Source organism: Staurois parvus, unplaced genomic scaffold (assembly GCF_062004578.1).
Source record: "Staurois parvus isolate SC_StPar_1 unplaced genomic scaffold, SC_StPar_1.0 ptg000024l, whole genome shotgun sequence".
NCBI classification, from domain to species: Eukaryota; Metazoa; Chordata; class Amphibia; order Anura; family Ranidae; genus Staurois; species Staurois parvus.
The window spans coordinates 2,080,149-2,152,237 of NW_028317820.1; the positions used below are offsets into that span (position 1 = coordinate 2,080,149).

A 72,089-nucleotide genomic window follows, 5' to 3' on the forward strand; every position below is an offset into this window, starting at 1 on the left:
CACTGTCTCAGTACTACTGATGCTACAGTACAAGTGTCCATTCTATCTGCTAATATTCCACCAAATCTGGATAAAGTTGCTGATAATTTTGTTGACTGTGCTCGAGATACCTGACAGTGGAAATCCTAAACTTTTACCAAAATTGTTCTAAACTTCAATGGGCTGTCATGAAAAAGGTAGAGGTGGAATATAGCTACTTACAGTTGTGTTCAAAATAATAGCAGTGTGTTGAAAAAAGTGAATAAAGCTCAAAATCCTTCTAATAGCTTTTATTTCCATACACACAAATGCATTGGGAACACGACACATTCTATTCCAAATCAAAACATGAAGAAAAATATATCACATTTGTGTTGTTCCTCTAAAAAAATGAAGAAAAGTGAATATTAGACTGTTCAAAAAAATCGCAGTGTTTGTATTCTTTTTTACAAACGCAAACATTCACTATATAAACTGAGAAATGTTTGAAGATTTTGCTTTCCTATGAATCACTTAATGAATATTTGGTTGTAGTCGCACTGTTTCTGAGAACTGCTGTACATCTGTGTTGCATGGAGTCCCCCAACTTCTGGCACCTGTGATCAGGTATTCCAGCCCAGGATGATTGGACCACATTCCACAGTTCTTCTCTATTTCTTGGTTTTGCCTCAGAAACGGCATTTTTGATGTCACCCCACAAGTTTTTTATTGGATTAAGATCCGGGGATTGGGCTGGCCACTCCATAACGTCCATCTTGTTGGTCTGGAACCAAGATGTTGCACGTTTACTGGTGTGTTTGGGGTTGTCTTGTTGGAACACCCATTTCAAGGGCATTTCCTCTTCAGCATAAGGCAGCATGACCTCTTCAAGTATTCTGATGTATTCAAACTGATCCATGATCCCTGGTATGCGATAAATAGGCCCAACACCGTAGTATGAGAAACATCCCCATATCATGATGCTTGCACCACCATGCTTCACTGTCTTCACAGTGTACTGTGGCTTGAATTCAGTGTTTGGGGGTCGTCTGACAAACTGTCTCCGCCAACTAGACCCAAAAAGAACAATCTTACTTTCATCAGTCCACAAAATGTTGCGCCATTTCTCTTTAGGCCAGTCAATGTGCTCTTTGGCAGATTGTAACCTCTTCAGCACACGTCTTTTCTCCAACAGTGGGACTTTGCGGGGGCTTCTTGCAGATAGCTTGGCTTCACATAGGCGTCTTCTAATTGTAACAGTCCTCACAGGGAACGTCACACCTTCTTTCATCTTCCTGGAGCTGATTGTTGGCTGAGTCCGCGCCATTTTGGCTATTCTTCTATCCATTTGAATGGTAGTTTTTCGCTTTCTTCCACGTCTTTCAGGTTTTGGTTGCCATTTTAAAGCATTTTCAATCATTTTAGCTGAGCAGCCTATAATTTTCTGCACTTCTTTATATGTTTTCCCCTCTCCAATCAACTTTTTAATCAAGGTACGCTGTTCTTCTGAACAATGTCTGGAACGACTCATTTTCCTCAGAATTTCAGAGAGAAATGCACTGTAACCAGCATGTACAACATTTGCTGCCTTCCTTCCTTAGATAAGGGCAATAATTGCCACCTGTTTTTCAAAGAATGAATGACGTCACTAATAGAACTCCACACTGCTATTATATTGAACACGCTCCTTTCAATGAGTGATTCAATGACACAGAATCAGCAGCACGCATGTCATGACTGTTGGGTCTGTTGGATTTCTATTACTCTACTACACCTGCTAGGAAATTATTTGCCATGTAGAAATATCATTTCTACCAAAAACAGTGATTGATTCGGTTAGTGATGTCTGACTGCTATTATTTTGAACACAACTGTATATCCACATGTGCCTGGGTCTTAGTGGAAGAAATTCAAAGTAAGTGGATTGTGGCTGCCATCTGAGATCAAATGAAAATTCCTGCCCACTGTAATATCAGAAAGTTGCCACCCAGGTATGCAGAAAGGTATACCCCTCTTTTATAGACCTTGGACCACGGTTGTCACATTTACCCAGATTGTGTCATTATCAGGACTAACCAAGCTGACCTAAAGCACTACATCACTACCATTGGATCTTCTGGAAAGTCTATTCAGCTGCCTGATCCCCGTTACTATTGAAGATCTTGCAAGTGGTTGAATCCTGTTTAAGTTAACGTGGAACGTAGCCATGTTGCCCAGTATTGGCTTTGTTTATTCCACAGGAAGTCATTCTTCACATGGGAAATGTTGCTGCTGGGACACTCCTCTCTGTGCTGTTGGCTGCTGGATTGTGCTCCTGATACCAGCAGTTGCAAGAAGCAGGGGCGGACTAACAACTCATGGGGCCCCCGGGCAATAGGGGATCATGGGGCCCCTGTGTCCTTGCCCAAACTCAAAAAAGCCTATGAAAAAGGTACCAGGGGCATCTCATGGGGCCCCCTACTGACCCCGGGCCCTCGGGCATTGCCCGAGTTTCCAAATGGTCAGTCCGCCCCTGGCAGGAAGTGTCCTGGAAAGTGACATACCAGCCTTTTGCTCTGGATTGCCAGTATGTTTTGTTATCCCTGGTAGAGGAAAGTAGTCTCAGTCTCCTAGTACAAAGGCTGAGACAAGTTTCAACTTCTTCCAGGACTTTGTTGCTATTAAGTAGGTGGATTAACCCTTTTTACCCTCTTCCTGGCCAATTTGCAGCTTTCAGCGCTGTTGCACTTTGAATGACAATTGCGAGGTCATGCAACACTGTACCCATATGAAACTTTTAGCATTTTTTTTTCAAAAATAGAGCTTTCTTTTGGTGGTATTTACTTGCTGCTGTCATGTTTTATTTGTTGCACTATAAACATAAAAATGCAAAAAATTTAAAAAATATTTTTTTTCTTTGTTTCTATTATAAAATTTTGCAAACAGGTAATTTTTCTCCTTCACTGATGTGCGTCGTTGAGGCTGCATTGATAGGGAGCAATTATGGGCACTGATGAGGTGGCACAGATAGGCAGCACTGATGGGCACTGATAGGCTGCACTGATGAGGTGGCACTGGTGGGCATTGATGAGGAAGCATTGATGATGCTGCACTGATATGCAGCAATGAAGGGCACTGATGGGTACTGATGGGTGGCACTGCTGGGCCCTGATGGGTGGCACTGGTGGGTGGCACTGCAGGGCACTGATCATCAGTGCCCTCATGATCAGTGCCGATCTGCTCTGTTACAGCTGCCGGTTATCAGCAGTACTTTCCTCATGCTGTGACAGAGTGAGGAAAGTGCTGCCGATAACTGGCAACTATATTTACTCTGTGATCTACTGTGTCATTGGACACAGCTGATCACATGGTAAAAGGCTGGAGGAGCGCGGGGAACAAGTTCTTGGAGGACGTCATATGACGCCCTCCCAGAACTGGACAACCGCACTGTAGCTGTCATTCATCTATAGCACGGTTGACAAGTGGTTAAAAGAGTTCCTCACTATCACAGTCATTCTTCATACCAGTGTGGCTGTGTTGCTCGTGTCAAGGTTTGCAACATTTACAGTTCAAGTCTTTACACCTCCTCCCTTGGCCAACTCATTCACTCTCACAGCTTCAACTACCACCTCTATGCCGACGACACACAAATCTATCTCTCAACCCCCCACCTCACCCCCACGGTCTCCGCTCGAATCACACACCTACTGAGCGACATATCAGACTGGATGTCGCTCCACTTCCTTAAACTGAACCTCTCCAAAACCGAGTTTCTTGTCTTCCCCCCAGCCCGGACCCCACCCCCCATTGACTTCTCCATCACATCCAACAACGCCACCATCAAATCCGCCCCGCAGGCCAGAGTACTTGGTGTCATTCTGGACTCCAACCTATCCTTCCAGCCCCAAGTCCAATCTTTAACAAACTCGTGCAGACTCCACCTCCGCAACATCACCAAAATCCGCACGTTCCTAACCCCAGAAACCACTAAACAGCTCATCCACTCCCTCATCATATCACGACTCAACTACTGCAACTCCCTCCTCACTGGCCTGCCTCGCCGCTGGCTATCCCCGCTTCAGTCGATCCTGAATACGGCTGCCAGACTCATTCACCTTTCCAACCGCTCCGTTTCTGCCACCCCCCTCTGCTAATGAGTTCCCCTGCCCGCAGATCTCCACAACCACCGGGCCAGGATTGTGGATCGGCATGGGGACACCATCCCTATACCGAGGTCATGTGACCTGGTAAGAGTCTAGTAGGAATTTAGGGGTACACCACGCTTTTTATCCTCCATTTGTGGAGGTGGGGCTCAATTTAAAAGTCCTAACGGGCCTGGTATGGCTTTTAAGGGGAACTCCAGGAACTTTTTTTTTAAACTTCCTTACTGTAGGGTCCCTCCTAACCTTCCTACCTGACCTAAAGAGTCTGGTTTGGATAAGGGGGGGAACCCCATGCTGTTTTGTTTTTTTTTTTATAAAAATGTTATTTTAAAAAAAAAAAAGTCAGTCCTGCTGCAGCAGGTTCTATACATTGTACAGATGTACAACTTTGCAGGTAGTTTAAGGGGACCCTCCAGGCATGATATTTAAATTAATTTTAAATTTTTTTATTTTATTTAAGCAATGAAATATGACTTCCCTCTAAAAACTGTACTTTTTTAAATTGTTTTTTCACTGATTCATGTCCCTCAGGGCAGTACCCGAGTCCCCATACCCCTTTTATGGACAATGCCTTGCATATAAGCCTTCATAACGGGCACTTTTGAATTTACAAGTTCGAGTCCCATAGACTTGCATTAAGTTCGAAGTTCTTGGCTGAACATCCATTAGGTTTGAATGTTCGACTGCGAACCAAACAGGGAGGTTTTTCAGCCCATCACTACCTGTGGCCAAAATGACTTAGGCCCCATGTACACAGGACACTTCTGAACAATGGAAACTGCTGGAAAACGTAGGTTAAAAAAGTCTGTTTAGCCGCTTTTGCATAACGTGTTTATGTGCGTTTGCGTTTATGTGCGTTTTTTAAAGATAAGCACAGGACAACCTCCCAAATGCCCAGAATGCACTGAAAAGTGGTAAATTATTAACTATTTCAGAGTGTTTTAGAGAAATACCGAGAGTAGAAGCAGAGACAGCAGTATGTGTTGAAATTAGCTTAGGTGTGAGTTGCTCATTAACATTTCTTTTGTTTCCAAGGGTGGGAAAGGTGTCTGGTGGACAGATCCATTAAAGCCACCTGGCAGGGGGTCTTCATGAGGAATTGGAGGTGTGAATGGTCATTAACATAGCTTTTGTTTTCAAGGGTGGGAGAGGTCTGAGGTGGGAATTGGTCATTACAGTGTGTGACAAGCTTGGTGGGAACATCCTGTGTTCAGTGTTCTGTCCATCTGAGTACCTTGAAAACGCTTTGCATGCATTTTTCATGATGAAAAAAGGCTCTGGACAGCATCAGAAACTGTAAGTATTAAAAAAAAAAAATTTGAAATGCAAACGATAAATACGATCTGCCGCGTTTAGCTGCGTTTACAAGCATTTTGCATTTGAAACGCTGATAAAATCGACTACTGAACGCATGTTTTCTGCGTTAAAAAAAAACGACTGTAAACTCAAATGCCTGTAAACGACTGTAAACGACGATGTGTACATGGACACATAGAAAAACATTAGAATGAGTTCAGGGGCTGCTGAAAAAAATGCTGAACAGCTCATAAATGTGAGTTTATCAGCTGAAGTGTACATGAGACCTTAGTTTTAGACACATATGAACTGAAAGCAGCTTCATTTCAACTTGATGTATAGGGATTTATCCTGGATAATAACCTGTTTATATCATTTACAGGCTCTAGATTCAAAGACATTACACTTTTAAAACCATTTGGGTAATCTTGTTTCCTCAAAACTTTAATGGTGTTACCAGAAAAAGGGGTATTCAGCTACATCAGTGTTTCTCAACCTTTCTAATGCCGCGACCCCTTAATACAGTTCCTCATGTTGTGGTGACCCCCAACCATAAAATTATTTTCGTTGCTACTTCATAACTGTAATTTTGCAGTGGGAGGACTAGCGCCCCATCACTGATGTCAGTGGGATGAATAGTGTCCCATCACTGATGTCAGTGGGATGAATAGCGCCCCATCACTGATGTCAGTGGGATGAATAGTGTCCCATCACTGATGTCAGTGGGATGAATAGCGCCCCATCACTGATGTCAGTGGGATGAATAGTGTCCCATCATTGGTATCAGTGGGATGAATAGTGCCCCATCATTGGTGTCAGTGGGAGGAATAGTGTCCCATCATTGGTATCAGTGGGAGGAATAGTGCCCCATCATTGGTATCAGTGGGAGGAATAGTGCCCCATCATTGGTATCAGTGGGAGGAATAGTGCCCCATCATTGGTGTCAGTGGAAGGAATAGTGCCCCATCATTGGTGTCAGTGGGAGGAATAGTGCTCCATCATTGGTGTCAGTGGGAGGAATAGTGCCCCATTGTGGGTGTCAGTGGGAGGAATAGTGCCCCATTGTGGGTGTCAGTGGGAGGAATAATGCCCCATTGTGGGTGTCATTGGGAGGAATAGTGCCTCATCATTGGTGTCAGTGGGAGAAATAGTGCCCCATCATTGGTGTCAGTGGGAGGAATAGTGCCCCATCATTGGTGTCAGTGGGAGGAATAGTGCCCCATCATTGGTGTCAGTGGGAGGAATAGTGCCCCATCATTGGTGTCAGTGGGAGGAATAGTGCCCCATCATTGGTGTCAGTGGGAAGAATAGTGCCCCATCATTGGTGTCAGTGGGAGGAATAGTACCCCATCGTGGGTGTCAGTGGGAGGAATAGTACCCCATCGTGGGTGTCAGTGGGAGGAATAGTGCCCCATCGTGGGTGTCAGTGGGAGGAATAGTGCCCCATCGTGGGTGTCATTGGGAGGAATAGTGCCCCATCGTGGGTGTCATTGGGAGGAATAGTGCCCCATCGTGGGTGTCAGTGGGAGGAATAGTGCCCCATCGTGGGTGTCAGTGGGAGGAATAGTGCCCCATCGTTGGTGTCAGTGGGAGGAATAGTGCCCCATCGTTGGTGTCAGTGGGAGGAATAGTGCCCCATCGTTGGTGTCAGTGGGAGGAATAGTGCCCCATCGTTGGTGTCAGTGGGAGGAATAGTGCCCCATCGTTGGTGTCAGTGGGAGGAATAGTGCCCCATCGTTGGTGTCAGTGGGAGGAATAGTGCCCCATCGTTGGTGTCAGTGGGAGGAATAGTGCCCCATCGTTGGTGTCAGTGGGAGGAATAGTGCCCCATCGTTGGTGTCAGTGGGAGGAATAGTGCCCCATCGTTGGTGTCAGTGGGAGGAATAGTGCCCCATCGTTGGTGTCAGTGGGGGGGAGGAATAGTGCCCCATCGTTGGTGTCAGTGGGGGGAGGAATAGTGCCCCATCGTTGGTGTCAGTGGGGGGAGGAATAGTGCCCCATCGTTGGTGTCAGTGGGGGGAGGAATAGTGCCCCATCGTTGGTGTCAGTGGGGGGAGGAATAGTGCCCCATCGTTGGTGTCAGTGGGGGGAGGAATAGTGCCCCATCGTTGGTGTCAGTGGGGGGAGGAATAGTGCCCCATCGTTGGTGTCAGTGGGGGGAGGAATAGTGCCCCATCGTTGGTGTCAGTGGGGGGAGGAATAGTGCCCCATCGTTGGTGTCAGTGGGGGGAGGAATAGTGCCCCATCGTTGGTGTCAGTGGGGGGAGGAATAGTGCCCCATCGTTGGTGTCAGTGGGGGGAGGAATAGTGCCCCATCGTTGGTGTCAGTGGGGGGAGGAATAGTGCCCCATCGTTGGTGTCAGTGGGGGGAGGAATAGTGCCCCATCGTTGGTGTCAGTGGGGGGAGGAATAGTGCCCCATCGTTGGTGTCAGTGGGGGGAGGAATAGTGCCCCATCGTTGGTGTCAGTGGGGGGAGGAATAGTGCCCCATCGTTGGTGTCAGTGGGGGGAGGAATAGTGCCCCATCGTTGGTGTCAGTGGGGGGAGGAATAGTGCCCCATCGTTGGTGTCAGTGGGGGGAGGAATAGTGCCCCATCGTTGGTGTCAGTGGGGGGAGGAATAGTGCCCCATCGTTGGTGTCAGTGGGGGGAGGAATAGTGCCCCATCGTTGGTGTCAGTGGGGGGAGGAATAGTGCCCCATCGTTGGTGTCAGTGGGGGGAGGAATAGTGCCCCATCGTTGGTGTCAGTGGGGGGAGGAATAGTGCCCCATCGTTGGTGTCAGTGGGGGGAGGAATAGTGCCCCATCGTTGGTGTCAGTGGGGGGAGGAATAGTGCCCCATCGTTGGTGTCAGTGGGGGGAGGAATAGTGCCCCATCGTTGGTGTCAGTGGGGGGAGGAATAGTGCCCCATCGTTGGTGTCAGTGGGGGGAGGAATAGTGCCCCATCGTTGGTGTCAGTGGGGGGAGGAATAGTGCCCCATCGTTGGTGTCAGTGGGGGGAGGAATAGTGCCCCATCGTTGGTGTCAGTGGGGGGAGGAATAGTGCCCCATCGTTGGTGTCAGTGGGGGGAGGAATAGTGCCCCATCGTTGGTATTAGTGACACAAATGATGGGGCACTATCCCTTCCACTGACACCAATGATACTTACCTTGCTGACCCCTTCTCCAGCCTGGGCTCGCTCTCTCCCTCTCCCATCTACAGCCTGCATACCTGGCTGCAGCAGCAAAATTTGCACTTACCTGTCAGCTGTCTTCCTTCTCTGGCCTCTCTCTTCACTCGCTCCTGCAGCTCCCTCGATCTTCTTCGATCTCCGCGCGCTGCCGCTCGGCTCCTCCTCTCCAAGCTTCACCTCCTCACCGGTGATTGGCCGCCTGTGTGCCTCTCCTGAGCTACAGTTCCGGTGGCCAATCAGCGGTGAGGAGGCGGAGCTGTTGAGTGATCCCGGAGGTGTGGCCAGGTTACAGGGGCAGCATATCATCCCGCCCACAGATCGCCTGAGACAGGAGCGGTGTCTCGGTTCCTAAGACCATCGGAAATATGTGTTTTCCGATGGTCTTAGGCGACCCCTGGGAAATGGTCGTTCGACCCCCAGGTTGAGAACCGCTGAGCTACATAGACACCTTGTATATATTTTTAATATTTGATGAGACTTCCACTTTCTGGCTCCATATTTATAGTGTTTATGTTGTACAAGCTCTTCTTGATGTGCTTTATGACTACATGTGCATTGATCCCTCCCGTTTTTTGGGGGTTAGATTTTAAACATTTCGATAAAAAAAAATCCAACAAAGTACATTTTTACCATTTTTCAGATCACACTCTAAAGAAATGTATTTATTTCTTACAGCAATAAAAACAAGACATACACTTTGAAAATCTTTACTCAATAAATTGTGTGAATATTTACCTCAATGATCCAATCATGTGAAAATTGAATCAAAGTTTACATATTCATCTGCACATAATTAGGTATCCAAATTCAACAGGAATCTGCTTTTTACATGAATGGATAATTGAGAATCTTCACTTAATAAAATGAGTGAAGATTCTCAACTTCTTCAGTAAATCAGTGTCAGTTTACAAATTGAGAACAACATTTACAAATCTCTTGGGAAGTCCAGCTTTAATGAAAATCTCCGCTTTGACCACGTAGGGCAAATAACAGGGTCTCTTGGATTATCCCCCAGGGCCTTCTTAAAGCACGGGCTAACCTAAGTACTGCCCAGGGGCCGAACAAGCATGGAGGGGCCCTGCAGTCCCCCTTTCCCCCCGCAGTTTAAAGGCACCCCTCTTCAGAGGGGTGCAGTCCGCACCTGGGTGACACTTGCCAGAGTGGTGACACCATCAAGTATGAAGCAGTTTTGCTCTTGAGCCCCCCTTTCTGCCAATGAAGCGGTGACAGTGGGCTTTTCCCCTGCCCCACTGCTCAGTGAGAACTCAGGCTGCGGTGCTGTGACTAGATGTGCAGTTCGTTTAGTTTAGAATCGCAATATGGAAAAGATTTCCATTATTCGGCAATTCGGATGCATCCGAATTCTGAATTACAATAGTAACGAATCTAAACAAATCTGAAATAACGAAATGAAATTAGGCCGAAATTCAAAAAGAATCGAACTTGAAGACACATTCGAAAACAAAATCAAATTCGAGAATCAATTCAAATTTGAAAACAAGAATATAATAAAATAGAACAGAAAATAAAAAATAGAAAATAATAGAACAGAATAGAAAATAAAAGAGTAGAATAGAGGAAAAAAAAAAAGTACACAATAGAAAATCAAAGTATAGAACAGAGCACAGTAGAAAATAATAAAAACAGAACAAAATAGAATAGAAAATAAAGGAATAGAAGAGAATAGAATCCATTAGAATAGAAAAGATTAGAATAGAAAATCAAAGAACAGAATAGAAAATAATAGAGTAAAACAGAGCAAAATAGAAAGAAAATTAAGGAATACATAGAATAGAAAAGATAAGAATAGAATAAAAAAAATCAAAGAATGGAATAGAAAAGATTAGAATAGAGAATTAAAAAAATAGAATTAAATAGAAAGAATATAGCTGCCTTCCAAAATTTGAATTTTGAACAGAATGAATTTGAACAGAATACATTAGAATAGAATATAAAATAATAGAAGAGAATAGAATAGATTAGATTAGAAAATACTAAAATACTTTACAAAATATTGTGAGCTGCGCTATGGTGACATGAGTAGTGATCAACAAAGGCATTGTGAAAATTTTGCTGAAATAGATATATGGTCACGCAACTATGCCCTCCTGCCCCCCTGCACTGTGCCCTCATGCCCCCTTGCATTGTGCCCTCATGCCCCCTTGCATTGTGCCCTCATGCCCCCCTGTAGTGTACCTTCCTGACCCCCCCATACTGTGCCCTCCTGCCCCCTGCACTGTACCCTCATGCTCTCCTGTACTGTACCTTCCTGTCCCCCCATACTGTGCCCTCCTGTCCACCCTGTGCTGCCCCCTCCTGCCCCCCTGTACTGTGTCATTTAACCCCTCTGTACTGTCCCCTCCTGACCCCCCCCCCTCCCCATACTGTGTCCTCCTGCCCCTGTACTGTGTACAAACAGACCTATATACAGGCTGGGAGGGGCATTCAGGGGCAGTGTGTACAGGGAGGAGGACAGTGTAATAAGGAGTGGGAGCAGTGTGCAGGGGAACAGAAGGTCAGTGTATAAAGGGGGTCAGTGTGTACAGGGGGGGAATTTAATTTGGGATAATTCCCTAGTTGTGTTTATTTGTGGTTTCTAATCAGACTAAAAAGATATACCAAATATATAGCATAATTGAGCCAAACCCCCTTCTTCTTGCGGTGCAATATGAGTGCCGCACAAAACCATCTCCCTGGTGGGGGCCCCAGTGCATTACTTTGCCCGGCGGCCCATGATGCTATTAAGATGGCACTGTCCCCATCCCCCCCAGATGCACATATCTACCCTTCTTTCACTCCTCACTGCTCCATTCAGCCACAAAGATTGGAAGGAAAGCCTTCTGTGAGCTATGAGTCGATGCAGTTGTAGCTCATAAAATGCTGACTGGCCCAGTGCTGTCACATGGGGTAAATCACATGATTATACCAAAAAGAACTTTTTTATTTTCTTCAGTACTGAATGTAGAGAGCAGGAGTGAGGGAAGGTTGAGTATGAGCTGGGGAGGCTTGCATTAAACTCCACCACTGAATCCATTACCCTTCTGACACATTTCTAGTTTTCTTATAGGATAGAACACCGACGTTCCTCTTCCATTCTTCGCAACTTTTCTTCTAAGTCTCTCACTTTCTTCTTTTCCTCTTCCAGTTTTTTCTTCTGTACCTCTTCCCATTTTCTCCTCTCCTCATTCCGTTCCTCTTCCAGTTTTCTCTGCTCCACTTCCTTCTCTTCCTTAAGCTGATTGGCCACGTTTTCTGCAAATATCTTATGGGGATCTTGTCTTCCCCTTTTTTGGATGGCATACTCTGCCCTGGTCATACAAACATCCAGGAAGCCAAGGAATTGATTGTCAGCTTCTGAGCTCCGAGTTTGGTTGTTTTCAGTGTAGTTCTCTAGACAAATCCTGTCAGTGCATCCCATATCTCCAAACATTTTTTCCATTGATGCACCATTTCCAGATCTGTTGTTTGCGGGGCCGAAATTGGTGATCACAACTACAGGAGGCATTTCTGTTGATCAAGACAAAATGATGAAGCATTAAACTATATCCAAAACTTTTTGGGGGGTTTTAGACAAATTAGGTGTAGCCACCCTGCCTTTAAGAGGATCTTCAGTCTTCAAACAAAAAAAATTTAAGTCAGCAGCTACTGTAGCCTAACTACCGCTAGGTGGTTGGAGCGGAAGTGGGAGCAGGTGGTATTCATTTCTGGGTATTTTGTGATGGGTTTTGTTAGCAGCTTCCCAGCCATATGGGGGACTCATAGATGGTCCATATATAAATCATTGAAAATAAAAACTGATAGAAGAATCAACCCACTAGTTATTGTGAGGAATGGTCTTTATTAGATGTAGCAGTCAGAGGAAAGCTAAAACATTTTGGAACATTCAAGCCCCCTTTTTCAAAGCTGAGAAGTAGTAGCTCTAAAGTCTCGACTGCTTTGGAAGCTGTTAACGGGGGGGGGGGGGGGATTTCTATTCCTTGTAAAATCCAGCAGTTAGGCAGAACTCAGAACTACCTCTTCTCAGCTCTGTTGAAGGAGGACTTGTAGTCCATGAAGTGTGTTGGATTACCCTTGTTGATGGCTACATCTAATAAGGACACTGACTAGTGGGTTGGCGCTTACATTATTTCTTATCTTTGAAACAATAAAAACCTGTCAAAGGATCTAACCGCTCACCACTATCCAGAGCTAAATAAAATGCTTAGGATGTGTTGGGCTTTAAAGTGTAATTAAACCCCCGAACCCTGTATTCACTATATCTGGTCTCCCCGAACCCTGTATTCACTATATCTGGTCTTCCCGGACCCTGCATTCACTATATCTGGTCTCCCTGGACCCTTCATTCACTATATCTGGTTTCCTCAGACCCTGCATTCACTATATCTGGTCTCCCCGGACCCTGCATTCATTATATCTGGTCTCACATCGTACACAGAACATGAAAATGCAATTAGTTTAGTAAATATAAACTGGTAAATACATTTTCTCCTCAGCAGTTAGAGCAGTCTTGTGACTTCAGCAGAGCACTGGTTAAAGCTTCTAGGCAAAGAAAAAAAAACCTCACTAGCAATACACACTAAACTTAGCATGTGCATGTGACCATGGGTTCAGTCTGTATCAGGTGGTCAATTCAACAAGAGGAGGGGCACAGAAGAAAAGGTCAAACAGCCTTTTCACAAAATGCAGAGGATTAACCCCTTAGGTTCCACAGTGAGTATAACAAGCATGCTTTACTGCATCTACAGACTGATTGTACTGTTGTGGGTTTAGTTACACCTTAAGGTTAGTTTTTTTTTGTTGTTTTGGACAGTAGGGGTAGGAGTAGGGGAATTTTACGTCATCAGCCAAAAACTTACTTACTTGTGATTTCCTGACATTTTTTTATTAGTCTTCTCATTGATTTTTCTACATCTTTGAAATCATATAAACAGCTAAAAGAAAAACAACAGTAACACTAATTTTACAAAGTATTATAGCTCAGCACCACACAAAGAACTTAAACAATATATGGCTGAAATATATACTCTACATGTGAGTTGTCTTAAAGTAGACCCTGGTAACACCACTATGATCACCATGTATAATACATAAGGGGGGATATGATCTCCATGTATAATACATAAGGGGGGATATGATCTCCATGTATAATACATAAGGGGGGATATGATCTCCATGTATAATACATAAGGGGGGATATGATCTCCATGTATAATACATAAGGGGGGATATGATCTCCATGTATAATACATAAGGGGGGATATGATCACTATGTATAATACATAAGGGGACATATGATCACCATGTATAATACATAAGGGGACATATGATCACCATGTATAATACATAAGGGAGGATATGATCACCATGTATATTACATAAAGGGGGATATGATCTCCATGTATAATACATCAGGGGGGATATGATCACCATGTATAATACATAAGGGGGATATGATCTCCATGTATAATACATAAGGGGGGATATGATCTCCATGTATAATACATAAGGGGGGATATGATCTCCATGTATAATACATAAGGGGGATATGATCTCCATGTATAATACATAAGGGGGATATGATATCCATGTATAATACATAAGGGGGATATGATATCCATGTATAATACATAAGGGGGATATGATATCCATGTATAATACATAAGGGGGGATATGATCTCCATGTGTAATACATAAGGGGGATATGATCTCCATGTATAAATACATCAGTGGTTCATATAGTGAACTCGGTGTAGTTTTTCCTCCTGAGGTCATCACAGAGGACAAGGGGGTGCTCTTTACATCTGGAGGAAAAGAAATTTTATCTCCAAACACGGAAAGGGTTCTTCACAGTAAGAGCTGTGAAAATGTGGAATAGACTCCTTCAAGAGTTGGTTGTGTCCAGCTCAGTGGATTGCTGTAGGAAAGTCCTGGATTCTTTCTTGGATACACAGAATATAACATTTATAGGTAAAGTTGATCCAGGGAATATCCGATTGCCTCTCGGGGGATCAGGAAGGAATTTTTTCCCCTGCAGGAGCAGATTGGATCATGCTTTGCTGGGTTTTTTTTGCCTTCCTCTTGATCAACTGTGGGTGTAGGATTATAACTTTGTTTTTTTCTTTGTAATGGCTGAACTGGATGGACTTTTGTCTTTTTTCAGCCGGACAAACTAATAAACTATGGATAAATTCCTGGCTTGTCACAATATGAAGCCACGGTATAATTTTTCAGTGAAGCTCCATCTTTTATTATTAAAAAGCTGTCTTTGAGCTCCAGTGCAGTGACATTGCGTAGGCTGGGCGGATGTCATCAGTCTGCTGCAGGCGGGAGATAGCATTTTATCAGTTTCTCTTCCCCCAGTGATCAGACTGCAAAATTGTAACTTTGTAGCAAGTCACAAGGTGAAACACCGTGACCAAAACACCAGTATTTACATGACTATTTCATATCTGAGCCAACATCTCAGTCCAGCATTGGAGGGTGACCCTGAATGATGCCTGAACAAAGGCAGCTCCATGCTTCTGGAGAGAAAAGCAGATAAATGCATTGCCATGAGGAGTATTGTGTAAGAGGTAATAAATACATAAAGTGTATTTATAATAAATATATAAAATAAGTAAATAAAGTGTTAAGCTGGGTATACATGGGCCAGTTTTTTTTTCACTCATCCAGCAGGTTGAACAAAAAAAAAAAAAACTGACCCGATTTCCCCATCCACACACTCATCATAGATGCAGGAATCCTCCCCACAGTGTCATTGTATTCTGATAACGGGGAGACTCCCCAGCCATCAGAATACACAGATCAGCACTGCCGCCCAATGCCTGCAGCGCTGATCGAATGAAAAATACCAGCAGGGCAGTTGAACAGAAGTCGATTGGTAAATTGATTTCCATTCGTAGTTACATAGTTAGTCTGGCTGAAAAAAGACAAAAGTCCATCCAGTCCAAATATAAAAAAAAAAGTTATAATCCTAAACCTCAGTTGATCCAGAGGAAGGCAAAAAAAAACAGCAAAGCATGATACAATTTGCTCCTGCAGGGGAAACAATCCCTTCCTGATCCCCCCGAGAGGCAATCTGATATTCCCTGGATCAACTTTATCTATAAATATAGTATTCAGTTATGTTGTGTGTATCCAAGAAAGAATTTAGGACTTTCCTACTGCAATCCACTGAGCTGGCCAGAACCAACTCTTGAGGGAGTCTATTCCATATTTTCACAGCTCTTACTGTGAAGAAACCTTTCCATGTTTGGAGATTAAATTTCTTTTCCTCCAGATGTAAAGAGCGCCCCCTTGTCCTCTGTGATGACCTCAGGGTGAATAACTACACCGAGTTCACTATATGAACCACTGATGTATTATACATGGAGATCATATCCTCCCTTATGTATTATACATGGAGATCATATCCTCCCTTATGTATTATACATGGAGATCATATCCTCCCCTTATGTATTATACATGGAGATCATATCCCCCCTTATGTATTATACATGGAGATCATATCCCCCCTTATGTATTATACATGGAGATCATATCCCCCCTTATGTATTATACATGGAGATCATATCCCCCCTTATGTATTATACATGGTGATCATATCCCCCCTTATGTATTATACATGGAGATCATATCCCCCTTATGTATTATACGTGAAGCTCATAGCCCCCCTTATGTATTATACATAGAGATCATATCCCCCCTTATGTATTATAAATGGAGATCATATCCCCCCTTATGTATCATGCATGGAGATCATATCCCCCTTATGTATCATGCATGGTGATCATATCCCCCCTTATGTATCATGCATGGTGATCATATCCCCCCTTATGTATCATGCATGGTGATCATATCCCCCCTTATGTATCATGCATGGAGATCATATCCCCCCTTATGTATCATGCATGGAGATCATATCCCCCCTTATGTATTATACATGGTGATCATATCCCCCTTATGTATTATACGTGAAGCTCATAGCCCCCCTTATGTATTATACATAGAGATCATATCCCCCCTTATGTATTATACACAGTGATCATATCCCCCCTTATGTATTATACACAGTGATCATATCCCCCCCTTATGTATTATACATGGAGATCATATCCCCCCTTATGTATTATGCATGGAGATCATATCCCCCCTTATGTATCATGCATGGAGATCATATCCCCCTTATGTATTATGCATGGTGATCATATCCCCCTTATGTATTATGCATGGAGATCATATCCCCCCTTATGTATTATACATGGAGATCATATCCCCCTTATGTATTATGCATGGTGATCATATCCCCCTTATGTATTATGCATGGAGATCATATCCCCCCTTATGTATTATACATGGAGATCATATCCCCCCTTATGTATTATACATGGTGATCATATCCCCCCTTATGTATTATGCATGGAGATCATATCCCCCCTTATGTATCATGCATGGAGATCATATCCCCCTTATGTATTATGCATGGTGATCATATCCCCCTTATGTATTATGCATGGAGATCATATCCCCCCTTATGTATTATACATGGAGATCATATCCCCCTTATGTATTATGCATGGAGATCATATCCCCCTTATGTATCATGCATGGAGATCATATCCCCCCTTATGTATCATGCATGGTGATCATATCCCCCTTATGTATCATACATGGTGATCATATCCCCCTTATGTATTATACATGGTGATCATATCCCCTTATGTATTATACGTGAAGCTCATAGCCCCCCTTATGTATTATACATAGAGATCATATCCCCCCTTATGTATTATAAATGGAGATCATATCCCCCCTTATGTATCATACATGGAGATCATATCCCCCTTATGTATCATGCATGGTGATCATATCCCCCCTTATGTATCATGCATGGTGATCATATCCCCCCTTATGTATCATGCATGGAGATCATATCCCCCCTTATGTATCATGCATGGAGATCATATCCCCCCTTATGTATTATACATGGTGATCATATCCCCCTTATGTATTATACGTGAAGCTCATAGCCCCCCTTATGTATTATACATAGAGATCATATCCCCCCTTATGTATTATACACAGTGATCATATCCCCCCTTATGTATTATACACAGTGATCATATCCCCCCCTTATGTATTATGCATGGAGATCATATCCCCCCTTATGTATTATGCATGGTGATCATATCCCCCCTTATGTATTATGCATGGAGATCATATCCCCCCTTATGTATCATGCATGGAGATCATATCCCCCTTATGTATTATGCATGGTGATCATATCCCCCTTATGTATTATGCATGGAGATCATATCCCCCCTTATGTATTATACATGGAGATCATATCCCCCTTATGTATTATGCATGGAGATCATATCCCCCTTATGTATTATGCATGGAGATCATATCCCCCCTTATGTATCATGCATGGAGATCATATCCCCCTTATGTATTATGCATGGTGATCATATCCCCCTTATGTATTATGCATGGAGATCATATCCCCCCTTATGTATTATGCATGGTGATCATATCCCCCTTATGTATTATGCATGGAGATCATATCCCCCTTATGTATTATGCATGGAGATCATATCCCCCTTATGTATCATGCATGGAGATCATATCCCCCCTTATGTATCATGCATGGAGATCATATCCCCCCTTATGTATCATGCATGGTGATATCCCCCTTATGTATTATACATGGTGATCATATCCCCTTATGTATTTTACATGGTGATCATATCCCCCCTTATGTATTTTACATGGTGATCATATCCCCCCTTATGTATTATACATGGTGATCATATCCCCCTTATGTATTATACATGGTGATCATATCCCCCTTATGTATTATACATGGTGATCATATCCCCCTTATGTATTATACATGGTGATCATATCCCCTTATGTATTTTACATGGTGATCATATCCCCCTTATGTATTTTACATGGTGATCATATCCCCCTTATGTATTATACATGGAGATCATATCCCCCCTTATGTATTATGCATGGAGATCATATCCACCCTTATGTATTATGCATGGAGATCATATCCACCCTTATGTATTATGCATGGAGATCATATCCCCCCTTATGTATTATACATGGAGATCATATCCCCCCTTATGTATTATACATGGAGATCATATCCCCCCTTATGTATTATACATGGAGATCATATCCACCCTTATGTATTATGCATGGTGATCATATCCCCCCCTTATGTATTATACATGGTGATCATATCCCCCTTATGTATTATACATGGTGATCATATCCCCCCCTTATGTATTATACATGGTGATCATATCCCCCTTATGTATTCTACATGGAGATCATATCCCCCTTATGTATTATGCATGGTGATCATATCCCCCCCTTATGTATTATACATGGTGATCATATCCCCCTTATGTATTATACATGGAGATCATATCCCCCCCTTATGTATTATACATGGAGATCATATCCCCCCCTTATGTATTATACATGGAGATCATATCCCCCTTATGTATTATACATGGTGATCATATCTCTCCTTATGTATTATACATGGTGATCATATCCCCCCTTATGTTTTATACATGGTGATCATATCCCCCCTTATGTTTTATACATGGAGATCATATCCCCCCTCAATCTCTTCTTCTCAAGAGAGAATAAATTCAGTTCCTCTAATCTTTCCTCATACATGAGCTCCTCCATGCCTCTTATCAGTTTGGTTGCCCTTCTCTGCACTTTCTCCAGTTCCCCAATGTACTTTTTGTGAATTGGTGCCCAAAACTATTAGAAATTGAAATCTGTAATGAGCTTTCTTTTGGGCTGGCGCTCCTTTCATGTATGCACTTTTTTTCTGCCTTTGTCCCTTGAACCATGTTGTGTTTATTCTCCTGGTACCAACTAAGTTGTATGCCAGAGAGTGTGCTACCGATTAGGCCACTAACACCCAAGAACAGAGAAACCCAATCATTAGTGGCTCCTTTGGGAGTAAACACTACATAACAATAGGTACTATTTTCTGTGTAGCCCCTGAGAACAGTGAGGAGAGTATCCTGGTAGTGCCTACTGTAGGCTATGACGGTCGGTACTAGGTACCTATGCATCATAAATTTAGCATTTCTTTCCGAGGTGGAGACATTGGTTGAATATGTAGAGGTGGCCAGGCACAGATCTTCCCTATTTTTTGGAGTTTTGTGAAGTTTTACTATGTAGTTGACTATCTCTTCAACATGAAGTGGTCATTTTATTTGGTTTAGTCCTTTGTATATGGAATAGATGTGGCATGACATATAATACATACCTGTGTACAATAACAGGAAGGATGAATTCCTTTGGTTGCTTGTAGTTCATTGGGATACATCTCAAAGTCTTCTGTAAATTGTCTTTTTCCCATTTAACATCTCCCTCATGCCGCAGGTGCCCTGGAAGAATTTTAAATAAATTGCATTTAAAGTGGAATTTTCAGTCACTTCCTGCAAGAATAAATTGCTGATATGTCACTATATACAGCATATCTCCCAACAGTCCTGGATTCTGCAGGACTGCCCCGGATTTTGGCAAACAGATCAGATGGCCATTCAGAGTCTCTGTAAAGTAGAGTTTCTTTACCTTTTTTTCAGTGAAGGCACCCTTTAAAATTAAAATGCTGCACAATCTTTGGGCACCCCTTTTCTAAAATGTAAAAAATCTAAACTAACAGTTTTACGTATTGCAGCAGCATCCCCAAATGTAGGATAGCCAACATTAGACTGGATTTATTCTTACAATGCAAATACCCCATTGCAAACTGTAATTACCTAGCACCCAGTGTTTCCCAAGGCAGGGAAGGGGCAAACTAGGTCATTAGTTGACATCAGTTCTTAGGACTCTCAATAAAAACCTGTTTCTTTGTATAACAAAAAGGCAAGCTTCATCTATATGTCCCACCCCCTGCTAACCTGCCGACCTCCTCCACTCTTCCTACCACTCCATCCCCCACAGCTATCTCCTCCTGTGCCACCACCCCCTCCCTCCTAGATTGTAAGCTCGAAAGAGCAGGTCCCTGGAACCCCTCGTGTATCACATTGTATTGGTATTGTTCTGTCACATGTTCTGTCCCCCTTTGTAATGTACAGCGCTGAGCGAACTATTGGCGCTTTATAAATACTGTATAATAATAATAAGTCAGCTTGTGCACAATTTTTGGTAAATTTTTAGGTACAAAAGCGTTCAAGTCAAACCGGGACTTTTCATTTTACAGGTATAAAAAGAGATGCTAGCATGGCAGTACTGGATGCCGTAGTAAGTGGCAAGTGTGTCCTATTACTGATAGGTGTATATTAATAATAGCGAGCGCTCTAGAAAAAGTAGCAGCTAGAACACTAAAAGGAAATCACAATAACCTTAAAAGTAACAATCGGTAAATAAAGTGCAGCACTGAAAATAAATAAATAAATCAAAGTTCGTTCAGAATAATTTGTTGACTTGATAGCCTCTAGAAAATGACACCACTGGAAATCTCCACAACAGCACGTATGTCTAAGAGCTTGTGAAAGGAAACAAATGGCAGAAGTGCGCACTCACCAACTGCGCATATATGTAACCTCCAGATGGAGTATAAACAGCAGGCAGATGGTGGGTTTCCCTCAGAAGAATGGTCATCAAGCTTGGGTGAAGTGTAACTGTGCTGGATCCAGAGGTATCCTTTAGAGATGTGTGGGTATTCAGCCTGGGTACAGGGCTCCCTACTCTGGATACTGGATGTACTGTGGGTTTAATAGCTCCTCAGATAGGAGCCAAAAAAGGGGGGGGTGCCAATAGTGTAGTAATTTCAGGTATTTATTGAGTAAACATGTTAAAAACACAGGGTGCAGGTACAGATACAAAGTGCCAAATAATAAAGCAGAGTAGTGCAGCACTGACCCTTAAGCAAGATGGCCGCCAGACCTCCTGATGATCCCGGCGGCGATGACGTCACACGCTGTTAGCTCCTCCTGAGGCCTTTCGTGCTAAGGCACATCATCAGAGGGGAGGCTAACAGCCGTGTAACTGATGTCTGGTGCTTAAATAGCGAAAATAGCACATGCACATTACGCCGCTGCCATTTTCGTGAAGAATTTGGGACTGCGCATGCGCGCTCCCCGAGACGCCATTTTGGAGTGGATCGTTCCAGAGCACGTCTTATAGCTGGAACGATCCACGGCAAAATGGCGTCTCGGGGAGCGTGCATGCGCAGTCCCAAATTCTCCCTCAGAGCCGTATGAAACGCACGCTGGAACGCAGCGACGGCCTGGCCGTGATGACGTCAGATCCCAGGGTGCACTGCAACGCGTTTCGGAGCATGCACTGGCCGTGGAAGGCGGAAGTGCGCTTCTTTTTCAAGCTTGAGAGCCTTGCCCTCAGTGCCACACGGATTCCTACGCTCTTCATACATTAGCCACCAATACCACGATCACCCCATACTATTTCCCAGGACTTTGCAGTGTTTGCGCTGTTACAGTCCTTCCTCATTTTTTCTGAATCAGCCACCCTTGCATCCCTACGGACAGTAAAATGAAATAACGTTTGCAGCAAACCAAAAACCCTAGACCAGAAGCCTATCAATTGCATTAACTTTTTTAGTCCCTTGCACCTGTTGATTGTCTTCTGCTGTGTCCAATCACAGCAAAAGTGGCACTCTGGAGGCAGACGATCTCCCCCCCTCCCTCCCTCCAGTAGTGGAAATGCTTACGTTTCTAAATGTGATTTTGCACAGAACATCCGCCCTGTAGTACTGAATCTGCTATAGAGCAGAGGTCAAGTGAACTTGAACTTAACTTTAACCACTTGAGCTGCTGAGGATTTACCCCCCTTAATGACCAGGCCTCTTTTTGCTACTCGGTGCTGCACTAATTCAACTGATAATTGTGCGGTCATGCAATGCTGCACCTAAACTAATTTTACGTCCTTTTTTTCACACAAATAGAGCTTTCTTTCAGTGGTATTTGGTCACCTGTGCGCTTTTTATTTTTCACGCTATAAACAAAAAAAGACCAAATATTTTGAAGAAAAATAATATTTTTTTACTTTCAGCTATAAAAAAATATATAGTAAACTCAAAGTTAGTTATAAATTTAGGCCAAAATGTATTCTGCTCCATGTTTTTGGTAAAAAAAATCCCAATAAGTGTATATTGATTGCTTTGTGTGAAAGTTATAGCGTCTACAAACTATGGTACAGATACTGCAATTTACGCCATTTTTTGCTATACAGCGCTGCGCTAGTTTAACGGACAATTGCGCGGTCATGCAATACGGTACATAAATGAAATTTATGTCCTTTTAAAATAGAGCATTCTTTTGGTGGTATTTGATCACTTGTGCACTTTTTATTTTTGGCGCTATAACCAGAAAAATTTTGAAGAAAAAAATGTTTTGAAAAAAACAATATTTTCTCATTTTGGTCATAAAAATATCTAAAAAAACTAAAATTTCGTCATAAATTTAGGCCAAAATGTATTCTGCTACATGTTTTTGGTTAAAAAAATCCCAATAAGTATATATTGATTGCTTTGTGTGAAAGTTATAGCGTCTACAAACTATGGTATAGATGATGGAATTTACATAGCTTTTACTTTCTGACTGCTCATCACATTTCTTGAGGTGCTAAAATACCAGGATAGTACAAACACCCCCAAATGACCCCTTTTCGGAAAGTAGACACCCTAAGCTATCTGCTGAGAGGCATATTGAGTCCATGGAAGATTTATTTTTTTTACACAAGTTTTTGGAAAATGACAAAAACGTTTTTTTTTTTTTTTTTTTTTACACAAAGTTGTCATTTAAATTATTTATTTCTCGCACAAGCCATGGGTATATGTGGAATTACACCCCAAAATACATTCTGCTACTTCTACCAAGTAGGAGGATACCACATGTGTGAGACTTTTTGGGAGCCTAGCCACATACAGGAGCCTGAAATCCAATGACCACTTTGAAAGCCTGAAGGTGCGTAACTTCCTCATTACACTTCCTCACTACCTATCACAGTTTCGAAGGCCCTGACATGCCAGGATAGCACCAACCCCCCCAAATGACCCCTTTATGGAAAGTAGACACCCCAAGGAATTTAAAAAGAGGCATGGTGAGTATTTTGCAGATCTCATTTTTTCTCACAAGGTTTTGAAATATAAAAAAAATAGAAATAATATGTTTTTGTTTTTTTTCTTCATTTTCCAAAAACTTGTGGCAACAAATGAGATCTGAAAAATACTTACCGTGCTTTTTATCAAATTCTTTGGGGTGTCTACTTTCCAAAAAGGGGTAATTTGGGAGGGTTAGGTGCTATCCTGGCATTTCAGGGCCTCCGAAACTGTGATAGGTAGTCTGGAAGTGTAATGAGGAAATAAAACCCTTTAAAAGCCTGAAGGTGCCTATTGGATTTTGGGGTCCTGTACTTGGCTAGACTGCCAAAAAGTCTCTCACATGTGGTACCCCCATACTCAGGAGAGGTAGCAAAATGTATTTTGGGGAGTAATTCCACATATAACCATGGCATGTGTGAGCAGTAAATCATTTAAGTGACAATTTTGTGTAAAAAAAAAAAAAATATTTATTTGTCATTTTCCAAAAACTTGTGGTAAAAAAATAAATTCTTCTATTGATTCAACATTCCTCTCAGCATATAGTTTGGGGTGACTACTTTCCAAAAAGGGGTCGTTTTGGGGGGTGGGGCGTTTTATGCCCAGCATTAGAAATTTACGCCACACATCATTCACTCTTCTAACTACCTGAAGACCAAGCCTTTTTGTCCACATGAAAAAAATCTGTATTTTTTGCTAGGAAATTAATTTAAACCCCCAAACATTATATATTTTTTTTAAAGCATACACTCTCGTGAATAAAATGGTGGGTACTACAATTCTTTATAGCACATTGTACTCGCGCAGCGATTTTTCAAAAGCAAATTTTTTTTAAAAAATACACTTTTTTTTACTTTTAATGCACAAAACCACAATATATTGGCCAATTGTTTGGTAAAATATAAAAGATAATGGTATGCTGAGTAAATAGATACCAAACATGACATGCTTTAAAACTGCGCATGCCCCATGCAATGGCGACAAACTGCAAACATTTTTAATATCCATAGGCAGCGCTTTAAAAGCTACCATTTTAGATTTACAGAGGAGGTCTAGTATTAGAATTACTGCCCTTGATCTGACGTTCATGGCAATACCTCACATGCATGGTGCAACTGCTGTTTACATAACGGCACAGGGTCAAGGCTTGTGCACACAGGTGTGCGTGCATGGGAGGGGCAATTTTTTTTTTCTTTTTAGTTATTTTGATTTTTTTAAATTATTTTTACCTTTCATTTTTTTTTAATCACTTTTAATGCTATCACAGGGAATGCAAATAACCTGTATAACTTTAATGGGCATTGTCATATATTCTTTTTTGAGAAATATGGGGTCTATCAGACTCTAGATATCTCCTCTGTCCTTATATTATCTAATCAAACCAAAAATCGGTGTGATCAGATGCTTTCCCAATTTACAAATGGCACTGTTTATATCCTGCGAAACTGAAGCGATGAAATGCTTGTAGCTTCTGAATTCTTAGACTATAGAGATGATTGGCACCATTCTGGTCTCCAATCAGCTCTATGGTCAGCTGGCAGAAACACCGGCTGCATTCTCAGGTTCCCCCGATGGCACGGGACTGCCCGAGAAGGCCGTGGAAGGCAGCGGGGGAGGTGGGACATCATCTCCCACTGCTTGTAAAAGTAATCCTGCAGCTAATTAGCCACTAGGATTGCTTTTACATGAAAGCCGATCGCCGGCTGAAAAAAACGATACCAGGATGATGCCTGCAGCTGTAGGCATCATCCTGGTATAACCATTCAAATCCAGTGATGTACCAGTACGTTGCTGGTCCTTGTTGGTTATATATGCTATGTTCTTTTTTTTTTGTATGCAGCCTGTGGACTGAATGAAAAAATAAGAAGAAATCTCTGCCAGAAAAAGTGTGTGGTATGCCTACCATTAGAATATACCGCCCTGCATCCACCCACTTCTAATGGTGGGCACACATTAGGTCACACTTTGCTACATGCGTGTTGTCCAAGATTGTACAAATGTCTAAATAGTGGCACGCTTGAATAAAAATTGTCCATGTATAAGTGGTACCCCATATGGAGAAATGATGACACCAAGTCCCAAACTATCTTGCCACTGCTCCCCATGTAGTCTGGGCATCCGGGGGGCTCCACGTGACCATCTTTTCCCTCGTAAATCCGAAACTTATAAGTATAGCCTGTTGTCCTCTCACAGGTCTTCTACATCTTGACCCCATATCTGGCACGCTTGCAGGGGAGAAATTGTTTGAATGCAAGGCGGCCAGAAAAATTAATGAGGGACTCAACACAGATGTGTTGCTGGGGAGTATAGACATCTGCAAATATTAGGTTAAGGTGATTTGTGAGGGGCTGAATTTTGTGGAGCCGGTTAAATTCAGGGTCACCCCGAGGATGACAGAGTGTATTGTCGCTGAAATGCATAAAACACATTATACTCTCATATCTATGCCTGGCCATGGTAGCAGAGAACACGGCATATGATGAATCGGGTCTGCAGACCAATACAACTGCAATTCATTTCTTTTAGTAATGCCCATGTTATGGGTTAGGCCCCCAAAAAAATTTAAATTTGAAAACCGTAATGAGTTTTCTATTTCAATGGTTTTTATTAAATTTTTAAACAGTATAAACAGAGTCAATAAAACACGCCCACGCAGGGGCTATCAATTGCACAGATAAACAAAATGCAAAATAAAAAAAAAAAAAAAAAAAAAAAAAAAAAGGGAAAAACAATGCTCTAATGCCAACAGGGCAAAAGGTATGACCACGCAGGGGCTATCAATGGCACACCGTAATGAGTTTTCATGCGAATGGTCTGGCAAGGTTTGAATTTGGGTTGGCGGCAATAAATTGTTGTGCATATAAACTGCTTTGATCCACAATCAACGCATACAGATATTCCGTGAAAAACAGCTCCAAAAATCAAGGAGGTATGTGAAAGACCAGGATGTACTAGACCGCTGGTACTCACCAGTTCACCAAAAGGTAGCGCGGCACTAGTACTGGCACTCTGCTGCATATGAGAGTCATCAAAATTTTCCGGCAAGTGCTAACAGAGATCAGGCCTGATTCTGCGAACACTGCGGTTTTGTGTGCAATGTATCAAGTGACAGTGATCTACTGACACTACATTTGCTGGGAGAGAAGGGGGGGTAAACGCAGGTGCTGGCAGGTGCCGGAGCTGATCCCGTTAATGCTGCGTTTTTGATGACGCTATACTAATGTGAACGCTGGTATAGTGCTGATCTGATCAAAGATATTGACCCGTTCAGACACTATACTAGCAATGGAGGTTTATTGTACATGAGCGTGCTCCTGGCAATCAAGGGGTTAAATATGATGACTGGTGTACTGACGGGCAATCTGACGCTATCTAGGAGGGGTGTGAAAACCACGGGAGCGCAAATCAGGTATATATATATATATACTGTATATGTGTGTGTGTGTGATTTTGCATACCCTGTAGCAGTATTTCTGCTGTAGGGTGGTCAGGAAGCGGTTACAGAAGAGGTTTGTGTTACGGCGCTGTGTTACTTTAACTGACAATTGCGCGGTCATGCAACACTGCACCCAAATTAAATTTACATCCTTTTTTTCCCACAAATTGAGCTTTCTTTCGGTGGTATTTTATCGCCTGTGCGTTTTTAATTTTTTGCGCTATACAGAAAAAAGGCTGACAATTTTGAGAAAAAAAAAACAATATTTTGGACTTTTTGCTATAAAACATGTCCAGTAAAAAAAATTAAAAAATCAAATTGTCACAAATTTTGTCCAAAATGCATTCTGCAACATGTCTTTGCTAAAAAAAATCCCAATACGTGTAAATTAATTGGTTTACATGAAAGTTATAGCGTTTACAAATGGCGGGAAAGATATTGGGATTTAAAAAATTTTTTATACTAATAATGGCGGTGATCAGCGACATATGGCAGCGATCAGCGACTTATGGCAAGACTGCGGGACTGCGGTGAACATTTTGACACTGGGGGGGAACTGACTTGGGGTCACTGACATCCCCAGTGACACCAATACAGTGATCAGTGAAAAAAAAAAAAAGGAGTTAACATTTTTTTTCACTGAAAGTGTTAACTGTGTGAGGGGAGTGTTTTACTAGGGGGTGTGTGCTGGATGGGGACAGGCTGATCGGGAGAGATAAACTCTTCTCTCCCTCTTCAGCTTGTCAGGAGCTGACAGGCAACTGACAGAGAGCAGGGCTGTGTGTAAACAATGCAGCCCTGCTCTCTGTCAGCGATTGCCGCTAATCGCAGGGAAACGGCTGGTAATGACCAGTCGTGACCCGGCGGCTGAGACCCGCTGCTGACACCCGTGGGACAGGTAGGGCGGGCGCGTGCCTCGCGCGCACCCCCTACCTGTTTTGCAAAACCACGTTTTAAAACGTGGTTTTGCGCAGCCGTGCCGTCCTGCAAACTTTTTCATACAGTGGCTGGGGCTCAAGTGGTTAACCTAAAATCATAGCTAACCCTAAGTATTTTGATTAACTCTTTCACTTTTTTAGTAAAACTGTTTGTATGTACACTCATCGGCCACTTTATTAGGTACACCTTGCTAGTGCTAGAAAAAAAATATCCCCCAAACCATTACACCGCCACCAACCTAAGCCATTGATACAAGGCAGGATGGATCCATGCTTTCATGTTGTTTATAGCAAATTCTGACCCGACTATCTTAGATCAGATATTTGTACATAGTTTATAATTTTTTTTCCACTTCACTGTTATGTGCCACTTTGCGTTGGTCCATCACATAAAATCCCAATAAAATACATTTATATTTTTGGTTGTAACATGGAAAATTAAGAAAATTTCAAGGGGTATGAAGACTTTCAAGGCACTGTACTGTATGTCCATGAAACATAACTGCAAGTCTGATATTATGCAAATAAACCCTCTCATTCCCTCTGACCCACACTATATGTACTCAATCAGATGGTTCCCCAGCAAAGGTCACCAAAAAGTCCTCCCAGCGAATAAAGACGTTTGTAAATTTTTTCAGCCAACCATGGGCTTCATATGTCATCCTATAGAGTGGAAGGGCAGAATTAACCAACCTCTTCCATATTTCCAGAGTTATAGACTCATCATAAAATCTACAACCTCAATGTTTCTGCAGTAAAACAGAGAAATAGCACAGTTTGTCAAAGCTGCCTGTCACTTCCCAAGGGAGAATGTAATTGTAGGGAGTTCATGTCTAATGGTGAAAGGGGGTATGCTGGTATAAACAGTGCAAATCACTCTGAGCTGATTTAAACCTGTTCGAATCTCTCCCCTTTTGCAGTAACTCTGAGTTTAGCGATGCTGTGATGGAGGAGATAGCAAACCTATCATGTGGGAGTTTGAGAGCTCATTCCTGTTATGGTAGTAACGGCTGGGAGTGTCTTAGCAACGTCCTAGCACAAGGCAAGATGGTATGTTGCCATCTCTGGGAGTTTTTTGGCCAGGTCTCAGAAAGTATGCCTCAGGGTCTGTGGTAGACTATTGTGCGCCCTAGGCAGGATCAGCTACTTGCACCCTCCCCCCAAGAAAAAAACTTCACCTGTACTTCTGCTTCACCCCTCCTAGCACACATCCTCTTTCCCCTCAAATTGTCCTAGCACAAATCTTCTCTCTCAAACCCCCCTCCTAGCACAAATCCCTCTTCTTAACTCAACCCCCTCCAAATTACCCTTCCCAGCTTAAATACTTTCTCCCCACCCAAATCTCCCCTCTTAGCACAAATCCCCTCTCCTAGCACAACCCCTCCCAATCCCCCCTCCTAGTACAAATCCCCTCTCCTAGCACAATTCTCCCCCCCCCCCCCCAATGCCCTCTCCTAGCACAAATCCCCTCTCCTAGCACAACCCCTTCCAATCCCCTCTTCTAGAACATATCCCCTCTCCTAGCCCAACCCCTCCCAATCCCCCCCATTCTAGCACAAATCCCCTCTCCTAGCACAACCCCTCCCAATTCCCCCTCATAGCGCAATCTCCCCCATCCCCTCCCCTAACATATCTGTGCCCTCTGCCATCCTTATCTATGTCAATCAAAGGGACATGGGGTAGAAAGGTTGCTACCCTGCCAAGGAATGCATTCAGCCCTAATGTATCTCTGGCTGCACTTGCAGTAAAATGATCATCATTGCTGAACTCTACTTACTGAGCTGAGCACACACTTCCAAAATCTCTTCTGGCTTCAGCATTACGAATCCTCTGTTGTCACTTATCCAGATGGTGTCGGTGAGCTTGTATCCTCTCCTTTCTTCTGTCATCCCTCCATCATATTTTCCAGCTCCGGCTTCATTCTTATACTCACCATCCGACACCACACACATACAGGAGTTGATGAGGGATGACTTGCCTTGTCCTGTAAACCCCAACAGCAGAATATTGAGTCGCTCAAAGCCATGGTCAGAGTTATCAGCTCCTATCCCTGGGACATATCCCCTAATTTTCTCTCTGCTAGGGGGCACAGACATGATGTGACTGGTCAGAGGTGCACAATGAGACGAAAAAGAAAGCAACTTCTTAATCATGACACAAAATGAAACTGAAGGTAATGTTTCAGGGAATGCATCAACTAATAGGTATAATAAACTGAGAGAAAGAGGGGAGAGCAGAGAGGGAGAGAAGGGAGAGGAGAGGAGTAAGAGGAAAGAAAGCAAGGAGGAGAAGAGAGAGGAAAGAGAGGAAAGGGAGTAGAGTGAGAAGAGATAAGAAAGAGAGCAGGGAGAGAGGAGAGAGAGCAGGGGGAGAAGAGAGAAGAAAGAGAGCAAAGGAAGAAGAGAGAAGAAAGAGAGAAAAGAGAGCAGGGAGAGAGAAAAGAGAGCAGAGAGGAAAGAGAGCAGGGGGAGAGGAGAGAGGAAAGAGAGCAGGGGGAGAGGAGAGAGGAAAGAGAGCAGGGGGAGAGGAGAGAGGAAAGAGAGCAGGGGGAGAGGAGAGAGGAAAGAGAGCAGGGGGAGAGGAGAGAGGAAAGAGAGCAGGGGGAGAGGAGAGAGGAAAGAGAGCAGGGGGAGAGGAGAGAGGAAAGAGAGCAGGGGGAGAGGAGAGAGGAAAGAGAGCAGGGGGAGAGGAGAGAGGAAAGAGAGCAGGGAGAGAGGAGAGAGGAAAGAGAGCAGGGAGAGAGGAGAGAGGAAAGAGAGCAGGGAGAGAGGAGAGAGGAAAGAGAGCAGGGAGAGAGGAGAGAGGAAAGAGAGCAGGGAGAGAGGAGAGAGGAAAGAGAGCAGGGAGAGAGGAGAGAGGAAAGAGAGCAGGGAGAGAGGAGAGAGGAAAGAGAGCAGGGAGAGAGGAGAGAGGAAAGAGGAAAGAGAGCAGGGAGAGAGGAGAGAGGAAAGAGGAAAGAGAGCAGGGAGAGAGGAGAGAGGAAAGAGGAAAGAGAGCAGGGAGAGAGGAGAGAGGAAAGAGGAAAGAGAGCAGGGAGAGAGGAGAGAGGAAAGAGAGCAGGGAGAGATTATGGAGGAAAGAGAGCAGGGGGAGCTCAGTAGAAAGTGGAGAAGAGGAAGCACATAGAAAGGATGGAGAGGTAGCAAGCAGAGAGAGAAAAAAGAGGAAAAAAAGAAACAGGAGTGTTACACCCTCCTAGTTACACTAGGGGAAGCAACATCCTGGGAGTATTCCAGTCAGGCTTCATGAGGTGTATAAATGGCCCACACCTATAGCAAGGGAATTATTCAACTTTAGTCACACAGTTTGTTTTTATCCACAGAAGCCCCTTACCTGCATAGGCAGCCCTTTGGTGAAGGTGAACTATCCATTTAAGATGTCTGTTACCGAAGAGATCTGCAGGACGTGTTTGAAACTTTGCTCCTGCCCTGTTTTATGTGGGATTGTTTCTTTTTTGGGCACAGATGTTCCTATTAGGTTTACACCTCCAATATCACAAGAATTTATTTTAACTTTTTTGTTTTTTGGTGTGTCCTAAATGTTATACTGATATTTTTGTAGCTCCTCTGTGTATTTCCTATATTTCTCATTGTGGGGCCTTCCTCTTCTTTTGAGGCTGGAGTCTCAATGTTCTTAGACAAGACTGCATTAAAGTGTTTCTACACCCAGGACCCTGCATTCACTATATCCGCTCTCCCTGGACCCTGTATTCACTATATCCACTCTCCCCGGACCCCGCATTCCCTATATCTGGGGTCCCTGGACCCCGCATTCCCTATATCTGGTCTCCCTGGACCCCGCATTCACTATATCCGCTCTCCCTGGACCCTGCATTCACTATATCCGCTCTCCCCGGACCCTGCATTCACTATATCCGCTCTCCCCGGACCCTGCATTCATTATATCCGCTCTCCCCGGACCCTGCATTAACTATATCTGATCTCGCCGGACCCTGCATTCACTATATCCGGTCACCCCGGACCTTGCATTCATTATATCCGCTCTCCCCAGACCCTGCATTCATTATATCCGCTCTCCCCAGACCCTGTATTAACTATATCTGGTCTCCCCAGACCCTGCATTCACTATATCTGATCTCGCCGGACCCTGCATTCACTATATCCGGTCTCCCCGGACCCCGCATTCACTATATCCGGTCTCCCCGGACCCCGCATTCACTATATCTGCTCTCCCCGTACCCTGCATTCACTATATCCGCTCTCCCCGGACCCTGCATTCACTATATCCGCTCTCCCCGGACCCTGCACTCACTATATCTGGTCTCCCTGGACCCCGCATTCACTATATCTGGTCTCCCAGGAATCTACATTCACTATATGCGCTCTCCCCAGACCCTGCATTCACTATATCCGGTCTTCCTGGACCCTGCATTTACTATATCCGCTCTCCCTGGACCCGGCATACACTATATCTGGTCTCCCCGGACCCTGCCTTCACTATATCTGATCTCCCACAGTACACAGAACATGGAAATGTAATTATTTTAGTAAATATAAACTGCTTTTCTCATCAGCAGTATACAGCAGTCTTGTGACTTCAATCAGTGTCCAGCACAGCACTGGTTAAAGCTTGTAGAAGGAGTTTTCATTCTACTCTAGGAGGCTGCAGGATTCCTGACCTCTGTCTGGACAGTGCTGATTGGCCCTGTACTGATCACATGCAGTCTCCCAAGAGAAAAAAAAAAAAACACTAACAATATACATCAAACTGAGCATGTGCAGCTTTCCCCCAAAGCTCTGTTCTATCAGCAGACAGATTGGGGACAATAGAAAAAAGGGGAGGATCCGAGACAACAGGATCAAACAGCCTTTTTACACAATGCGGAGGATTAACCCCTTAGGTTCCGCATTGAGTATAACAAGCATGCTTTACTGCATATACAGACTGATTGCACTGTTGTGGGTTTAGTAAACCTTTAAATGTGATTGCAGCTGCAGTTCCATTTCTTTCGGGTTTTCTGGGAACTCATAGATAATTATATAAAGGCTACCAAACAGAATTGATACATTATTTACTGACATTATTTATTGCCTGTCTCTGAGTTGAATCTTTGCAAGATAGGACTAGTGTGTCATAAAAACTGTCCATATCTAATCTACCTACTTCAGCTATCACATTGTAAAGCTGTCCATACACTGAAAGATTTTCGAATGAACATTTGTATGAAAATACTTAAGAACATTCAGATGAAAATTCTCAGTACATTTGATGACTTGATGAAGTTCAAAAGTACTTAAAATTTGTAATTACTTTAAGCATTCGATTTTGGAATGAATTTAATTTCCCAAGCAAAAACCACATTCGCTGTTAGAAATTTGTTCAAGAAAAATTTTCCATCCAGCTCCTTTAATTTTTCTCATCAGTATGGTCAAAAATGAGTGTCAATTTGACCACACTCACTCTTTAAAAAGCAAATCAAAATGAAAATTTTCAAATGAAATTCTACTACTGTATAGCCAATGTAGCACCCTCCTAGTTTAGCTGCGGGGAGCTCAATCCTAATGGTTAGACAAGAGCTGGTTAGCAGCTCAGGTGAGATAGTCAGAGGGGTCAAATTGTGGTCGGGGCTGAGAGACTCTGCAGGCCAGCCCCTCTGGAATTTTCTCCTGCTCCGAGGCTTTCAGAGGAGGACCTTGGAGGTAGTGGGTGGACCTGAGGAATGGCTGGTTGCACTCTTGAGTGACCTCAGCCAATCCCCAACAGAAGGGTTGGCAAGGGGCTGGGACTCCTTTAAAAGTGTTAGAGTCTGCTCAGTAGCAGGAGATGTGTGGAAGAAGGAGAGGAGAGGAAGATGTGAGGCAGAGGAAGGAGGCTGCCAGGTGGCCTTGTGGGATGGGGCCTGCCTGCGAGTCTGGAGCTAGATGGGAGAAAAGCTTGGAACTCACTGGCCCCCCTGAAAAAGGACCACCTTTATGGCAGGGAAGAAGCAGCCCAGCTGATAGGTCTGGTAGCAGCAGCCAACCTGCAAGTGGCACAGGGGGGGATCTGAGTGAGTACACCTGCACCCCCTGGGCGGATAGGGGACCAAGCACTCTGGTGGGAAACCAGATTAACACCCTACTAGTGACTGTTTAACCATCTAAAGGGACAGAAGCCAGGTCCCCTGCTGAGGAAAAGTCTCCAGATTGTTGGCTGAAGAGGAGTTCATCTAGGACCTGGGGTGGTTCAACTAGGAGCTGATGGCTGGCACTCCAACAGAGACTGTGTTGCATCCGATAGGAAAGAAGCTTGTGAATAGTTCAGGAAATTGTCCTCAGATATCAGTATCCTTGGTCATCCTTTACACCCCTTACCCTATCCAAGTTCTAATCCCCTCAATAAAATAACAAAAACAACGCTCAAGGACTGATGGACGCAAGCTTGTGTGGAGAATGCAGACTTCCTGGCTGTGCAGGACTATAGGGGGACCCAATTCTTCTAGCAACTCCTAAGGGGGTAGTGCTACACCAGCTTTAGTCCTCTTTGTTTAGCTGTGTGATTCATGTAGGGGTTTGACTAACTAACTTAGAGGATTCATTGCCTGTCTGTCCTGAAAAGACTGTCAGCTTGATCAGGAGTTTTGATGAGTTGACACCTTTAACTCTATGAGACTTCCACTCTTTGTAAAGAACTCAGTTACAAGTCCCAAGGAAACAAAGACACAAGACATACAAAAAAAAAAAAAAAAAAAAAAACACATACCAGACATCATATGAAATACGTCAAAACGTACACGAAACATATCATGCCTGTGGGAGTCATGCTTGTAACTATCACCCTTGCAATGCCTCATGGGACTTGTAGTTCTGCAACAGCTGGAGGGCCGCCAGTTTGACTCCTGTCAGTGTATTTAAATCTGCATTTGATTGTGAAAAATAAATAACTAAATATTCTAGTCCATCTAACCATCCCCTCCCCCAGACTGACAATGCTGCTGTCCATAGGTGCCCCCTGTGCTCCTTCATCCAGAGTGGTGCCTGTATAATACCAGTGTAGTGTTACTGCCACAGATCAGCAGGTAAAAACAGAGGAAAAAAAGCCTAAAAAAAAAAAAAAAAAAAACAACTAAGCCATCACATCTAAAGTAAGGTAAGCTGCAATATATCACACGGTCCACGATCACAAAGATCACCGTATGGTCCTGAGAGGGTGGAAATTCAACAATAAAATCAATGGAGATCATACTCCACGGTCTGTCAGGAATTGGTAATGGGTGTAATAGGCCCCAGGCCTTGCTCCTAGTAGGCTTATTCCTTTGGCAAATGGCGCAAGTCTTAACATATGACTCGCAATCCTTGGCCATATTGGGCCACCAAAATGTACGCTGCAACAGTTCCAGGGTCTTGCATACCCCGAAATGCCCTGCTAACGGGTGGTCATGGCAGTATCCAAGTACCATAGTACGGGCTTCCTCGGGAACCACAATCTGATTCTCTTTCCAAAGAAGCCCCTCACTATTGAATAAGGGAATACCGGGTGGACCAGGTATACCTACTGATGCGGTCTGCAGTCTAGAGCGGAGCTCGGATTGTAGGGCCAGAACATTTCCCGAGGACAGAATGGTGTCAGGTTTGGGAGTCTCGTCAGGGTCCCCGAGCATGCGGGAGAGCGCATCGGGCTTAGTATTTTTTGACCCTGGCCTATAGGTGATGTGAAAGACAAATCGCGAAAAGAAGAGTGCCCACCTGGCCTGACGTGGTCTTAGGCACTTTGCTGTCCTCAAATATTCTAGATTTTTGTGGTCGGTAAATATTAATATTAGGTGTACAGCCCCCTCTAGTAAATACCTCCATTCCTCTAGTGCTACCTTAATCGCCAGAAGCTCCCGGTCCCCGATATCATAATTCCTTTCTGCAGAAGTCAGTTTCCTAGAGAAAAAGGCCACCGGGTGCATGAGCTCTTTAATGCCCTTCCTCTGCTACAGAATTGCCCCAACGGCGTTCTCAGACGCATCTACCTCCAGAATATAGGGTAATGATGGGTCAGGATGGCTCAGGATAGGGGCTTCAGTGAACAACTTCTTTAAAGATGTGAAAGCTTCCTGCGCCTCCGGCATCCACTGAAAAGGGACCCCTGTCTGGTCAACTGGGTGATCGGGGAAACCAGGCCCGAAAAGTTCTTGATAAACTTCCTATAGAAGTTTGTGAAGCCAGTGAAGCGTTAGACGGCCTTTTTGTCAGTAGGTACTGGCCAATCTAAAATAGCCGAGACCTTTTGAGGATCCATGGCTATTCCCGTGGTGGAGATGGTCAGACCCAAAAAAGAGATACTATGCTGTTCAAAACAGCACTTGTCTGCCTTGGCGTATAGGCCGTGTTGGCGGAGCCGCTCCAACACACACCTCACGTGACCTCTATGGACCTCCAATGATGGGGAAAAGATCAGGATGTCGTCCAGATAGACGACAACGAAGATGTCCAGATAGTCCCTGAACACGTCGTTTATGAAGTGCTGGAAGGTGGCGGGCACATTACAAAGGCCAAAGGGCATGACCAAATATTCAAAATGTCCGAACCTGGTACGGAATGCTGTTTTCCATTCGTCTCCCTCTCTGACTAGATTGTATGCACCCCTCAAATCCAGCTTAGTAAAGACGGAAGCGGACTTCAATCTTTGAAAAAGTTCAGGGACCAGGGATAGCGGGTAACGATTCTTGACAGTCACTTTATTCAAGTCTCAGTAGTCTACACAGGGTCGTAAGGATTTATTTTTTTTCTCCACAAAGAAAATGTCAGCACCAGCTGGTGATGTGGAGGGCCGAATAAACCCCTTGCGGAGGCTCTCATCTATATATTCCTTTAGAGCCCCTAACTCCCATTCGGACAAAGGGAATATCTGCCCAAATGGTATTTCCGAACCTGGGAGAAGATCAATCGGGCAGTCATATGTTCGGTGTGGGGGCAGGACATCTGCCCCCCGCTTGCTAACCACGTCCAAGTAGCTGTGGTAGGCCGAAGGAATGACTTGGGCCAGTCCTGCATCTGCATCCAGACATAGCAAGGCCTGCGGCGCAGGGGGCGTCCTAGGGAGGCAATGCTGCTGGCAGTAGGGTGACTGGTAGCGAATTGATCTTGCCCTCCAATCAATCTGTGGGTCGTGGGCTTGTAACCAAGAGAGTCCCAGGATAACCGGGAATAGAGGGGATGCAATGGCATCCAGGCAGAGGAATTCCTGGTGATGGTTTGCCACTGTAGTGCAAATAGGTGGGTTTTCACGGTCCACCACCCCTGACCTGATACAGGACCCGTCAGCTAAAAATATATTTAAACCCACCTCTTTTGTCTGTAAGGGGATCTGCTGCTGAGCTGCAAAGTCCAGATCTATAAAGCAGCTGCATGCTCCAGAATCCACAATTGCCATGGTTACCACAGTTTTCCCCGGTAGCTGAAGTGAGATAGGTACTGCTAAATAACTGGTGTTGCTTCTATTTTTAGAAGTAACCATAGAAAACACAGCAGAACACTTACCCATCTTGGCTGGATAGGTACGCACTATATGGCCTGCTTCCCCACAATAGAGGCACAGACAGTTTACCTGACGCCTCTGACATTCCTCAAGCATAAGTGGAGGCTGAATTCTTCCCGATAACCCAAATTTCGATGTATCCGCAACCTCCTGGTTCCGGTGGACCCATAGGGACTTAGGCTGAGCTGCAGCATGAGGTGAGATCCAGGTTACTCTCTGATTTTGGTTGGACCTTTCCCGCCTGCGCTCCCGCAACCGGCGGTCAATCTGAATGGATAAGGTTATCAGGTACTCAAGAGTATCAGGTATGTCTACTAGGGCCAGCTCATCCTTCTATGTTTCAGCTAACCCCATGCGAAACTGGTGATGCAGGGCCGCCTCATTCCATTGGGTGTCACTACCCCAATGCCTGAATTCGGCTGCGTAGTCCTCTACTGCTTGGTGACCTTGCCTTAGCATATGTAGGGTCATCTCAGCCGTTGCGGCCTGCTGTGGGTCATCGTACAAAAGCGCCATCGCCTTAAAAAATGACGTTACCGTTTCTAACTGTGGGTCTCGGGTTTCTAGTAGTCGTGTCACGATATAAGGTCAGGTTCAGAGACCAGTTGCTACAGCAGTTGTAAGGCTTACCTGAAACCAGCAGGATTGGTACACCAGTGGCCCACCCTGGGAATGACGCAGGCTCACCTGAGGTGCGGGGTCTAAGCATCCACCGGTCTTCCCCAGAGCTCCTAATGGTGGAGATGGATTTGGCTGCGTGTGAATGCCAGGTCGCAGATCTCAGGATCACCCCACCAGCGAATGAGTAGGCTGGAAACCAAAAGCGGATAAACAGTTCAGGGATCAAACAGAAGCGGAGTCAGTCACAAGCAAAGGTAGTAGATAGGATGGTAGTAGATACCAGTAGTAGTAGATAGGGTGAGGCAGAATCGTAGTCAGTAGCAAGCCAAAGGTCGGTAACGTAGATGACGACAGCAGCAGGAACAGTAAGCGGGATATTGGCTGGTAAGGCACAATAATCTGGCAACCAGGAAGTGCAGAGACATGGCTTTTATAGGAAGTTCATGGGAGGAGCAAGGAGTTCAAGGTTCAAGACAAAACAGGGAAAAGGCAGGATCATCCAAAGAATTGTCAAGGGAGCTGTCCAGCATTCCAGGTGGCTCAGTGAGAAGAAACACTGTCTCTCACCGCAGAAGGCCCAGGTTCGATTCCAGGCTCTGACAAGTTGGTGGGCCCAGTTTTGGGGTTCATCCTGTAATAAGGAAATAATGAACCCAACCCTCATGGTTTCTGATGAAAACATTTGAGGCTGGAGGTCAGGTGCAGGTATCGAAACTAGTACTCCCCCAGAGGGGTCTCCGGACTGCCTGGTAGGTGTGGTTAAAGTCTGTATGCGATCGCCCAATTCGGTATAACCCTCCTGCAGGGCCCTAACCCCCTCTGTGAGGGTTACCAAATGTTGACATATGTCATCCAGAGGGGAAGTTCCCCTTCCAGGCTCAGTCATGGCCCCAAGGTACTGTCAGGCACCTAGTGATCCACAGAACGGGAGCTCCCAGGACGCGGAGTCTAAGTCCCAGTCTGCCTTTTCACCAGAGCCCCTGATGGTGGGGATGGACTTGGTGCAAGACTGAAACCAGGTCGCGACCCCTGAGTGCACCCAACTGTGGTAGAGGGGTCCCGCCAAGGGTACGTGCCGGGGGTGAGCTTGCTGTGAAGAGGCTGACAAGTCCAGGTCCCGAGCGGGATGGATGGATGACAGTCAGGAATGAGTGGAGGCAGGTAGGTACTAAACAGTAGACAAAGAGCAGCCGGGTCACAAGCCAAGGTTCAGCAACGGGAGGTCCCGTTTCAGGACCTCCCGTTGCTGAACCTTGGCTTGTGACCCGGCTGCTCTTTGTCTACTGTTTAGTACCTACCTGCCTCCACTGACTACGCTCATTCCTGACTGTCATCCATCCATCCCGCTCGGGACCTGGACTTGTCAGCCTCTTCACAGCAGGCTCACCCCCGGCACGTACCCTCGGCGGGACCCCTCTACCACAGTTGGGTGCACTCAGGGGTCGCGACCTGGTTTCAGTCTTGCACCAAGTCCATATAGCAACAGGCAGGAGAGTAGTTGGGGACGAGCCGGGGGCAGAGCAGGAGAAGGTCAACACAAATCAGGACAAGCAGGAAAGGTAACAGAAACACACTTCAGAACACGGGTACAGGAAATAGACCTTGCCGCAACCTAGTCACCGTCTGGCCAGTTTAAATAGTGCACCCTGCACCGTCATTGGTGCAATTGCCGCCGCCCAGGTCCTAGTGCCGGCACATTAGTGTGCCTAGGCAATCTGCAGACCTGTGCGCCACTGCGAGACCCGCAGTCCCTGACACGGATGCGGACTGAGTCACTGTCCCATCCGGACCCATGCAGTCCTGCCATTTAAGAGCCTTTTCTTCCCTGTCCTGTCTCACGGTCTTCCTCGCAGAGCTGACAGCTGGAGGCAGGACGGTTCTGGATGGAGGGTGGGAGCTGCCCAAGGTGATTGGTTGCAAGGATGAAGGGGAGTCCTAGCAATCAATCACTGTCAATCACTGTCCTGTGTAAGGTAGGAAAGTGGGGGCAAAGTTAAAGGGGCTAAGGACATTAGTGTGAAGGGGGGCTGAGGACAGTAATGTGGGGGGCTAAGGACTGTGGTGTGTAGGGACTGAGGACATTAAAGTGAGGGGGGGGGGGGGCTGAGGACAGTAATGTTGGGCTGAGGACAATAATGTTGGGGGGGAGGGGGCTGAGGACAGTAATGTTGGGCTGAGGACAATAATGTTGGGGGGGGGGCTGGGTACAGTAACATTGGGGGAGGGGTCTGGGGACAGCAACGTGGGGTGGGTCTGGGGACAGCAATGTGGGAAGATGATGTAAAAAGGGGCAAAGTACTCTTCAGTGAAAGGGGCAGAGGACAGTACTGTTGGGGTGTGATATAAAGGGGGAGGTGAGGACCCTCATCAAGAGGGGATCTTGCTGTGAATGAGGAGGGGACTGTGATGTGCAGTGGGGATTGAGGATACTGATGTTGGTTCAGATCTGTACATGTGCATTTGGTGCACATGTTGTGGGTAGGTGAGCACTACCTGCTAGAAACCTAAAGAAGTCCCCGGCCCCTTTTTTTTTCAAAAATTGCACTGCAGCAACATGTGGTTTGGCGCACATGAAAATGCACCACAGGGGCCTACATGAGATTTGGACCTCTGATGCATGCAAATTTTACTACCTGGACCTTGGTGAATTTTAATTCAATACCCCTGCCCTAGAGGATTCCAGATTCTAAAACCAGCTTTTCAACTATCCTGAATTTGTTGTATATTGGCAACAGTTACATGCCATAAACTTAATGAGACTGGTGTTGTGGAGATCTGAGAAAGAGTATGATGTGGTTACTAAAGAAGTTTGTGAATTATTAGATTTAGAAGATTACCTGTGGAGAAGATGGATACATTTTTGTGTATATAGCATCCTCCTAGGTAGGTGCTAAGATTAGTAGGATATCATTTTTGGTTCCCTGCTTATCAGGAGAGCTGTTAGTGATAGGCCAGTGATGGCAAACCTTTTTGAGCCCGAGTGCCCAAAACTGCAACACAAACCAACTTTTTTATTTCAAAGTGCCAACACTGCAATTAACCACTTGCCTACCTGGACGCACTGACAGACGGCACTGATCGGTGGCACTGCTGGGCATCATTGATGGGTCGCACTGATGGGCAGCACTGATGGGCGACACTGCTGGGCACTGACAGGTGGCACTGCTGGGCAGCACTGACAGGCGACACTGCTGGGCACTGATGGGTGACACTGCTGGGCACTGATGGATGACACTGCTGGACACTGCTGGGCATCATTGATGGGTGGCACTGATGGGCAGCACTGATGGGCGACACTGCTGGGCACTGACAGGTGGCACTGCTGGGCAGCACTGACAGGTGGCACTGCTAGGCAGCACTGACAGGCGACACTGCTGGGTGACACTGCTGGGCACTGATGGATGGCACTGCTGGGCATCATTGATGGGTGGCACTGATGGGCAGCACTGATGGGCGATACTGCTGGGCACTGACATGTGGCACTGCTGGGCAGCACTGACAGATGGCACTACTGGGCAGCACTGACAGGGGACACTGCTGGGCACTGATGGATGGCACTGCTGGGCATCATTGATGGATGGCACTGATGGGCAGCACTGATGGGCGACACTGCTGGGCACTGACAGGCGACACTGCTGGGCACTGACAGGCGACACTGCAAGCAGTTAATCTCACCTCTGGCAGCGTCGGTGTGGCTTCCAACCCAGCAGCTCATTCCCATCCACTCTGAACACGTTGCCCCTGGCCTCGGAGCAGTGTGGGAGCAGTGTGGGAGCCTCTTCCTCTCTTCCGCGCCAATCCCCGGGTACATCACCCCTGGTGCCAGAGCCGCATTGGAGCCGTTTCCTCTCGTCCACGCCCACCCTGGCCCCAGAGACATGTGGGAAATGTAGTTTGATGGGGGTCCAGTGTGGACGAGATTTGGATGGCCGGTCCATGCGCGCTCATCATGCTCTTCTTCCTGGCGTGCCCACTGAGATGGCTCTGCGTGCCAGCTCTGGCACGCGTGCCATAGGTTCGCCATCACTGTGATAGGCAAATCCAGCTGGATTCTCTGCTTAATAGCGAAGCTGTGGTTTATTAGTACAGCCTCCTCAGTGTGCTCAGATGCTGCTGGTACTGTGTCTGGCTTCCTCTATATCCAGGTAACTGGAGACAAATCTGGATGAATAAGTGGAAGCTATGCAGATAGCAGCATGAATATTGATACTGCCCTAGCCAATCCTAGGGAGGGTGGCCCTGAATGATGCTGGGAAAGGGTATATATTCTTTGAACACATTGAGTTCTGGGTCTTTCATTGAGAGGATTGAACCAGCCTGGGAGAGGGCATGCTCCTCTCCCAGGCACCTGCTGCCACGTAGCCTAAGGTGGATGACCCAAGGGCCTGAAGCTAGTGACCCTGGTTCTACAGAGAACTGACCAAGGGGGCTGTCTACTAAGAATCTAGTCTGGTTTGGGCCTTGTGAGTACAGATATCCCTAAAATATCTCATATACTTGTGCTTTTAATCTCCTCTGATGTGCTAGAGAGTCAGCTAAGGGTCCAGACAGGGGAAAACTGGCTGATGTTCTAAAGAGCCATCTAAACTCACTTCAAAAGGACTTTCCGCAACATTGCTACTACTTCCTGTTGCTACTTTTAGGAAGATGTCTTCTATCTGCTTTCAGCAAGGACTTCACCAACGCTTAACCAAGAGATCAGCTAGAGTCCCCAGTTGGACAAAGTTCTATTTAAGATGTATCCCACTCTATTCCCCATCCCTATCCAAGTTCTCCAAAAAATAAAACTACAAAAACAACACCCCTAGACTGGTCACTGAAGAAACAAGCAAAAGTGTGTGTGAACCTACCCATCAAACTACCTTGTGCCTAGCTGTGGGGCCAAATTTAGGCAACATCCTGGGGCTCCTTACGGGAATAGCATTACATGTAAAACACAGAAAAAATGAATAGTCGCTAATGACTATTTTAGATACTGGCAGTTATCCCACACCTTTGGTAGACAATTTTATCACTCTCCCCTAGCCCTTGCTTGTTTGGACCTGGAACGCATCCTTAGGACTGATTGTTCAGAGAAACCTACCTCTGCTCTCTATAATCACCCAAGCATGGTCTCACAGAGTTGTCAACCCTCTAGCAAAAATGGCTGATAGATGCTCCGGAGCTGGACAGCGATGACTGGTCTGATATTTGGGACGCTCCCTTTAAACAGCTTGTATCTCTCTGGGAGAGACTCATCCAATTCAAAATCATTCATAGGGCCTATTTCACTCCTCGTTTACACAAAATGGATCAGAGCACACCTCATAACTACTGGCAATGTTCTTTTCTACAGGGAAACTTCATATTTTCTAGACCTGCCCTGCCATAGCTCAGTACTGGGAGACAATAGTCCAAATTATTTATACTGACACTGGTATAGCCTTCACCCCTCCCCCCCACGTGTATGCTTGCTGGGCCTGGTTGAGGGACCGTCTCCCACAGTAAAGGATGAACATTGTTGGAGCTTTTCCTATTCTTTGCCAGGAAAACCATAACTATTGCCTGGAAAAAAACTGCCCAACCAACTGTAGCGCATCGTAAACAACTGGTAAACGCCACCCTACTGCAACAGAGGATGTCTTAAGAAATTCGAATGTCTGGTTAAAATAGTTGAAAGAAGACTCTACAGCCCTGATACATGACACTCCTGGACTAATAATTACTTTTGTGCCTTGCCCTTGCTGGGGAGTGTGTGGGGAGGTTGAGACTCCTTGGGATGAATGACCTGATAAAGAGGGAGGGAGGCCTATTTTCTCTTTTTATACTTACGGGCAGGGGCGGACTGACAACTCATGGGGCTCCCTGGCAATAGAGGATCATGGGATCAGTGTGTCCTTGCCCAAACTCAAAAAAGCCTATGAAAAAGGTACCCGGGGCATCCCATGGGGCCCCCTACTGACCCCGGACCCTCGGGCAGTGCCCGAGTTTCCAAATGGTCAGTCTGCCCCTGCTTACGGGTGTCCACCCCTACAAGGGTGTTACACTAGTTGTACTTTTCCTGTTTTGAGGCTTACATTTTCAATAAAAAAATTTTTAGAAAAATTGCTTATTATCTTAAAATCTAACTTTTAAAAGTTACGAGTACTGTGGGAAGCGGTTCAGCTGTATTTAAAGCCAAATATAGGTAAAAGCCCTGTTAATTTTTTTTTATGCTGACAGTGTACCACAGGGCAGAGTTTCATTCACTGCCTTAAAGATGTGTAACACCCTGCCATTACTCAGGCTGCAGAATGTTAAAAAGACAGAAGGTGGCATTGTCCTGCAACTCTGGTGAAAAGCTTTATAGGCTTCGTAGGCTGTTGTGGGATAGCGAACTAAAATACTACATTTCCCAGAGGAGCTGGCGTGTGGGCGGAGGCAGATATATACAGAAGTCCGGTAACCTGGGGACAATAGGTGAGCTGGAAGAACTGGAAGGCGGGTGTGAGGAGAAAGCTGTGCAGAACGCCAGAAGACCAGACCAGGCCACAGAGTGAGAAAGCGGAGGAAAGAGGAGGAATCGCTGACATTGCCGACGAGTCTGGGGAACCATCCTGTTGACTGGCGGTCCGGAGTGCTGCTGTCAGAAGTGATCTCTGAAGAAGGAACCGCAAGACCAGTGGGCGCCTCCATCTACAGAGAGACCATCAGTTACCTGAGTGAAGCCACAGATCGGGTGAGAAAGTCCCATTCTCAAGCCATTTGAGTTGTCATTGACATTGTTCAAATCGTCCATTCTCTACCTAGTTTTACTGGCATTTTTCACAAGTTGACATGTTGAGGCCTAGTTAACTCTTACAACAAAGTGATTCTGCCCATTCTGAAGCCGCCGGGCTAACATCTGTATCTTATCTTATGTGTTAAAGAGGCAGTGCCTGCTGTTTGTAATAAAAGATAAGTTCACCTTTGGTACAAAAATAATAAATGCACATTTTTTTTGCAGGTAAAAAAATGTGCATATATTATTTTTGTCTGCAGGAGCCTGTAAAGCATTGCACCATCAATCAGATCACTGGTGCCATGCAGGTCTCCTGCAGACCTGTCAGTATATCTGCTTGCTGTACGTGATGTACGGGGTGTACAGGATGTACAAACAAGCAGATATACTGACAGGAAGATTCAATGAACTGCCATGACACTCCACAGTGCCGTGGTAGTTCATTGAAAACTACAAGCCGACAGACGCTAAGGCTGTCGGGACTTGCAGTTCATTCATTCACAGAACACTGTAAATGAAGGATGCAGCCGTGTCAAATCTGGTTTCAAAATTTGATAGCTAGTATGGGGAACTTCTCCCCGTACTTCTGTCAGTGGGGGGGGGGGGGCAGCTTCAGCATTGGGAACATGTTACATGTTCTGCCCTAAAAATGGGTGAACTTCTCCTTTAATCCTTAAAGTGTTACTAAACAAACAACAGTACAATCAGTCTGTAGATGCAGTAAAGAATGCTTGTTATACTCACTGTGGAAAATAAGGGGTTAATCCTCTGAACTGTGGAAAAAGGCTGTTTGATCCTTTCTTCTCTGCCCCTCCTCTTGTTGAAATTCACATGCACATGCTCAGTTTGGTGTGTACTGCTAGAGAGGTTTTTTTTTTTTCTTGGTAGAGTGCATGTGATCAGCCCAGGGCCAATCAGTACTGTCCAGACAGAGGATCAGGGGATTCACATCCTCCTAGAGCAGAAAGAAAACTCCTCCTACAAGCTCTGCTGAAGTCACAAGACTGATATATACTGCTGATGAGAAAAGGTATTTAGCAGTTTATATTTACTAAAATAATTGCATTTCCATGTTCTGTGTTCTGTGGAAGACCAGATATAGTGAATGCAGGGTCCTGGGTTTAGTAACACTTTAAGGAACTTCCACTTTTGCATCCATAGATATTTGAACCCTTAAAATGCACCAACGTGGGCCCCATGGAGCACACAGAAGATCCTTCACAGCAGTTTAAAGGGACATTAACCTTTCCAACTAAAGAGCTCTTTCTTTGCCTCAGAACTGAACCCTGTCACAAGCCTGAGAGCCCAAAGTGAGCTAGCCTTACTGTTTGGTAGTTCCTCTGCTCACTGGGGAAAGAACCATCTCAGGACTGAGGCTATTGGTTAAATTCTGAATTGTAGGACATCTAGAACTGATTGATATTTTTGTATTGACCTTTGCTTAAAGTTGCTAAGAGGGATAACTGTCATTATTTGCATACCTATTACCTTATGTTGCTCTACTTTGCTTTCATTAGACCTCAATATAAGCAAAATATCAGTTCACTCTAAACTGTGTGGCTGGAGCGGATGCTGTGAACACCACTCTGCACCTTCCCAGCGCTTTAGGGGGGACACACAGCACTCCCTGACCCTGTTTCGTCGGGCTAATGAACCACTCAGCTGGCAGAGTAGGAAGGGGACCTATGATGCCCACCCAGCTGACTGGACGATCGGCGGGCGGCTCTCGCACTGCAGCCTTCAAGAAGGGAGGAGGGAGCAAGATGGCGGCTGGTGCCAGATCCCGGAGCTCCTCTGCTTCAGAGGGGAAACAGCCTCTGCAGCAGTGTGCCCAGCTCTCCCCATCCAGCCCTGGATCTCGCAGTGACAGCTCCCCAGGCTCCCAGGCACATGTTAGTGTTTTCTCTGCTCCCTCTGGGTTCATGTCCAGCGCTGCTAGACTATTTTCTGGTTACTGTCAGAGAGTTTTCCCTGGCCAGAAGCTTACAGTGGTGTCATCAGGGTTGGGCTTCCAGAGTGGTGTCAAGAACGACAGGGAGCCCGAAAATTACTCAACAACCCCTAAGGGGGTATTTCTACAGATGCAACAGGATGTTAAAGAAATCTCTTGAGACAAAGGATATCTTCTTGTAGACATTTGTCATATGAACAAGTGTTCCCCTTGGAACAAATGTTCTCTATTTCCATATTCCTGTGCAATTACAGCTTAGCATTAGAGATATTTCCTTACTTTCAGTCCCAGGAACAATGGACTCCAGGACAAGCAGTGAGAATGAATCAGACAATTATAAAAAAACAACTTGTGCTATAATTCCTCCCCACTCCATCCAAAAATAAGAAAAGAAAGCTTTGTCTTTAAATATATTTTAAAGCCCAACTCTGGACTGTCCCCCAAAAAATGAAATGCAGGTATCCCTAGCATATTCCAAATTTTGTCTCATTTTGGCTTGTTTGAGAATAATTAGAATTTGAAATATGATGTGGCTTTCTCCCTTCTCCTCTCCTCCTCAGCATATGCAGGCTATAATGTTCATCTTCTTCTAGGGGCATTTAACAAAGATAAATGTTTACCTTAATCCATGGTTGTTCCCTCTCTCCTGGTTCTGGTGGTGGCAGCCAATCCCATGAGGCTCCTTCTCTTTTCCAGTTGTGTCACCACCCTTTTTCAAGTTTATCATGTAAGGTACAATGCAAAAACCAGAACCAGAGCTAGCAATCAGAATTAAAGTACAATTTTTTAACTGACCCTAGTTTTCCTATCCTTTCTCTACAAGATCTTCCAATGCACTAACACCATGTCTGCTCTGTGCCCACTGTGCCCACCCTTATATAGTGAGGGGGCTGACACATAACAAAGCCTCCATTCTTGGCCATTCCATGCCAGCTGACCTAAATCCAAAGGCCCTTGAAATGTATTATGGTTGCAGAGCATTTGACCCGGCTAAATCCTGCATTAGTTCACTGGGACCACAAACAGAGAACCGAATAATAGAACTGAACTCAAAGATGACGTTTGATATCTTCCTGTACCCACAAAAGCAGTATTTTTAAGTATGATGGAATTACCTTTTCCTGGTGCCCATCACAATCACATCTATGACTACAGATATGCACCAGACTCTTGTTTTCATTTTTAAATACAGTTTTATTGAAGATATGAATGCAAATGTATTTACATCAACAAGTACGGACTGATTTACTAAATAAACACATGTATCGCCAAAACTATTTTTTTTGTTATGTTTTGGATAGAGATGGGAAGAATTAAAACAGGTGTATGGTTATTTATCAATTTAGCCATCTGGGTACCGATGAGGAAATTTCCCTTCACTTCCTTTCAAAGAGATGCAATAGGAAGAGCAATCTGAGGGGTATTTTCCTCAGAAACAGTTGTTTCCAGAACATGTGTCCCCATTGGAATATTTCCCTTTACCCTTTGTTAAGGCCAATTCCAAAATGATGGATTTAGCTTAATTTTCTTTCTTGGTACAGTCATCACTAACACAAAGAGAGAGGTGAATCTCCCTAAAGGGGAACACAGGCAGCAATAAAAACTTGTATATCAACAGATTTTTAGTAAAAGGCTCATGGGGGAGATTTACTAAAACTGGAACACCCAGAATCTGGTGCAGCTGTGCATGGTAGCCAACCGGCTTCTAATTTCATCCTGTTCAATTAAGCTTCGGCAATAAAATCTGGAAGCTGAATGGTTTCTATGCATTGTTGTACCAGATTTTGCACTTAACAACGAATCACTTAACAACGAAAAGATCCGTGGCTTTATTAAATGTAAATTACCACTCTTTACAACTATTGAAGTGTAATTCAAGCCTAACATAATTTTTCTTAAAAATGCCACCCCCCCCGAAGAGAACGCATGCGGGGGCGGCTGGAGCGGATGCTGTGAACACCACTCTACACCTTCCCAGCACTTTAGGGGGGACACACAGCACTCCCTGACCCTGTTTCGTGGGGCTAATCAACCACTCAGCTGGCAGAGTAGGAGGGGGACCTATGATGCCCACCCAGCTGACTGGACGATCGGCGGGCGGCTCCCGCACTGCCACCTTCAAGAAGGGAGGAGGGAGCAAGATGGCGGCTGGTGCCAGATCCCGGAGCTCCTCCGCTTCAGAGGGAAACAGCCTCTGCAGCAGTGTGCCCAGCTCTCCCCATCCAGCCCTGGATCTCGCAGTGACAGCTCCCCAGGCTCCCAGGCACATGTTAGTGTTTTCTCTGCTCCCTCTGGGTTCATGTCCAGCACTGCTAGATCTCCCCCTCAGGCTGCAGCCCTGTCACCAGGCCAGGAGTCACATATTTCCTCCCTACTTCATAAGGAAATGGCAGAGATACTCAAACGTCAGCTCAAGATTCTGCTTCTGATGTTTCAGCTCTACACCCTGCTCCTTCTGATGTGCCCAACACTACTCAGGGGATTCTGTTCTCATTGCTCGTTTTGCTGATCTGCTGCAGAGGGAATTGGAAAAAGCTACCACAAAATTGACCTCTGATCTCAGGCAGGATTTTAGGGAGATTGGCAACCGCCTGGAGAATATAGAAAATAAAGCTGGTGATACCATTCACAGAGTGTCGCAGAATTTTACCAAGATTGCGGACCTCAAAGATCGTCTTGAGGAAGCTCATGCAGAGATAGACGACCTCGAGAATCACGCTCGCCAGTGCAATTTTAGAATTTAGAACATCCAGACTTGGAAATCGATGGATATAAAATTCAAGTCTGTGCGGACATTTCGCAAGCTGCTATCCAAAAATGGAGAGTGTTCAAACCATTATTTTCACCTTCAGAGAGACATCCGCTATAGATGGAACTATCCATTCCGCTTGCAATTGATCTATAATGGCAAATCCTACGCTTTTTCTATGTTTTCTGAAGGGGAGAAAATTTTGTTGAATATGAGCTTATTTCCCTCAGCCTCCTGTCACAGGATCCTTCCAAGGCTGACTGCCCTTCTCCTCCACTCTCGCCTCTCTGGTCTCCATCTTCCAGGAAGAATAAGTCAGCTGCTTCACGCTCCACGTCCTAAGGGCCTTGCCAGTTATCACGTGATTTTCTAGTTGGTGGGGACCTCTCCGTGATCCAGTTTTGGGACATTGGCCTTTGCCTTTTTTGTTTTTGTCTTATTTATATTTGAAATATGCATTTTAGCTGTATTGGTTTCTCACTGTTCTGCGTTGGTCCTTCTTTTTTTTGTACCAGATATGCTAGTTTTTGACGATCTTACTTTTTTCATGGTGCTAGAAAGAGTCTATGCACTCTCTCCAATCAACAGACTCTTCCTATTGCTTTGCTTTGATGGAGACTCTTCCGTTCCTTGACTCTTTGTCCGGGATACTTGAATTTCAGTTGTTTTATGTTGTATATTGCTCATTCGCTATTTCGGTAAATGCTAGCCTGTTTCTGGGCTCGGCATCTTTTGTTTCTTCTGTCTTTTTTATTCTTTTTCCTGTCTTTTTTCATGATTTCTCTATGAGGGTCACTTCGATCTCTTCTATTTGGATCAAATTTCCTAATGTCCATTTTTGTGGATTTATGGGTCATGTCGCTGCTGCTCTGCCTTTGTTTTTATGTCTATATTGAGACCTACTAATAGTGTGGTTCGTTTTCTTTCTCATAATGTGCAAGGTCTGGGTTCCCCCTCTAAATGTCTCCAGGTGTTCGCCCGTTATAAGTCCTTAGGAGCTGATGTAGTGGCATTGCAGGAAACCCATTTTGCTTCCTCTTTTACACTTAGATATATCCATAAGGATTTCCCTGTATACTTTTTTGCTAACGTGTCCGAAAAAAAATAAAGGGTAGCGCTCTGTCTATCACGACAGTTATCTTTTACAGAATCTAAAGTGATAAGGGACAAGGAAGGGTGATATTTACTAGTTAAAGGCCACCTGGGGGGTAATTTGGTGACTTTTATGGTATATTATGCTCCCAACATGAATCAATTAGCATTTTTCCGATCCCTTTTTCAAACTTTATCCCCAGAATAGGAAGGTGATATACTTTTGGTGGGAAATTTGAATCTGGCTTTGGATCATATGGTTGATAAATCACATACCTCTAAACTTAGAGCCCCTCCGAAACAATATCATGCATTTGCACAACTTTTGTACCATTATAACTTGATAGACGCGTGGAGGGAGGCCAACCCCACCTCTAGAGACAACTCCCATTTTTCTAGAGCTCATAATCGATATTCGCGTATTGATCACATTTTTGTCCCTATGGAGATGCTGGCTAAATTGATTTTGGCTAAAATTGTGGTAACACTATGGTCGGACCATGACCTGGTGATGTTAACGCTTTCTAACCTAACTGTCAGCTTGGCTAAACCACACTGGCATATAAATTAGTCCCTTCTTAGGAACGAGTCGATTCGTCTTGACATCATAGAACATTTGAAATCTGATTTCATTATTAATAAAGTGGAAGACACGTCTCCTGCTATTAACTGGGCAGCTCATAAAGCCTCTGTCAGAGGGTTTTTTATTCAACTATCCTCTAGACCGGGTGTCGGCAACCCGCGGCTCCAGAGCCGCATGCGGCTCTTTCTCATCTTTGCTGCGGCTCCGGAGCACACTGCCCACCAGGTGGTCGGCAAGCCGCAGATCGCGAGCCACATGCGGCTCTTCTGTGTGCCGGGCGCCCGCTCCCCTCCCTCCTCAAAAATCCGGCCCGCGGAGCGTGGAACATTGGCTGTCAGGATGTAGGTGGGGCAGCCAGGATGTAGGCGGGGCAGAGTGACGAACTCCTCTCTCAGTCCGCCTACATCCTGAAGACCAGAACGGCGCGGGAACACAGCGAGAGGAACGCGCGGAGCAAAGGTAAGTGAATTGAGACAATATGGGGGATGAATTACTATGTGGGGGATGAATTACTGTGTGGGGGATGAATTACTGTGTGGGGATGAATTACTATGTGGGGGATGAATTACTATGGGGGATGAATTACTATGGGGGATGAATTACTATGGGGGAAGAATTACTATATGGGGGATGAATTACTATGGGGGATGAATTACTATGGGGGAAGAATTACTATATGGGGGATGAATTACTATGGGGGAAGAATTACTATGGGGGATGAATTACTATATGGGGGAAGAATTACTATATGGGGGATGAATTACTATATGGGGGATGAATTACTATGGGGGATGAATTACTATATGGGGGATGTATTACTATTTGGGGGATGAATTACTATGGGGGATGAATTACTATAGGGGGGATGAATTACTATAGGGGGGATGAATTACTATAGGGGGGATGAATTACTATGGGGGATGAATTACTATAGGGGGGATGAATTACTATAGGGGGGATGAATTACTATATGGGGGATGAATTACTATATGAGGGATGAATTACTATATGGGGGATGAATTACTATGGGGGATGAATTACTATGGGGGATGAATTACTATAGGGGGGATGAATTACTATAGGGGGGATGAATTACTATGGGGGATGAATTACTACGGGGGATGAATTACTATATGGGGGATGAATTACTATGGGGGATGAATTACTATATGAGGGATGAATTACTATATGGGGGATGAATTACTATGGGGGATGAATTACTATGGGGGATGAATTACTATAGGGGGGATGAATTACTATGGGGGATGAATTACTATATGGGGGATGAATTACTATGGGGGATGAATTACTATATGGGGGATGAATTACTATATGGGGGATGAATTACTATGGGGGATGAATTACTATGGGGGATGAATTACTATGGGGGATGAATTACTATATGGGGGATGAATTACTATATGGGGGATGTATTTTCAGTTTCAAAAGAGAAATTTATTTTGAGAGATGTTTCTCTCAAAATAAATTTCAATTGTGGTTTTGGCGAGATTTGGCTCAGTCGAAAAAAAAGGTTGCCCACCACTGACCTAAGGCTATGATTGTGATTATGACGATACACTGTGGCCCTGATTAACCCTTTGCTTACTGGGCCCTTAAACCCCCTTCATGACCAGAGCGTTTTTTGCAATATATGCAGTGTCGGATTTGTTTTAAATGTTGCAATGGTTTTGCGGCTCCCAGTCTTTTTTTCCCTCTCGGAAACGGGTCCAAGTGGCTCTTTATGTCTTAAAGGTTGCAGACCCCTGCTCTAGACTAAAGCGATCTTGTGAAGAGTTGATTTCTGCCAAAACTAGGGAATATGAAACTTTGCTAGCTCAACACAAGAATAGCCCATCCCCAGATCTGTTCCTCAAAGTGAAACACGCTCGATTAGAACGTAACCTTTGCCTCACCACGAAAGCAGAAAAACAGCTATGATGGCTGAATCAGAAATTTTTCACGTGGTGAGACAAAACTGGTTTTTGGGAGGTCAAATTTCACAGTATCCTCAGAAAATCCTACATGAATTTAGTACTTCACTCCACTACTTTAGTACTTTAGTAAAATACTACTTTATATAGCAAACCCCCAGCTCGTTGAGCCCTCTTTGTTTCAAGATTTTTTGGGACCTTTATGGCTTCCAAGCATTGCTGGAGCTCACAGAGAACTTATGGAACAGCCTATAACTAGCGAAAAACCTGGTAGGGTTCTTAACCTCCCTAGCGGTATGATTATGTCAGTATTTCTGTGCTCAAAGTGGTAAATTGTTTTGCATGGAAATATGTTTTTTTTTATTGTAGGCCTGCAATTCTTAGGAATAACTCACTCAAATCTGTCCGAACAAGAGTCTAGTAAACATCCTGGGTATGATAAAACTTGAAACACGAAATCATAAATTCTAATATAATAAATAATCATAAAAAAAAATAATATAATACTAATAAATTAAATTCAATAATATAATAAAACCAAAAACACTGAAATTTGAAATAAAGCGCCAATTTCGCACATCACTGAACTCGGTCGCAAAATCGTTTTCAGTGTCTGATGACGAATTTCCCCACAAATCATTATCAATCAATTCGGCAAGTGGTTCTAATTTACTATTGCTGTCTCTAGCTGGTCTAAAACCGCTTTTGACCTAAAGGGACGCTTTTTGGACACCATGGACGTTTCTCAGTTTCCAGGCAGAAAGAACAGTAAAAATGCAGGCAGGGCGCCGGACAAAGCACTCGGGACAAAATGTATGTGAAATGGTTTGATACAGAAATGTTATACTATGTGATTTTAGTGTATTTAGTGAATGTCACTTTTAAAATTTTTTAATTTCCCACAGGTTCCGTCCGGAGGACATGGCTGGGGACGTTGCTGGGGGGACATCGCGGGAGCGAAGGACAAGGTAAGTGCTGGAGGTATCCCGGAGCAACGCTGCAGTGTATTCCCGAGTGTAGCTCGAGGTTACCACTTCTGTTACTGAAAGTTTACCCCGAGCTACACTTGGGAATACCTCCAGGGAGGTTAAACTGCTGACATCACATAAATCCCCTGGCCTTGATGGCTTGCAAAATATTTACAATAAAACTTTCTCTGATCAGCTTCTCCCCCATATGGCTCTTTACTTCAGTTCCTTGAGAGAGAACGGTGTGATTCCTTTGGACGAAAATAAAGCTTATATTAGTGTTATACCCAGGGGCGGACTGACCATTTGGAAACTCGGGCACTGCCCGAGGGCCCGGGGTCGGTAGGGGGCCCCATGAGATGCCCCTGGTAGCTTTTTCATAGGACACATGGGCCCATGATCCCCTATTGCCCGCGGGCCCCATGAGTTGTCAGTCCGCCCCTGGTTATATCTAAGCCTAACAAGGACACCACGGATATTCTTAACTATAGACCTATCTCGCTTATTAACTGCAATCTGAAAATCCTGACAAAACTTTTGGCCTTGCGCCTTAATTCTTTTTTTAGCACAATATATTCATAAAGATCAATCGGGTTGTATGCTTGGTCATCAAACGTTAGATCAAATTTGCAGGTCCATAGCTTTAATTTCTACTGTCCGCTCTAATTGGGATGCCCCTCTCTCTCGGGAATTGCTGCTCCTTTCTTTAGACCTTCTTAAGGCTTTTGATAGCTTAACTTGGGACTATTTGTTTACTATCTTGAAAGCTTTTGGATTTGGTCCTACATTTCTTACTCTATTATAGTCCTTCTACCACACACCCTCGGCTCAAGTGTCCATTAGAGGTTACAGATCCTCTATATTTCCAATTCGTCGCAGCACTAGACAAGGTTGTCCGCTCTCCCCCTTACTTTTTGCCATGGCCATAGAACCCTTAGCTATGGCAATCCGCTCTCACTCTGGTATTCGTGGGGTTCACTGTGGTCCTCAGAAACATAAATGCGCTTTATTTGCTGACGATTTTTTAATGTATATTTCCTCCCCTTCGACGACCTAATTTTCTTTCTCTTTTGAACCATTTTTCTGGCCTCTCTGGGCTTTCCTTAAACTCTCAAAAGATGACAGCTCTTAATGTTTCATTGCTCTCTTCTATGGAATGACAGCTTTGGAATATGTATGATTTTCAATGGACCACCAATTCCTTACCCTATTTAGGGATCAATTTGATGGTTTCCATTGAGACTATTTACCAAGCTAATTCCCTCCTCTTTTCAAACACCTTAAAGAGGACCTCTATTGTTGGGCTAATTACTCCATTTCTTGGTTCAGCAGGATCAGCTCTAATAAAATGACGTTTTTGCCCCGGTTATTATATTTTTTTAGGACCTTGCCGATTCTGATTCTGAGACATGAGCTACAACATTTACAGGCCGAGGTGCTTTGTTTTGTTTGGAGCCATAGAAGGCCCTGGATGAACCAAAAAATGCAATACGCCTTGAAAGCTCATGGTGGGATTGGCCTCCCTAATCTCCATACATATTTCCAAGCTGCCCAAATCGCTCAATTGGCCTATACTACCGCCAAGGGATTGGTTCCCCTTTGGGTCTCTATTGAAGCTCTTTCCTGTCATTTTTTAGCGGTTGATGCTCTACTTTGGCTCCCTAGTCGATCTCGTCCTTCCATATTATGTCCTACATTATCTTTCTCATTAACGGTCTGGGATAGGGTATGTCATTGCAAACCCTTAGCCTCTTTGCACACACCTTTAGCCCCTCTATTCTGTAATCCTGAATTTATACTTGGCCTGGTTTCGTCTGCGTTTCAATGGTGGATTAATAAACGGTTATTGAGGATAGGAGACTTCCTCGGGGGTGCCTGACTATATCCTCTTCAATATTTTAAGGATAAAATGCAGTTGCCACCCACTGAAATTTTTAAATTTTAAATTGCCTCTTTTGTTCATTCGAAAATTGCCTTATTGAATGAACCGCCCATCCTGACCTCTTTCGAAGTCTCCTGTCAAGGTAACAATTTGGCTAGAGGCCTTATTTCTATGGTATATGCCCTTCTCACTGATACGAGCTGTAAACTCCCTTATATGGACCAATGGGAATGGGATCTGAATGTCAGTTATAATATGTCAGACTGGCGAGACATAGCTTTAGCTTTGTCCAAAGTTTCTATCAATACCAACTTAATTGAGGCGAACTATAAAACATTATTGAGGTGGTACTTGGTCCCAACTCAGATTGTGAACATGCATCCGCCTACTTCCCCAATGTGCTTTCGGCGATGTGGCCAGGTGGGGTCTATGTTTCACGTCTGGTGGCAATGCCCAATAGCAATTAGATTTTGGATCCGCATATTTAATTTAATATATACGGTGACGGGGTGAATATCTGTAGGGCTCCGAAGACGGCCCTCTTTCATAAATATCCCACTACAATTCCTAAGAACTCCCTTAAGCTGGTTACCTATGTGCCGTTGGCAGCAAGAATTATAGCTAAACATTGGCAGAGTTCTCTTATTCCTCTAGATTATGTTAAATTGAATTGGATCATGATCAACGATAAACTCATCTGTTTCCTACACAACAATACTACTAAATTTGATAAAACATGGGACCCATGGATTCAATACATCTCTGTACCTTGATCCTTCCTGCGGTGACCCTCCTCTTTTTCTTCTTTTGATTTTTATTCTTTCTCTTCTCTTATTTCTCTTTCTTTCCTTTCTTATGTTATTAGGTCTTTTCTCACTCCTTGTAACGAGGTTGGGTGAGCCCATTTGTAATGATTCTACAACATCTGTCATGTTTTTCTTAATGCTTATTTCAGGCATTCTATGTGGCTACCAGTATTGAGTCTTGTTTTTGCGATATATCGTGACATTTGTCTTTGATGTTCTTTGTATTTTGAAAATTTTTCAGTAAAAACCATTGGAAAATAAAAATGCCACCCCATTTATCCAGCCTACCCTGTGTGAAAAAGAACTGTATACTAACCTTTTTTTAGTTTGCTCCAGTCCGTTCTGGTGTTCCTGCAGTTCCAGCTCCCCCATGTCTCAGGAAGCACTCAACAACAGCTGGGAATTCTGAGAACAGTGACATCACCCATATAGCTCGCACATTGTCGGCGCTCCCTCCTCTCCCCTGCAGCAGCCCCTCTCTGACACAGAGGAGCAGGAGCTGCAGGATCAGTTGACCGGAGTGGATTAGAGATCTTTTTTACACAGGTTAGGCATGATAGGTAGGAGGAGGGGGATGGAAAATTTTAGAGAATAGTTTAGTTTTAGGCTAAATTCTACTTTGACACTAGAGACAATTCCACAATCTGTTACAAGTAGATTCAACATCACACTACACAGTCTTCATACATCTGTTTTTATATTGTAAATAAAGCATGGAAAATGTATATCAGAATATAAATGAAGATCACAAATAGAGCCTCTCACTGTGATTAGAGTCCAACAACCGAAGAACTGATTAAATCGAGTGAATATTCTATACTCCTTTAGTAAATCTGCCTCAAAGAGTCAATACAGTACATAATATAGACATATACAAGCGGTATTTAAAGGTAGCCAAACAAATATACAGTACATTTATGCCATGGTGATAAAAGGTAACTAATACATATATCTTACAGTTTGAAGATACGTCTTATCAAAGAAGCAAAGTCCATGCCTTGTTATTTCAACTGAGATTTTCTTTAGGTCAGGTATCGGAGATTAAGGCTCTGTTCACACCTAAGCATTTTTCGAGATTTTTCTGCTTTTTGCAGAAGTGCAGTACAGTCCATTTAAAATGGTTTCCTATGGAACATGTTCACATCTATGCTCTCGTGAGCTGCTGCGTTTTTGGAAAGGGTCAGGGACTTTTTTAAAGTAAAAAGGAGCATTTTTTTGCTACAATAGAATTCAGAGTTGCTGCTGAAATGCATGTAGTGTGTGTTTTTGCCATGTTTTTGCCACTTTTAGCGTTTTTATTCTATTCAGCAGCAAAAAAATTCAACTTTAACAACAAAAAAAGCTGAACAAAATGCGTTAAAAGCGCATCAAAAACAAGTGTAGAAAAACGCAAAACAAACTGCAAAAACCACTGGAGAAAGCATCCAACGCAAAATGCATATATGTGAACCAAGCCTCAGTCATTACAGAATCTTGGACCTATTCCTGATGTTTCTGTGATATATCGTTGTAGGTTATGGGATTAATTTTTTCCATCTAAAGCTCAGGAACCCAACACAAGGCCCACTGTGCCCTAAAACCTCATTCAGATCTGGAATAGCATGTTGAGCGTCAGATCCAGATCACCCCTCCTCCGCATTATAGTAAAAACAAATGTTAAAAAAAAATCCAGGTTTCATAAATGTAATTAGTTAAACAAAAAACATATTCCCATTAATACAGAGGCTCCAAATCATAAGCCAAGAGCTGTGAATGAAATTAGCATTTACTGCAGAAGTATACAAAAACTTGCATAAGTGAGCTAATGTCATTCAGAACTTTAACAGTCCCAAACCTGTGAAAACATCAGAGCTTTAAAGTGAATCTGTGCTTTGCCCATGCGGGCCAAATCAACAGGTATTCTTCGATTCTCCTCCTCTCCGGTCCCATGTACTCCCTGCCGCTCCGTCCATTCAAGGAGAGTGAAAGAAAAGTCCTATGTACGCTATGGGGAAGATTTACTAAAGCTGGAGCTCTCGGAATTTGGTGCAGTTGTGCATGACAGCCAATCAGCTTCTAACTTCATCTTGTTCAATTAGGTGTTGACAGTAAAACCTGGAAGTTGATTGGTTGCTATGCAGAGCTGCACCGTGCAGTTTTAGTAAATAACCCCCTGTGGGTCAATGCAGTTGTAGCTTACAAAGTGCTAATTGGCCCAGTGCTGTGAAATGGGGCGAGTCCAAAACAAGTACTGAGTATTTCATTTGTCACCAAATGGAGAGCATGAGAGTGAAGGAAAGGAAAGTGTGCACTGGGGAGGTAGTGAGGTCAAAGAAAACTTTAGCTACGCCCCAAACATGAAACCACTTCATCCTATTATTACCCTTCTGACAAAACTTCCAGATTTCTTAAAGGATTGAACACTTTTTGTGCCATGATTTTGCTTTCTCTCTTCTCAAGAGTTCTTCCAATTCTCTCACCTGTCTATCAATCTCTTCTTTCTCTTCCTTGATTTGTTGGACCATATTCTTTGTAAATATTTCAAGCTGGTCCTGGCGCCCCCTTTGCCTTATGGCATATTCTGCCTCATTCATACAAACTCCCAGGAAGCCGAGGAATTGATCATCAGCTTCTTGGCTCCGTGGTGGGCTGTTTTCGGTGTAATTCTCAACACAAATTCTGTTATTGCACCCCATATGTCCAAATCTTTTTATGATTGCTGCATCGTTTCCAGACCTGGCGTTCGGGGCACCGACTTTGGTGATCACAACGATAGGAGCAATTCCTGTTAATCAAAACAATTAAAAAGTGTGTATGGCAAAAACTTTTTTTCTTTTTTATAGTGTAGAGAAGAGATAAAACCCCTGTCAGATTACTTTTTGTTCTATTGAGGAGATGTTAACTTCCTGCTCCAGAAATGCAACCATAAGTAAGAGGAAATTCCTACAAAATTAGGAGAATTTCTCTCTTACTTCTCAGCAGGACAGGTGTCTCCTTTGCAGGGGATTACCTACGAATCATGGGGCCTCATAGCAAAATTTTAATGGGACCCAGAAGTGATCTCTCTACTGTCATTGATCTTAACAATAAAGTGTTAGTTCACCTTTACAGAAAATCTGGAGGGTGACCTAACAATGGACCCCCTCTCCATCCTTCCAGTCCCGCTGTACTTCAGTCCTGCAATCCTGAACTTCACCAGTCTGGAGATTTGAAATCACCATGACAATCTCTGTACTGCTCAACCAGTATAGACCAGAGGGATTCTAATTGGTCAGCACTGTTACATGGACAGCGCTAACCAATCAGAATCCATCTAACCCATCCTGTCAGCAGTGCGAGGAGAGGAGAGGAAGCAGCGGGAATTTCAAATCCCTGTACTGGTGTAGTGGCGTGCTGGAGCCTGACAGTACAGGATCATGGGCCTGAAGTACAGCAGGACTGGGGAGATGGAGAGGGTGTCCAGTGTTAGGTCACCTTCCAGGTTTTTTGTAAAGGTGAACTTACAATTTAAGTATGTCTAAATCAGGGACGGGCAAGAATGTCATCAGCACACCAAGGTTCTCTAATATGGGTCGGAAGCTTTAGTAAGCCATCACATAGTTACAGCAAGAGCAAGGTTTCAGTCTTGCAGGACCCCTTCATCAGGCATGTGACGGTCACATGCCTGATGAAGGGGTCCTGCGACACTCCGAAACCTTGCTCTTGCTGTAACTATGTGATAACTTATTAAAGCTTCGGACCCATATTAGAGAACCTTGATGTGCTGATGGCATTCTTCCCTTGTGATGCTTCTCGGTTCCAGCCGATGGTCACTGCAGCACCCACCTAGATGCATAGTCACTCTTTGATGCAGGAATGCGTGCGTTGGGGTTGTGCAATTTTGCTTAAATCAGGGACAGGTTGCAAAATAGCTGTCAACATAGTCAGTACATTACTACGGGCCCATGATGTGGTTAGAGAATAGGGGGCATCAGCTGATGGAATAAAAGTAGTATTAAATTTATGTTGTAAAATGCTGCGTAAACTGTTAACGCTATATAAATCCTGTATAATAATAATAATACTAAATTCTCAATTGTGTTTATGTATGCATTCTAAGTAACCTCTTAAAGCTTCCCCATTACAGAGTTCTTTTAAAACGTGGGCACAAACAGTTCCTGTCTTCTCACCATAACTGGCTCCAGGTTGAGCATTCGAGCTTCACTGAACTTCTAGGTCGGTTGAACATAAGCTCTAAGTGCTTCACATGCAAAGGGAACAGTGCAGGAGCAGAGGAGAGAGGAGTGTGCTTGCCACCAGGTCTGTTTTTGTGGATGCATGAGACTCATTCATATTGACCCCCAGGAACATGAATGCAAAACTAGGCTCCATGGGTCCCTATAAGAGGTAGGAGCCACCTAAAAAAACAGGACCAAGGTGAAGGACATTTAGAGAGCTGTAAAGCACGGGATCACTATGGAGGGGATCTACTGTGCAGGGGACCAGATTCTTCCCATCCTTCAGAATTGTTTCTCTGCCTACAGCTCAAAAGTGTTGGCTAAACCGCTCTCAGACACATCTTTACCCCTCTCCATGATTCCTTTCAAGCACCAGTGTTTGGACACCAGGGGTGGGTATGATGCCTTTATTATACTCTAACACCAAGGAATCTGAATGTCACTACCCACTTGCATATGTAATCATATGGAAAAGTGTCCTGGGCTCCCACTTGGAAAAAAGAAAATTGACCCCAAACGTGGGTGTTAGTTATAAAGTCTGGACTGCTTTGAGTGCTATTATTGTGGGGAATTGCTGTTCCTCAAAAAAACTGGCAGAAAACCTGCAGAACTACCAGCAGCCCTGATGAAGGGGGACTTGCAGCCCCTGAAACACATTGGCTTTCCTTTGTTGCCTGCTACATCTAAGAAAGACCATTCTACACAATACTGACTAGTGAGTTGGCTCTCCCATTGATTCTTATCTTTGTGGAAATAAAAACCTGACAGAGGATCCAACCCCTCTATCCAAAACAAATAAAACATTTTGGCTGGTGTTAGGATTTAAATACTTTTTTTTGTTTTGCAGTAGGGGAAATGTGGTCGTGATTCTCACCACCATTACGATCATTGTCAGTCATCAGCCTAAAGAAAACCTACCTGTGATTTCCCGGCATTTTTGTATTAGCTTTCTCATTGAATTTTCTTCATCTTCTCTGAAATTATATAAACAACTAGAAGAAGACAAAGAAGTGAAAACAATACACAGATGAAATACTGTATATACTGTACATGTGAGCTGTCTTAACCTTTTAGAAATGTTAAAATTCTGCATGAATAAATTCCGGACATGTCAAAATACAATGAGGGGGCAGTATAATTTTTCAGCCCATTTTTCCATTTTTTATCATTAAAACATTTCACTGAGCTCCAGTTCAGTGACATTGCCTAGGCTGAGATGATGTCATCAGCCTGCTGCAGGCATTAGGAGGCATTTCCTTAGTCTACTCTCCCACCTGTGATCAGACTGCAACACTGTAACCTGGTAGCACATCACAAATGTTTGACACAGTCTGTACTGCATGGACACCAGGATTTACATGACTTTTCAGTTGCAGTTATACAGACTTGAAATTTTTTACTTACTAAATCAAACATAGATTGAAGCAACATAAAAAAAAATTAACCCAAACGTTCTATGTATTTGAATCATCTCTCAGAGGTAAAAACAATTAAAATCTGTAAATAAATGTGTGTGAATCTTGCATATTGTATACAGTATTTACATCATGTTTATTAGAATAGTTTGCTGTTCATGTGTCATGATGATTCAAGCTGTTCATTAGAGTACGCTGTCTATATATTAGATTAAGAGATTTCTGAAACTCTGACTATGGGCAATGAAAGGGTTCATATGCATTGGGGGCTATTTACTTAAAGTGGACTTTCACCCATTTTTTCATGTTCCTTGCAACACAATGCTTTCGGTCCCCGCGATTACGTCATTAGTCGATTCCCTAGGGCTCCTGGGATATCGCCATCATCTATCTCAGGAACCTTCAGACCGCACTTGCCTTCCTTCCGGGTTCTGTGTTGATTGACAGGTTGCCTTAACAATGAGGCAAGAACTTCTGCAGACGCCGCCACTGTTATGGCAACCTGTAAGAGGCAGTGTGCCGCGCTGTGTCTTTAATGCGTAGGCGCAAAATCGGGAGGTGCATGCTGGGTAGCCAGCTTCACGGAATCCCAGAAGCAAGTAGGAGCAGGCTTCAGATGCCCACACCAGGGGTCTCCCTAGGCAGATGCGGGGGGTGCGCGCCGCACAGGGTGACACCGGACCCACTCCACAAAAAGGTAAGTTTTAAAGCAAGTCGACGAGCGTAATGGATCGGAGTCCAATCCATTATGCTCCCCAAACCGCAGATCGGATCCATCTTGTGGGGATCTTCGGCTTGCTTTAAAACTTACCTTTTTGTGGAGCTCCTGGAGAGATCAGTTAACCCCGTATAGGTTGCAAGCTGACGATCTCCACAGGATGGATTGGATCTGCGGATTGGGGAGCATAATGGATCGGACTCCGATCCATTATGCTCAATCCGTAGATCCGATCTATCAAGCAGGGATCGTCGGAGGGGGTGTCACCAAGTGTTCCGGCACCGGGTGACACCAACCCTAGGGACACCCCTGGCCCACACTAGTAATGGCCACTGCCTGTCTGCTGGGATCCTGTGATGAATGTCATATTTACAAGGAAGAAGAAGAAGTACACTTATAACAGTATCCTTTTTATATCATGCAACTAAAGAGAATCACAGGGGTGCCTTTTGTAGAACACTGCCAAGGTGACTGGAGCTCCGCTTTAAGCTGGAGAGTGCAAAGTCAGGCTCACGTCTGCATAGAAACCAGTCAGCTTCTAACTTCAGCTTGTTCAATGAAGATTTCGCAATAAAACTTGGAAGCTGATTGGTTTCAATGCAGAAGTGAGCAGGATTTGGCACTCTCCAGCTTCAGTAAGTAAACTCCATTGTGTTATGTAATGGTTACTGGTCGATGTTTAAAGGGATAATATTAAATATGATTTAAAGCTGAATTCCAGGTATGAATGTTATTGCATAGTTACATTTGTCCAGCTTGAATCAATGTAAATATGCACATGGGTCCTGTGCCAAGAAACTGCCCTGCTGCATAGTAACCAGAGGGGGTCGTCCTTTTGTATTCCTGAGGTTGCACTGGGTACCAATAGCTGTGCAGTTGTGCAGGGCAACCAGATGCCAAAGAGACTTGTCTCATGGTCCCCACCTGTGAGGCCTTAGACTGTCCAATATTCACAGTTGCTTAAAGTGTTACTAAACCCACAACAGTACAATAAGTCTGTATATGCAGTAAAGCATGCTTGTTATACTCACTGTGGAACCTAAGGGGTTAATCCTCTGCATGGTGGCAAAGGCTGTTTGATCCTGTCTTCTCTGCCCCTCCTCTTGTTCAAATTTCAGCATCTTATCATCTGATAAGACAGACTGAACCCGTAGCCATTCTGCACATGCTCAGTTTGGTGTGTATTGCTAGAGAGGGTTTTTTTTCTTGGGAGAGTGCATGTGGTCAGCACAGGGCCAATCAGCACTGTCTAAACAGAGGGTCAGGGGTTTTGCATCCTCCTAGAGCAGAAAGAAAACTCCTACTGCAAGCTTTAACCAGTGCTAGGCTGGACACTGATAGAAGTCACAAGACTGCTATATACTGCTGATGAGAAAAGGTATTTAGCAGTTTATATTTACTAAAATAATTGCACTTCCATGTTGTGTGTACTGTGGTAGACCAGATATAGTGAAAGCAGGGTCCGGGGAGAGCGGATATAGTGAATGTAGGGTCCAGGGAGAGCGGATATAGTGGATGCAGGGTCTGGGGAGAGCAGATATAGTGAATGCAGGGTCCGTGGAGACCAGATATAGTGAATGCAGGGTCCAGGGAGACCAGGTATAGTGAATGCAGGGTCCGGGGAGAGCGGATATAGTGAATGCAGGGTCCAAGGATACCAGATATAGTAAATGTAGGGTCCGGGGAGACCAGATATAGTGAATGCAGGGTCCAAGGATACCAGATATAGTAAATGTAGGGTCCAGGGAGACCAGATATAGTGAATGCAGGGTCCGGGGAGACCAGGTATAGTGAATGCAGGGTCCAAGGAGAGTGGATATAGTGAATGCAGGGTCCGGGGAGACCAGATATAGTGAATGCAGGGTCCTGGGAGACCGGATAAAGTGAATGCAGGATTCAGCAGGATTTAGTAACACTTTAAGGAGAAGACTGTCATCTAATTGCTTAGTACTAACCATTTTGGAGTATCCCATGTCCTAATCCCTCTCCTGTTATCAGCAATAAATTTCAAGACAACCCCTAGACTGTTTATTGGAGCCACAGTGAATGGACTTTTGCTTGGGTGGCTGGTGGCCTCTGTACTGTGTGGGAGAGAACCAGTAAAAATGATTGGCCCCTGTGGGGGTAGTGCTACAGATGGTAAAGAAACCCCACTGAATTAACAATACACTCCTTGAAAAAGTATTCATACCCCTTGAAATTTCCAAATTTTGTCATGTTACAAAAAAAAACGTAAATGTATTTTCTTGGGATTTTATGTGATAAACCAACACAAAGTGGCACATAAAGGTGAAGTGGAAGGAAAATGATAAATGGTTTTCAAAATTTTCTACAAATATTTATCTGAAAAGTGTGGCGTCGATTTGTATTCAGCCCCCTTTACTCGGATACCCCTAACAAAAATCTAGTGGAACACCTGTGTCCACCTGTGTGTATTTTATTCTCAGTATAAATATAACTGTTCTGTGAAGCCCTCAGAGGTTTGTTAGAGAACATTAGTGAACAAACAGCATCATGAAAACCAAGGAACACATCAGACAGGTCAGGGATAAAGTTGTACAGAAGTTTAAAGCAGGGTTAGGTTATAAAAAAAATATCCCAAGCTTTGAACATGTCACAGAGCACAGTTCAATCCATCATCTGATAATGGAAAGAGTATGGCACAACTGCAAACCTACCAAGACTTGGCCGTCCACCTAAACTGACAGGCCATGCACTCCACAAATCTGGCCTTTATGGAAGAGTGGCAAAAAGAAAGCCATTGTTGAAAGAAAGCCATAAGAAGTCCCATTTGCAGTTTGCGAGAAGCCATGTGGGAGATATAGCAAACATGTGGAAGAAGGTGCTCTGGTCAGATCAGAGCAAGATTTAAATTTTTGGCCTAAAAGCAAAACGCTGAGTGTGGTGGAAAACTAACACTGCACATTCCATGAATGCACCATCCCCACTGTGAAAAATGGTGGTGGCAGCATCATGTTGAGGGGATGTTTTTCTTCAACAGGGACAGGGAAGCTGGTCAGAGTTGATGGGAAGATGGATGGAGCCAAATACAGGGAAATCTTAGAAGAAAACCTGTTAGAGTCTGCATAAGACTTGAGACTGGGGCGGAGGTTCCCCTTCCAGCAGGACAACGACCCGAAACATCCAGCCAGAGCTACAATGGAATGGTTTAGATCAAAGCATATTCCTGTGTTAGAATGGCAAAATCACAGCCCAGACAGAAATCCAATGGAGAATCTGTGGCAAGATTTGAAAATCGCTGTTCACAGATGCTCTCCATCCAATCTGACAGAGCTTGAGATATTTTGCAAAGATGAATGGGCAAGAATTTCTCTTTCTAGATGTGCAAAGCTGGTAGAGACATCCCCAAAAAAACTTGCAGCTGGAATTGCAGTGAAAGGGGGTCCAAAGTATTGACTCCGGGGGGCTGAATACAAATACACGTCACACTTTTCAGATATTTATTTCTAAAAAATGTTGAATACCATTTATCATTTTCCTTCCACTTCACAATTATGTGCCATTTTGTGTTGGTCTATCAGATCCAATCCCAATAAAATACATTTACCTTTTCGGTTGTAACATGAAAAAATGTGGAAAATTTCAAGGGGTCAGAATACTTTTTAAGGCACTGTATCCTGTGTATTTCAGGACAATCAGTAGAGAACGGATGACAATCAGCCATCAATATTTAGCAATTCACAAAGTTGACTTTTTGTTCATTTCAACATTAGATGTTCGTGTTGTTTAGGCTGGATCAGACCTAGTTCAGATCCTTCCCTTTCCCCCCAAGTTCCCCTCAAAGTTATCCCTTCAGAATTGTTTCTCTATCTACAGCTCAAAAATGTTGCCCAAAATGCTCTCAAACACACCTCTTCACAACTCTCCATAATGCTTTTTGTGCACCAGTGTTTGAACTCTCTGCTAGGGAAGAGTACTCTTTAGTATACTTATCATCCTAGAATCTGATGATCACTAGGCTCCTGATCTCCCACTTAGAAAATGAATGTTGGCTCCAAATATGGGAGATGGATACTAAATTGTTTCAAAGGTAGCAACAGGACTGACGTTAGGCACCCGGTGGTGCCTACAAGTATATGTGATGGTTTCAAATGCATCTCTGTGTTTCAGTGGAGCCCCTAGGATCATAGACCAAGACTGTACCTGGATTTTTGCCCCCCCCCCAAAAAAAAATGCCCTGTTTCCATCATTCAGCTGTGAAAGGCTAAACTTCAATGGGCAGTACAGGTCCTGGCAGAGCCGGGTCAAGGAGTAAGCAAAATAGGAGGCTGCCTTGGGTGCCTCAGCAGGAGGAGTTGAGGGGGGGAAATAAAGAGGGCAGGACCTGCAGCCTATACTGATGGGGTAGTTCACAGCTTTTGGGGGCGCACTTTGGCCTTTTTGCCTTGGATGTCAAAGAACATTGTTCTGCCACTGGTAGTTCTTCTACATAAAGCATCCCATTTGTTAGGTTTAGTTCTTTAAACAGTATGTGAAATATATATGCCCCCCTGCCCGCACCCCCCCCCCCACCCTCTCCATTACGACCAACAACGCTACTATCAGTCCCACCATGTAAGCCAAGGTCCTAGGTGCCATCCTAGACTCTAACCTGTCCTTCCAATCTCATGCCCAATCGCTGACTACCGTATGCAGGTTCCACCTCCGCAACATCTCCAAAATACGTTCGTTCCTAACCCCAGACACTACTAAACAACCTGTTCACTCCCTTATTATCTCACGCCTGGACTACTGCAACTCCCTTCTCACCGGCCTACCCCAATACAGGCTATCCCCACTCCAGTCTATCCTGAACTCAGCGGCCAGACTCATCTACCTTACCAACCGATCCACTTCTGCCACCCCCCTCTGTCATTCCCTCCACTGGCTCCCGATTGCCCAACGCATCAAATTCAAACTACTAACATTGACATACAAAGCCATTCATAATGCTGCCCCAAACTACCTCACCAACCTGAAACCCAAATACCACCCTACCCGTAATCTTTGCTCCTCGCAAGACCTCCTACTCTCTATATCCCTGGTCTCCACCTCTCACGCCCAACTGCAGGACTTCTCCAGAGCTTCCCCCATCCTCTGGAACTCACTTCCCCAATCCATCAGATTGTCCCCTACCCTCCTCACCTTTAGGCGCACCCTGAAAACCCATCTCTTCAGGGAAGCCTACCCCACCCTCACCTAACAGCCGATCCCCTCCACTCCTCACTCCATTCCATCCCCCACAGCCATCTCCTGTACCACCATCCCCTCCCTCCTAGACTGTAAGCTCAAAAGGGCAGGGCCCTCTAACCCCTCATGTATTGTATATTGTTTTGCTACTGTATTGTCTCATGTCTTGTCCCCCATTCTAATGTACAGCGCTGAGCAAACCCTTTGGCGCTATATAAACACTGTATAATAATAATATATTAGATACCATGATATCGAATACATATGTCATGGCACATGACAAACCTGTGTACAATGACAGGAAGAATAATTTCATTTGTTTGTTTGTTGACTTCTGGAATACATCTTATAGTCTCCTTCAAATTGTCCTTTTCCCATTCAACATCCCCTTCTAGCCGCAAGTTTCCTGGAAGAGTGAAAAAATAATTATATTTAAAGTGGACCTTTCAGCAACTTTTCAAGTCTGCATGAATACAGTGGGGCAAAAAAGTATTTAGTCAGCCACCAATTGTGCAAGTTCTCCCACTTATAAAGATGAGAGAGGCCTGTAATTGGCATCATAGGTAGACCTCAACTATGAGAGACAAAATGAGAAACAAAATCCAGACAATCATATTGGCTGATTTGGAAAGAATTTATTTGCAAATTATGGTGGAAAATAAGTATTTGGTCACCTACAAACAAGCAAGATTTCTGGCTCTCACAGACCTGTACATTCTTCTTTAAGAGGCTCCTCTGTCCTGCACTCATTACCTGTATCAATGGCACCTGTTTGAACTTGTTATCAGTATAAAAGACACCTGTCCACAACCTCAAACAGTCACACTCCAAGCTCCACTATGGTGAAGACCAAAGAGCTGTCGAAGGACACCAGAAACAAAATTGTAGACCTGCACCAGGCTGGGAAGACTGAATCTGCAATAGGCAAGCAGCTTGGTGTGAACAAATCAACTGCGGGAGCAATAATTAGAAAATGGAAGACATACAAGACCACTGATAATCTCCCTCGATCTGGGGCTCCACGCAAGATCTCACCCCGTGGGGTCAAAACGATCACAAGAACGGTGAGCAAAAATCCCAGGACCACACGGGGGGACCTAGTGAATGACCTGCAGAGAGCTGGGACCAACGTAACAAAGGCTACCATCAGTAACACACTACGCCGCCAGGGACTCAGATCCTGCAGTGCCAGACGTGTCCCCCTGCTTAAGCCAGTACATGTCCGGGCCCATCTGACATTTGCCAGAGAGTATTTGGATGATCCAGAAGAGGATTGGGAGAATGTCATATGGTCAGATGAAACCAAAATAGAACTGTTTGGTAGAAACACAACTCGTCCTGTTTGGAGGAGAGAGAATGCTGAGTTGCATCCAAAGAACACCATACCTACTGTGAAGAATGGGGGTGGCAACATCATGCTTTGGGGCTGTTTCTCCGCAAAGGGACCAGGACGACTGATCCATGTACAGGACAGAATGAATGGGGCCATGTATCATGAGATTTTGAGTGCAAACCTCCTTCCATCAGCAAGGGCATTGAAGATGAAACGTGGCTGGGTCTTCCAACATGACAATGATCCCAAACATACCGCCCGGGCAACGAAGGAGTGGCTTCGTAAGAAGCATTTCAAGGTCCTGGAGTGGCCTAGCCAGTCTCCAGATCTCAACCCCATAGAAAACCTTTGGAGGGAGTTGAAAGTCCGTGTTGCCCAGCGACAGCCCCAAAACATCACTGCTCTAGAGGAGATCTGCATGGAGGAATGGGCCAACATACCAGCAACAGTGTGTGCCAACCTTGTGAAGACTTACAGGAAACGTTTGACCTCTGTCATTGCCAACAAAGGATATATAACAAAGTATTGAGATGAACTTTTGATCTTGACCAAATACTTATTTTCCACCATAATTTGCAAATAAATTCTTTCCAAATCAGCCAATGTGATTGTCTGGATTTTTTTTCTCATTTTGTCTCTCATAGTTGAGGTCTACCTATGATGCCAATTACAGGCCTCTCTCATCTTTTTAAGTGGGAGAACTTGCACAATTGGTGGCTGACTAAATACTTTTCTGCCCCACTGTATATTACTGACATGTCACATATACAGCAGCAGTATAATTGAAAAAAGAAATCATTTTATCAGTACAAATCCATCCTTGAGCTCCAATCTGTGATTTTCCTCGGCTGAAATGTGACCAGTGTGCTGCAGGCAGGAGGAAGCATTTCCTCAGTCTCTTTCTCATAGTGAGATTGCCTCAGTGACTAAAGTGCCTAAAGAGGAGCATTACCATAAGAGTTAAGTACCGCTCATTCTCTACCTCCCCCAACCTCAAATTCAGTTGCAACTGAACTGGGGAGAGAGAACCTTTTTTTGGTTGGTACCTATAACAGACCAATTAAAAATACACACTCCTGCGCCACAGGATAATCTCCAACCTAAGGTATGAGATGCTGCTGCGCACTAGTCTAAAACACCAAATAATGTAAACCAAAATTAACAGCGCAAAACAATACCCAAACCAAATTAATTACATAATAATAAAAATTAAAATTATATAAACTATATTATAGTGTCCAAAAAAAACATAAAGTCCTTTCTCCCAAATTCCAGAGTGCTTCAACAAAAAAATATTAATTTTAGGGTTATCCTCCTGTGATATGTGCTTCCACCATCCACCAGTGCTGTAACCAACATAAACTGCACTCACCAGATATTGGTGAATAGTAGGCCTTTTAGGACTTTAAGGGATCCTACACCCCCTTGACAGCCTCCAGACCTCCATTTCACCATACAGGGCTAGGATGATCCTTCCACTCACTTCTTGATAAAGACTTCTAAACCCGCTCCACGCATTTCGCCCCTCCCACTGGGCATTCTCTGGGCGTTCCGGTCTGCCGTCTGAACGTCCTGCACAACTTCCGGTGAGTGGAACGCACGCTGAGCAGTGCGTTCCAAGTGGCCATTTTGTGATCTGGTTGTCATACATACTGTCATCCTCTGAAAATCAAGCTGTGAGATTTCTGGAGCTGTTCCTGGATGTTGTGTATACTTTGTCCAGCTGGTGGAGGCTAATAAACAATGCTTTTATGGATCTTGTGAAATGTGAGTGGCCTGGTATTATTAACTACATGGTATATGGTCATTAACAATATTACACTATATACAAAAAAAATTTTTCCCTTCGGCACAACTGTGGAGCGGGTTTGGAAGTCTTTATCAAGAAGTGAGTGGAAGGATCATCCTAGCCCTGTATGGTGGAATGGAGGTCTGGAGGCTGTCGAGGGGGTGTAGGATCCCTTAAAGTCCTAAAAGGCCTACTATTCACCAATATCTGGTGAGTGCGGTTTATGTTGGTTACAGCACTGGTGGATGGTGGAAGCACATATCACAGGAGGATAACCCTAAAATTAATATTTTTTTGTTGAAGCACTCTGGAATTTGGGAGAAAGGACTTTATGTTTTTTTTGGACACTATAATATAGTTTATATAATTTTAATTTTTATTATTATGTAATTAATTTGGTTTGGGTATTGTTTTGCGCTGTTGATTTTGACCTATAACAGACCGCCTGTCACCGTGATTGGGTGATTCCATCAAAGAACTGCTTCCTCACCGCTGGGACACAGGACCTAGGTATTATGGCTGGGCATTGCACCCAAGGCTAGGTGACACTTGCTTAGGTGCAAAACTGGAACTATTTTATTGAACAGAAATGCAGGTTTTTATATACAT

The 72,089-nt window shown here is 44.2% G+C and overlaps 2 protein-coding genes across 2 annotated transcripts in view; both read right to left on the bottom strand.

Moving 5' to 3' along the window:
• Window positions 1-10,957: 10,957 nt before the first annotated feature.
• LOC149472072 (uncharacterized) lies at window positions 10,958-30,294 on the bottom strand. Its single transcript, XM_089693585.1, has 4 exons — window positions 29,830-30,294; window positions 19,881-20,001; window positions 13,430-13,500; window positions 10,958-12,076 (listed from the first exon to the last, which is right to left on the bottom strand). The coding sequence occupies exons 1-4, from the start codon at window positions 30,203-30,205 to the stop codon at window positions 11,631-11,633; spliced, it is 1,014 nt and encodes a 337-aa protein (XP_089549711.1). The 5' UTR covers window positions 30,206-30,294; the 3' UTR covers window positions 10,958-11,630.
• Window positions 30,295-57,519: 27,225 nt separating this feature from the next.
• LOC149472073 (uncharacterized) overlaps window positions 57,520-72,089 on the bottom strand; it is an 18,183-nt gene continuing 3,613 nt past the window's right edge. The window contains exons 2-4 of the mRNA XM_089693455.1: window positions 68,644-68,764; window positions 61,954-62,027; window positions 57,520-59,603 (exon numbers count right to left, since the gene is read on the bottom strand). Coding sequence (XP_089549581.1) covers window positions 59,227-59,603; window positions 61,954-62,027; window positions 68,644-68,764 — 572 coding nt within the window. The 3' untranslated portion in view covers window positions 57,520-59,226. The remainder of the gene's footprint in view (window positions 59,604-61,953; window positions 62,028-68,643; window positions 68,765-72,089) is intronic.

Bases quoted from the DNA above. Each gene is read 5' to 3' on its own strand.
- LOC149472072 (XM_089693585.1), bottom strand. From the start codon at position 30,205: ATGATTAAGAAGTTGCTTTCTTTTTCGTCTCATTGTGCACCTCTGACC. The intron at 20,002-29,829 runs GTAAGTAGAGTT...AAATTCTTCCAG, and splicing joins GGAAGTGTGTGCTCAGCTCA to GGCACCTGCGGCATGAGGGA. The intron at 12,077-13,429 runs GTAAGTAAGTTT...CTTGATCAACAG, and splicing joins AAAATGTCAGGAAATCACAA to AAATGCCTCCTGTAGTTGTG.